The 72,089-nt window shown below is 39.5% G+C and overlaps 5 protein-coding genes across 5 annotated transcripts; 2 read left to right on the forward strand and 3 right to left on the reverse strand.

The window, feature by feature from the left end:
- The first annotated feature begins 585 nt into the window (after positions 1-585).
- Positions 586-3,852, forward strand: LOC140227713 (uncharacterized). The gene has a single exon (XM_072308123.1). It carries the CDS (start codon positions 586-588, stop codon positions 3,850-3,852), a length of 3,267 nt encoding a protein of 1,088 aa, XP_072164224.1.
- A 3,021-nt stretch (positions 3,853-6,873) lies between these two features.
- LOC140227714 (acyl-coenzyme A thioesterase 6-like) lies at positions 6,874-10,571 on the reverse strand. The gene is made up of 4 exons (XM_072308124.1): positions 10,190-10,571; positions 9,573-9,845; positions 9,114-9,301; positions 6,874-7,412 (listed from the first exon to the last, which is right to left on the reverse strand). The coding sequence occupies exons 1-4, from the start codon at positions 10,569-10,571 to the stop codon at positions 7,200-7,202; spliced, it is 1,056 nt and encodes a 351-aa protein (XP_072164225.1). The 3' UTR covers positions 6,874-7,199.
- Positions 10,572-20,972: 10,401 nt separating this feature from the next.
- On the reverse strand, positions 20,973-28,546 carry LOC140227020 (probable thiopurine S-methyltransferase). Its single transcript, XM_072307453.1, has 8 exons — positions 28,401-28,546; positions 27,871-27,963; positions 26,878-27,010; positions 26,187-26,239; positions 24,665-24,739; positions 23,884-23,963; positions 23,317-23,454; positions 20,973-22,067 (listed from the first exon to the last, which is right to left on the reverse strand). The coding sequence occupies exons 1-8, from the start codon at positions 28,529-28,531 to the stop codon at positions 21,958-21,960; spliced, it is 813 nt and encodes a 270-aa protein (XP_072163554.1). The 5' UTR covers positions 28,532-28,546; the 3' UTR covers positions 20,973-21,957.
- A 3,902-nt stretch (positions 28,547-32,448) lies between these two features.
- Positions 32,449-42,206, reverse strand: LOC140227958 (AH receptor-interacting protein-like). Its single transcript, XM_072308340.1, has 5 exons — positions 42,153-42,206; positions 40,453-40,577; positions 39,373-39,552; positions 37,887-38,388; positions 32,449-36,134 (listed from the first exon to the last, which is right to left on the reverse strand). The coding sequence occupies exons 2-5, from the start codon at positions 40,549-40,551 to the stop codon at positions 35,929-35,931; spliced, it is 987 nt and encodes a 328-aa protein (XP_072164441.1). The 5' UTR covers positions 40,552-40,577; positions 42,153-42,206; the 3' UTR covers positions 32,449-35,928.
- A 26,154-nt stretch (positions 42,207-68,360) lies between these two features.
- LOC140227715 (uncharacterized) lies at positions 68,361-69,882 on the forward strand. Its single transcript, XM_072308125.1, has 2 exons — positions 68,361-68,679; positions 69,812-69,882. Exons 1-2 carry the CDS (start codon positions 68,361-68,363, stop codon positions 69,880-69,882), a joined length of 390 nt encoding a protein of 129 aa, XP_072164226.1.
- Positions 69,883-72,089: the final 2,207 nt, after the last annotated feature.

Here is a 72,089-nt window from a genome sequence, read left to right on the forward strand (position 1 = left end):
ATCGCGAAGACGTCCGTCGGGAGAGCGACCACGCGAACGGCAATCGCGAAGAGTTGCTACGACAGACCACGCGACAGTCCATACCAGCACCAGCGTAACGGGGCCCCGTCGTCGACCGACATCGTCATCGACCTGCATTGTCATCGTCATACATCGTCGTCATAAGCCATCGTCACGCAACGTACACCCGTGACAGCCATTCGAGGTGAAATAAGTCCAATTTAAGTTAAACATAAACTCCTAAGAGCCAGAGAGCCACTGAGCAGGAATAATTTATGTTCGTTTTTTCTCTTTTTATAATTTGCTGTAAAACCAATAGTCAGTTATAGACAATTAAAATATTTGAGTTAACTGAATGCACATTGTTTCCTCCGTTTCATCTTGTATGAGTTACAGCCTACCAACAGTTCTCAGAGGTTATGAAAATTTCTTTGTTCCGTTTATTTCCATATATAAGGATGGAAATCGGGCAAATTCTGTGACAATTGGGGGCTCGTCCGCTGGAGAGAACTTGGCAGGGATTATTCATACAAGAATTTGAGACGTGATTCATTTAACCTCATGTTGTGTGTATAAGATATCACAATGGAGTTAGAGAAGTACGTACAATTAGGTAAAGATTGTGGACTGCAAGGTGCAGAACTAGTGGAGTTTGCCCGCACAGAAAGAGACAAGTATCTCGAAGAAAAGAGACGAGATGAAAAGTTAGAAAGAGATGAAAGACAGGTACAAAGGGAAGAAATAACCAAGCAAAAGAGGATTGAGTTAGAAATAGCTCAATACAAGAGTGTCAATGTGAAGGCAACAAATAGTGTAAGGAGTAGCTTACCAAGCTTGCCGGCGTTTCGCGCTGACTCTGACGATTTGGACGCTTATCTGTTGCGCTTTGAGAGATATGCAAAACAAAGTCAGTGGCCAGAGGAATGCTGGGCTCCTGCATTGGGGAACCTTTTGACCGGGCGCGCTTTGGAGGTTTATTCTCTTTTACCGGCAAATGAAGCTGATGACTATGAAAGTCTGAAAGATACACTCTTGCGGCAGTTTGCGCTAACTGAAGAAGGCTTTCGCAAACGTTTTCGAGAGGCGCGGCAAAAAATGGGCGAATCATTTGGGCAATTTGCAACACGCATAACCGGATATGCTACTAGATGGGTAGAGATGTCGGGTACAAGTAAGTCCTATGAAGGGCTACTAGAGCTAACGGTGCGTGAACAGCTGCTCGAATGTTGTGATCGTGGATTATCTGTTTTCATTCGTGAGAGAAACCCACGATCGGTGAAGGAGATGGCAGATATTGCAGATCGGTATCGGGACGCACACGGGCATGGCGGCTCCGGTAAACGCGCACGCGACGATAATAAGTCTCGTAACCAGGGCAACGAAGCAAGCCAAGCAAAGAAAGGGGGCGCTACGTCACGTGACAACCAGGGTTGCTTTGTCTGTGGTAAGCAAGGACATTTTGCTTCTAAGTGTCCAGACCGTAAAACTGACCAGTCGAAAGTTACTAACAAGCAGTATGTGCCAAAGTCAAAACAGACGGGGGCAACATGTGTGGTAGGAGTATGCCCTACTCATGATGCTCACGAGAGAGGGAATGTTAGTGGCACACCTTCTGTCAAACTGATGTGTGGTCACGAGTTACCCCTTCTTAGTGGTGGGTGTAACGTAGGCACAGACATGCCGACATGTGATGGTATGTTGAATGGTAAAAGAGTGAAGGTGCTGAGAGACACTGGTTGCAACACCGTAGTGGTGAAACGTCAACTGATAGAGGAATCACAGCTGACTGGTGAGATTCAAACTTGTGTGCTCATAGATGGTACTGTGAGAAAAGTGCCATTAGCAAAAGTTGAAATCGACTCACCATACTTTGTTGGAACAACACATGCTTTATGTATGACGAATCCTATCTACGATCTAATCATAGGTAATGTTAGTGGTGCTAGGCAGCCTGGCGACGAGGACATCGGATGGAGCGGAGAGGATGCTAGGGAGAAGCCGTCAGCTGAGGAGATGACGACCTCCGGTTCAGAGGCAGAGTCCGCGGAAGCAGAGTCTTCGAAAGGGACAACGCAGAACGGCATCACAACGACCTCCGACAGTCGTGATCGTCCCCACACTGACGAGAGTGTGAAGCAGTTACCAACACCCCTACCTACAACCAACGAAAGTGCAGCAGTAGAGACAAGAGGCATGAGGAAATCGAAGGAACGGCCGTGGAAGAGACTAGGATCAGCAGACCAGCCGACGATCACTGCAACCAGGGAGGAGATGATCAGAGAGCAGGCACGAGATGCTACGCTGGAGAAACTTCGAAAGTTGGCGGAGAAAGGTGAGGCTAAGGCTGTAGGGAAAGGAAGTGAGGTCAGATATTTTTGTCGTGACAATCTTCTCTTCCGTGAATACAGGTCTCCCTACGTCGAGAGAGGAAAGATATTCACGCAGCTAGTGGTGCCCCAGCCGTATCGCAGTGAAGTACTCCGACTAGCTCACGACTCCCCTCTAGCAGGTCACTTGCAGACAAAGAAGACGGCTGACCGGATCCTTGCCCACTTCTGTTGGCCAGGGATTCAAGCCGATGTCAAGCGTTACTGTGCATCATGCGATTCATGTCAACGCACTACGCCTAAGGGTAAGATAGGGAAAGTACCCCTGACCATCCCCCCTTTGATTGATACATGTTTTCGTAGAGTGGCGGTCGATTTGATCGGACCACTTGAACCGATCACTGAGAGAGGGAATCGATATATCTTGACGATAATCGATCTTGCAACTAGATACCCAGAGGCGGTAGCGTTACCACGAATCGAAGCAGAACGAGTAGCAGAGGCGTTAGTTGAAGTGTTCTCGAGGTTAGGCATTCCTAATGAGATACTCTCTGATAACGGCACTCAATTTGTTTCAGGTGTGATGAAAGAAGCAGCTCAACTCCTGGGAGTGAAACAATTTCACACGACACCATACCACCCGATGGCGAACGGCGCCTGCGAGAGATTCAACGGCACTCTGAAGCAGATGCTGAGGAGGATGTGCCAGGAGCGACCTCGTGATTGGGACCGCTTCCTGCCAGCTCTTCTCTTCGCATATCGAGAGGTGCCTCACGAAAGCCTTGGCGTTTCTCCTTTCGAACTCATGTATGGCAGAGTGGTGAGAGGACCCATGACAGTACTGAAAGAGCTGTGGACTAAGGAGATCCCTGAGGAGGAAACGAAGACTACGTACCAGTACGTCATCGATCTCCAAAACCGACTCGAACAGACGTGTGAACTCGCCAAAGAGGAGCTGTCCAAAGCATCAAGGAAGTACAAGAAACACTTCGACGTGAAGACGAAGGAGAGACGCTTCGAGTGCGGCGACAAAGTGCTACTCCTGTTACCGACGACGCGGAATAAGCTGCAAATGCAATGGCGAGGTCCATTCGAAATCGTGCAGCGAATTGCCAGAGACGATTACCGATTGCTAGTGAACGGTAAGGAAAGGACCTACCACGCCAATCTCCTAAAACGGTACATTGGGAGAGACGACGAGAAAGTCAACGATGTCGAGAGCGAAAACCAGGGACAACTGGAGGCGAACTACGTCAGTGTCGTGGACGACCAGGTAGATGATGACGGATCGGTGCCCATCTCATTTCCCTCCATCGAAGCGTCGGAAGGCGTGCATGACGTGAAGTGCAACGACGAGCTAGATGAGGAGAAGATGAGGGAGGTAAAGACTCTCCTGCTGGAGTTCTCGGACGTCATGAACGATGTCCCGGGACGGACCGACATCATCGAGCACGCCATCGAAAACTTCTTCTCGAAACGCTTCTCGAAAACTGCTAAAACGCGAGCGCGTGTACCCAATCGCTGAGCGCGAGTGTCCAGCTCTTGCGTGGGCGGTCAAAGAGTTCTTTTACTTTTTGTATGGCCGAGCATTCCAGCTGCAAACTGACCACTACCCGCTTGCTCATCTAACACACGCGCGAATGCAAAATCCAAGAGTCATGCGCTGGGCGCTTGCACTGCAGGCATATCAGTATCGTGTACAGGTAATCAAAGGCTCAGAGAATGTTGGGGCTGATTACCTCAGCAGATGCCCTACTGAGTAGAAATAGAGGTGTAAACAGCCCATGTTATCTCTATTATATGTGGGTTAATCAGAATGTAATTTTGCAATGAATTCATCGTTATATACATTGTATGCTAGGAGGTATATTGGAAAGCTACAGTATTACACACATTATGTATGCTGAGTATGAGGTAAGATACGCAGTTGACTCATACATCTCTGATATTATTGGACTGCTCTGAATCAGACACCCCGGTATAAAACCGTGCATAAGAAGGTTTTGCACAGTACATTTTATTTTGTAGCAACAGCTAATGCACACAATATACGATTAGCACAGGTATCATAATATTCTCCAATATTATACTGGCCAACAAGAAGAGTCTGTTGAAATTGTGCCGAAAGTGTCAATTTTGTATTGTGCGGTGCAAAAAAGGTAATTTTACTATTGAACTGTGGCTGGTATAATAATGCAACAGAGTGTTAAAAGAGATATGATGAAGTTTATATGTTATCTAATTGATTGAGTAAATCAGATTGTATAGTATACCATGGAGTTTGTTGGTTCGATAGAATACTCATATAAACTGTCTCCATGGACAGCAGCCGATATTTGGAACAGTAGTCTGTCATGTATCACGACAAGTGAAGTTATGAAGCAGTGAATTGTTATTAGGAGTATAATGCTTTGATTTAGAAGAGTAATGGTGAGAAAGTACTTACCTGCTACAGACATTGGATTTTAATTAGAGAGATGAGGCTATGGTTTCAGAGCGACTGTCATCTTAAATGGGGGGTTATTTGTCACGAGTGGAGTGACAGACGCTCTCCTCCACTGAGGTCAATTTGCATAGAATTTGTAAATAAGCACTTAAGCATGCAAATTGATGTAAACTGTTTAGCATTTCAATAGAAGAAATTCCAGACCGCTCTCGGTAGAGCCACGGTAGTGCTATGTGTGGCAAGGAGCGGCAGTATGACATCAGGACTTGAAGGGGACATCACGCTGTGGTGCTGTCTCCGGGACACCATTGTATGAGAATGGCCACTCGGTAACGGTGACAGGGGCCGCCACCCCAGTCAGTACTAGCTAGAGATACCCACAGATAGCGGTAAGTGCCTTAATTTTGAAATGTTTGTGTATTCAATTGGCATAATTCGTTTGTGTAACGGATATCCGAATTGAGAGTGAATTGTGATAAAGGTTTCAGTTAATATGTGATGTAGATACAATGGTTATTGTTAAACGCTCAAGTTAATATGTGATATAGAATATAGAATGGTCGTTATTTATGGTTGCATGAGCTGAGATACATTTGTATATTTATAATGAGGTAATTTGAACGTTGATTAGGATAATATGAATGTGCTCAAGTGCTCTGGCTGTAAGTGATCTGAATATTTTAATATTTGAAGGGTTTCCGGGTTTCCCGAAGGGTCAAGGGCCCACTGACACTGCAAGAGGCAGGTTCATAAAGGCGTTGACTGTCGACCAGCTCCGAGGTAGTAAGGGAGCATAGACTGTCGACTGAACTTCATTCCTGGATGCTGAGGAGACATCGCGAAGACGTCCGTCGGGAGAGCGACCACGCGAACGGCAATCGCGAAGAGTTGCTACGACAGACCACGCGACAGTCCATACCAGCACCAGCGTAACGGGGCCCCGTCGTCGACCGACATCGTCATCGACCTGCATTGTCATCGTCATACATCGTCGTCATAAGCCATCGTCACGCAACGTACACCCGTGACAGCCATTCGAGGTGAAATAAGTCCAATTTAAGTTAAACATAAACTCCTAAGAGCCAGAGAGCCACTGAGCAGGAATAATTTATGTTCGTTTTTTCTCTTTTTATAATTTGCTGTAAAACCAATAGTCAGTTATAGACAATTAAAATATTTGAGTTAACTGAATGCACATTGTTTCCTCCGTTTCATCTTGTATGAGTTACAGCCTACCAACAGTTCTCAGAGGTTATGAAAATTTCTTTGTTCCGTTTATTTCCATATATAAGGATGGAAATCGGGCAAATTCTGTGACAGCCTGTTTCAGACCCTTCAGTTAATCTGTCATGTGGTTGATATGCAAACAATGCAACACTGTTTCAGGAAAAAAATGAGCACATGTGATAATTTCCACTCCTGTTTCTATTGCCTGGAACTGATATCCAATATGCAGAAAATGTGCACACTACCACATGCTTTTCTTTCTTTCAGAGTCACAGCAATGTGACATCCACTCAAAGTCTAGGAGCATATGATGTTGAATGTAAGAATGATTTATCTTTTTTAATACTTTTTAGATTGCTACAGCTGTATTGACATAGAGTAAACTGCAATATATGGGTTACTTAATGATCAGTCTGTGATTGCACAATGCAGAAATAATAACACATAAGGCAAACATTTTCTAATTGTTAACCCATAGGAGAACATACAGTGTCCACAAAGAGCAAAGATATCAAATGCGGGATGATAGGAACTCCAGACTTTAGACACTCTTGTACTTTGTGAACAGTGTTGATAAGTGTGAGAACTTTCTGCGGTCTATTGGCTCTAACGTCTACACTGCTAATTGATCTCCTCAAGTCTTTGGAGTGTCTGATGACAGTCTCTACACCAGGTTCAGCGGAGTTTTTGTGAAAAGCTGATGTGACACATTCTCAGCGTACTTTGACCAACCACGACAACTCAGATAATAATAGTTGATGTCTGGAATATACAGGTTATAATAACTTATTATGGGTCTGAAACGCCATTTTGGGGAAGTCACAAAATCCCTCCATACAATTTCAATCTCTTTAGAATGTTTTGAATGTTCATGATATCATCTTTTTTTTTTAGAATAAAAGGGGGAAAAAGAATGGGGGGGGGGGGGACTGGGTGCATGCTCCCCTTAAACTTCTGACAAAACTGACAGAAAAGTACAGTATGCGTGAAATCGCATGATTAACCCCAGAAGTGGTACAAGAAATTATGAGTACAGGCCTTTTTTTTTTCTTTTTCTTTTTTTTTTTTTTTTGCTTGTCAGCTGATTAACCCCTGAAGTTGCACAAGAAATATGAACTGCTTTGCGCCCCCACTTTATGGAATTCCTGAATCTGCCTCATAATAATTCTATCCCCAAGGTCATCACGAATGTATGATACTCACGGGGGTACGATCCGAGTTCCGTCAGGTAGGACAAGTCCTACACTAGTTGGAGGAACGTCACTGCTTCCTGTAACTGACAAACACTTGATGGGAAGTCCCGCTATTCTGGCTACAGCATTCATGGCCAGATAGCTGCCAAGACAAGCAGACACTATTCCAACTCTGTTTATGTCCAGACGAGGATGTTTCCTGATGAAATCAATGACGTCCTGACAAAGATAAAAACCAATGCAATATGTACATAGAAACTTCCAGCATATATGCTGGAAGAAAAAAAAAACATTTTATATAATCACAGAAATCCTTCATCATAACACTCTGCAATAATATTACATAAAATGTATTAATATTGATAATATTTATTAATACCAAAGTTATATCACTACTAATATTGCTCCTATTTACTGATAATTGCAGAGCACTCGTCACCTACCGATCACAAAGCAAGTGTGACAAGATACACACTCAAAGATTTGATAATCTGTTGAAGAGTTATGGTTTCACAGTGAATACCAATCCAAACTATTGCATATAAAGTAATGCTAAAGTAGCTGCTTTTGTCCTTTAATTCTTTCAATAGTTATTACAGAGTCCAAAGTACAACATTGAGTATGTTTGTTTCTGCCATGGATTCAAAAGTATGTGATCTTAAGCATATGACCAATAAAATCTCTATGAGGTATATCCATTTGATGATTGACCAATTGGCATTTTACAAATTGAATCTATATCATACAGGGTTGATGTAGGGTATTAGGTGATCAGGCTTTCAAACAGCTTGGGTGGAGTACCATAGCACACAAATTAACATGTTTTGCCTATTGGGTAAGGATTGTAAAGCAAGATTGTAAAGCAAGCATTTAAGGTGACAACATGAGATTTTCTTATTAACATGCTCTAAGAAAGATATGATCATTGCACCTGAACTAAAATGATTAGTTTCATCTACACTCCACTCGATACACCACAGTCACACTTGAAAATTGAACAAGACTCTTAAGATATACAAACTCTGTATGATACTTGCTGCTAACTTCTTTACAAATGTTACTCGCCACTGCAAAAGCATGGCTGAGCGGGGAAAATTGAGTTCTGAAGTCAGATCATCAAAATCGGTCAAAACGATCGAATTTCTGTTTTTGGCATAATTTTGTAGTCTAATGTATCGTCTATCACCTGCCAAAATTTCGAAGCTAAATGATCAAAGGAAAGGCAAGAAATTAGCGTTTTTCTGGGCCATGATTTTCTGACTTTCAATAGAACAAAAACGTGTCCGAAGATTTGGATTCAGCGCCGCAGATAGACTCCGCCCCTAGCAACGAGGGAGTGATCTTATTGGTCAGTGCGTGACCCACGGGTTACTGATTGGTCGTGTGTAGACCGCTGGTGCTAAGCTTGAATGAACATCACGGCGGTTGCTATGAGCAGACCCTCTATTGTCAAGAGGTAAAAACTATCTTACCTCCCCTTGATCACGATTGCGTCAGAAAGAAAAATTTGAAGCCAGTTTTTCTCGAAACACTGATTTCGTAGATCACTCGACATGGTTTCATAAAATCACCGATATCTCCGCAACCGAGTACTTGAGTGAGTCGTGTTATACACGAAATTAAAGCGGAAGAGGAAGGGAATGATGTCATGTCTTTTTCAGAAAATCGTCCTCCTCCACCTTTCGGATCCTTTTGTTGTAGCGGGTCACACATGCATATCTGGTAAAGCTGCCTAAAAAAACACAGCAATACAATACACACCAATAAGTCAGGAAAAAATAGATCAACTGAGAAAATATTTTTCCAATTAAGGATGGGGAACCCTGAAATGAGACAGTCGTTGGTCTTTCCTTTTGATTGACAGATCTCAGTCACCTTACATAGATCCAGAACATCCTGACAGCAGATGATGATACTCACAAGGAAAATTTGCATGTCAAAGTAGGTGATGACACTACTCGTCAAGTTTACCCCACCCCTCATCTTCCTGAAGTAGTCTACACTGATGGTGGCGAACCCGTGGGAGGCCAGGAGGGAGGGGCGATCTTCTATCAGGTACGGCACCCCGCCCCTCATGTCGATCAGGACAGGCATCAGAGTGGCATCACCTAATCAAAGAGTGGAGAGATCTTCTGGAAATACCCATCTAAAATTTGTCTTTATGCCGAATCTGGATTATACGACATACTTTAATAGAAACAGTTTTCTGAATCATAGCATTCATTATCAATATAACAGAACTCTGATCGATGCACATGTTTCACCTTCTACTCAATGCTACAGTTTGAAATCATTTCTACTGGTTGTCCTTGTAGTGCAAACAACTGGAGCTTAAATTGGTCAACATCTTCAAAATACAATAGATTTAAGCCAAATTACCCTTTTCCTGAGGAAGATAGAGGCATCCTTCGGCTTTGCCATGAGTGACGGGAATCCTATCAACATAATCTGCCAAGGACCACCTCTCAGCTGATGCCTTTCCTAGCAGTCGGTCAGCAACATCCAAAACTTGGAAGTGATAGACAAAGGGCTTCTGGATGTTCTTCTTTATGAGCCGAGGCCACTTGGATGTATCCGTGGCAACCATACTCCACAGAAGCCCATGTGGTTCTACTCCGGTGTAGCTGCCACCAATGGAAGGATCATTCTGCACTACCAATACGAAAGAAGATGAAGAATAGTTTTGAAATGTGATGCATCCCACAGCCAAGGAACACAAGGTGCATACTATATTGAAGTCATTTCATATGATCATAACTGCTGTTTTTAACTATCAAATAACATCAGTTTACAAGGTATATGTGTAATAATCTTGTACTTACTGTAATTCACAACTTAGTCTCATGTTTAGTCTTGCCGAGAATTGACCAATCTAAGATGACAGCTTTCAATCAAAACATCTTCGAAGTACCTTTCTTTAACATAGAAGTTGTTTTTATCGGGTCATGCCCATAAGTATTAGCAAAGAGGTTACAAAGATATTTCCCTCTGCTCACCTGCTACTTGACCTGACCTGTCAGCCACATACTGTGCACTTGATTCAAAGTGATATCGTCCACACTCTGACGTCACGTGTGCCCGTAGGGTCACTTTCTGACCTGGCTCCAGGCCGCTGACACTGATGTCCAGCAGTTCATCACTGAGGCCAGACTGTGGGTGGACATGAAGATGTGTCTCTTGACCCCGGTCAAGACCGGACAGAGCTGCTCCTTGGTCACTTGCAGTTACTGTTACATCCTTATTAATTTGGCTTCTTGACGAACACTGCCTCAGGACTGCACCATCACACCTACAGCTTGCTCCATCTTCTCTAGGCCCACTGTAAAGGTGGTTGAGAAGGCATCCCAGTCTGTCTCGAACTCTGCCTTCTGTGTTCATGGCACTGCCTACCTATAGGGTAATCGGAATGACATATCAGGCGTTATGATCAATGCAGCAAGAGTGGCTTCATGCAATATTTCAGTGTAAGGGGTCCAAGTCTAGCTATGATGATTCTTCTTACAGATGTTGTGTTATCATAATCATGATACCTTGCTGGAAATTACTAATAACAGATGGAGTTAAACATGTTCATCATCTTAAGGGCAAGATATATATATAGTTATGTGGACTTGTATATCACAAAATATTAAATACTCTGTTTCCATGCAATGTCATTTGTTAAACATATAGCATGGAGACATAAAAATGATGCTCAGTCTAGCCAGGGATTCTTCCCATCTCCCTGGTCTAGCTAGGGGAAGGTGCATTCCAATGTCGTGGTGTTAGTATCACTTCAGTACATTAACAGTCATTGGCGTAAATCCGGGGGGGGGGGGGATGGGGGATGCATCACTTCCCCCCCCCCCCGAAATCGAGGAGGGGGGGGATGTCCTTTACAATCATCCCCCCCCCCTGAAATTTGGGGGGAAAAGGAAGAAGCAGAAATGTATTGTATCAATTTCGGCATATTACATGACGTTCTTACGCCCCGCCTTCAGAGAGCTAGCAGAGGTAAACAGTATTCTATGTTTTAGGATTTGTATAGATAATTTTCTCAAGCGCTCGCTCGCGAAAATAGTAATACTTGTATCTGCATGATCCAGATGTTGACAACGTTCAAATAATATAGGCCATCTGAAATTACGCACAATAACACACAACAACAACAACAACAACAACAACAACAACAACAAAACTATAACCCCCTTCCATTTCCTGAATCATTGAGCAAACGATGACACTGATGACTCAATCAGGATACATCTATGGGCATACACAGGGATGATCAGGGCGTCGATACCACGGCCGGGGGGGGGGGGGGAGGTAGGGAATGCAAAGATATTTCATCGAAAAGTGTGCATCAAATCTGTCACTTCAATTCTGATCAATTCAAAAATTCCCTCATCCTCTTTAACTTATACCCTTTCCCCACTCGGTTCCTATTCATGGAATAAATTAGACTTGGCACGATTGGGATTGACAATTTCCCGAATATTCCACAAAAGTGTGCATCAGATCGTTATATTTCAATTCTAAAAAAATGCAAAAACCCCGTCGTGTGGAAGGGGACTATTCCTCTCCCACACAGTCACTGCTCCCCCCCCCCCCCGTCAACTTCCATATACCTTGTACACGGTGATGTCGCACACGCGAATCAAGAACTGAGATACCGTGATTTGGTCATTCACATATCTGTGAATATTATTTGCTTACTTTTTGATGGGGAACAAAATCTAAAAATGTTACCAATGTGTGTACCAGATCTCTTTATGTCAGATCTGAAAAAAGCAAAATCTCCTCGTGTGGGAGTGGCCACAGTCATTGCCCGCCCCCCTCCCCTAATTCTAGTTTTCTTACTCTTTTCATACAAGCAAAACTCGAATATCGCACCAAAAGTGTGCACCATATCTCTAACGTTCAGGCCTGAAAATGCAAAATCTCCTTGTGTTAGATCCCCCCTCTATCACAGTCCCACACCATTCACAGCACAGTTTCCTGAATACAAATAATTCTACTTTTTTGACAGACGCAAAACTGGAATATTTCACAAATATGTGTGCACCTAGATCTCTGAAGAACAAGTCTGAAAATTGAAAAATCTCCCGCATGTTGAAGGGGCTACCCCCCCCCCCCCAGTGGCGTCGATCCTTGGGGGCAGGGGGAACTCCCCCCCCCCCCCAATGAAAATATTGGCCGTGAAAACATACCATTTTGTTCGCCCCCCCCCCTTCAAAATTCCCGAGATGTGACAATTTCCTTGCCTATTTGTTAGAAAATTGTCCAAATATTTCAACCAAAGTGAGCACCAAATTGCTGAATTTCAATTCTAAAATGCAAAATCTCTCTTGCGTGAGAGGGCGATGCCCCTCCCACACCCTCCCCGTTTTGTCCTTTTCCTATAGACTTGGTAAACCTTTAGATTGACAGATTTCAAAATGTTTCATATAAAAGAAATTTTCAGCTGAATTCTAAAAATGCAAAAGCCCCCTCCCCCTATGAAGGGACGTCGATCCTGGAGGACGGGGGGGGGGGGGGGCAAACATGTCATTTTGTCCCCCAATAATTCCCGAAATGAGGAAAATTTTCTTTTTTCTTTTTTAGAAAATTGTCCAAATATTCTATCCAAAGTGTGCAACAGATTGCTCAATTTCAATTCTGAAAATGCAAAATCTCTCTAGCGTGGTAGGGGAATACCCCCTCCCACACCCCCATTCGTTTCTTTCCCGATAGACTTAGTATACTTTTAGATAGACAGATTTCCAAATTTTTCGACTTAAGTGTGCAGCAGGTCTGTCACTTCAATTTCAAAGAGAGAGAGAGAGAGAGAGAGAAAAGAGAGCAAAAGTTCCGTAGGGTGGGAGGGGATATCTGATTTCAATTAACCCTTTCTCCGCTTGGTTTCCGTTTAAAAACTTTAGTAGGGTCCTACACTTTGGGGACTGACAGCTTTCTAAATTTCATCAAAAATGTATCAACGAGATATTTTCATTTGTATTTGTGTTCTGAGAATGCAAAAGCCCCCCTCGTATGCAGGGACGTCGATCCTGGAAGACGAGGGGGGGGGGGAGGCAAACATGTCATTTTGTCCCCCAATAATTCCCCAAGTGTGCAACAGATTGTCGAATTTCAATTCTGAAAATGCAAAATCTCTCTAGCGTGGGAGGGGATACCCCTCCCACACCCTCTCCCTTTCGGTCCTAAGTACACATTTCAGATTTTCAGATTTCTAGATGTTTCATTTAAGTGTGCATCAGATCTATACTTCAATTATGTGCGTTTGTGAATGTATGTATATATTTTTGTCCTTGTCAATTGTGTTGTAATGGTCCATTGTATTATCTTTTCCTTGTACAGTACTTGCATGCCTGTGGGCAGGTATTCACCTATAGGATTGTTTATTACATGCTTTATTTGTGAAGAAATGAAGAATATATATATATATATATATATATATATATATATCCCTCTTCCTCTTTTAATTTACCTTTCCCCCGCTCGGTTCCCACCCATTGATTTAGAGTCTGCACACTTTTGGGCGTGTTGGGGATAGACAATTTTCCGAATATTCCACAAAAGTGCACATCAGATCGTTTTATGTCAATCCTAAAAATTCAAAAGCTCCGTCCTTTGGGAGGGACCTACCCCCTCCCACAGCCTCCCCCTTTTCTAGCTGACAACTTCCACGTATCATTTGGAAGGCCTGCACAGTGATGCCGCACACGCGGAACAAGAGCTGAGATACCACGATTTAGTCATTCAATTATTTGTAAATAAAAAAAAAATAAAAAAATAAAAAAAATCTGTTTTTCTTACTTTCTTTGATAGGAAAAAAAGTCCAAAATTTCACCAGAAGGGTTCACCAGATCGCTGAATATCAGGTCTGAAAATGCAAAATCTTCCTCGTGTGGGAGGGGGGATACCCCCTCTCACATCCTCCCCCGCCCCGCTCGGTCGCTCCACTCCCTCCCACAGCTATTCCAACTCAAAGTCCCCCCTCCCAAATCGTGAAAACGGATCGACGCCCCTGCCCCTCCCATTATATTCTCTCTCTCTCTCGGTCGATCCACTCTCTCGCACATTTTTTCCATGTATTGCCCCACCCCCCATACCATTAAAACGGAACGATGCCCCTGGGGATGATTTCTTTAATTAATTTAAATCAAGAAAATTGAGAAAAACAATAGCTATAAGGAAATATCTATATAGACTACTGTAAATTATCACATACAATACGAAGAAATGGATATCCTTATATTACCATTTTATTGATTTCATTTGAGAATAATGCAGGGCGACGCTACGTTTTTGAAAGTGGGAGGGGGTGTCAAAATCGTCTGTCAAGCAAAAAGAAAAGAGAAGCAACAACAAAAAGGTCTTCATATTTTTGAGGTATGATTTTCCGCCGACAAGCAAAAACAGAACGAAAACAACAACAAAAAGTTTTCATATTTTTGCTGCCACTTCCTCCCATTTTATATTTCATACAAAAAGTGGGGGATGCAAACATTCGATCCCTGTAAAGTGGGAGGGGGGGGGGGTTGCGCCGGTATGGACTTATAATGGGCTTATAATCGTGATTGTACTGTGATGATGACTATCGCCGATCATCCCCCTCGCCTCCCCCCCCCCCCCCCCCACTCCTCGGTAGGGATTTACGCCGTTGTTAGCAGTGATCGATATTGACATAAAATGTCGTTGACAAAATCTTCATTTTGAAGCTTTTTGTGGGCTAATCCATTTGATAAGTAGAAAATTAAAAGATATGACATACACTTGGATATTAATTTGGTCACAGTGATGTTAAGGGTATCAATATCATAAATTAATCGACACAAATCAACATGCATTCACATTGCATAGGTGACGACGTGCACTGGTGAACCCCTGTGCTGATGATAGCATGTAGCATTCTACAATACTAAAGTCATTACTAGACAATATTAGAGCTTACAATTTCCTCTGACCCATCCAGTCGATACTACCCTTCACAAATTGGACATTCCTTGGCAATGTCTTAATTTCATGAAACTAGTGGGCCGCACATTGTTGTCAATTAGTTCACATGCACTTCACGGGGTAATAGACAGCCATCTGCCAATCTGCTGCCAGTGCTACTATCTCCTTTTGTTTTGTGGCAAATGATTATTCGACTCACAATTTGAGATATATCGAAAAGTAAACCCTTGGCTCTAGTATTAGTAATTACTAATTGTAATATTAGAGCAACAGTCACACTTGACCGAAAGATCGGTCTGCATCTGGTCGTCAGGGATATGTTCCGCGGAGACTGCGTCTGGCTTCACGGATCCGGATGAGAGCGATATAAGGTCAGAAAAAAAAATAAAAGACTCCTGCGGACAGACGGATCTTTCTTTCTACAGTCACACAAGTATACTCGACGAAAATGTACATACCTCCATGTATTATGCACACATCCATCAGTTGCATTGATTTACTCTACCCTGCCCTGCCTGGCCCTGTCTGTAGCCCTGTATTTATTGAATCGGTCTATTCTGTATTATTATACTGTCACCGCATGCACTGACGAGTTGGCGACTTTACACTCTATCCTATTTTCATCTAGCAAAACACAGGGTTGCGGTTCTACGAACCTGGTAAATTGTCAAATAAAAATCGAAAGTAGATTCCACTACTCACTTCCACTACTATGCCCAGTTGTTTCAGCACCTTGTGGATGGAGGGCTGGGCCTGGCGGATATCTTTCCGTGAAGAATTATGCCAGCGAGCAAAGGCAGCTCAGAGAGAGAAAATGAACTGCATTGTAAATATTCGGCACGTAAAATTGCAGGTTTCTCCTTCTACGTGACTTATCACCTGATCGAACGCCTCAATGCTTGGAGTGATCACATGATACGATTAGTGCTGCTCACTGATCATCTAAAGTATGAACTTTTGATCCCAGCCAATCTTCGTCAGAGGCAAAATGACAAACATAAAAGGTAAGCAGACTGAAAACATCATAACATGCACTATTTGGGAGTGGCTAGGGACGCAGAACAGAGAAAACAAAAGGGTAGGTTAGATTGGGTGTCAATTAATAAAAAGCAAAAGGGAGCCAATCAAGGAAATTTAAGGGAAGACTAGCTTCGAGCATAATGGAGGGGTAAGCAAACAGAGGAAGCGGTAATATGGCCAGTGATGATCCAAAAGCTCATGGATTGCCAGTTTCTGAAGGATAAAGATGATTGAGAAGGGAACATCAAACAAGATCAGAAACACAATTAGGATAAGGAAGCAATGGCGGATCTAGGGGGATTTAGGGGTCTAAACCCCCACCCCTTGGAGTGTTTTGGGTTTTTTTATCATTGTCAGCCGCCTTTGTGAGAGAAATGGCAGCAGAAAATGAGAAGATCTTCTTTTTCTGCTTGTCAGCCGATCTCGTGAGAGAAGTAGCAGCAACATATGTGAAGACCTTTTTTGTGTTTTGTTTTTTCTCTTTGCTTGTCATGACCCTTTAGGTCATTTGGGACGCCACCGGGAACATAGACCAACCATCCCCTTCGGTCCACCTTCATAAACTTAGTGCACATGGAGCACATGACGCTAATATTGTCCCTGCTAATCAATTACAGTGCCCTTCCGTTGTAACGAACACGGTTTTAACGAAATTCCCGGTTACAACGAAATAAAAATTCAGGCCGAAAAACATATCCTCCCTAATTTTTTCTTAATTTGTTCGGTTGTAACGAAATTTCGATATAACGATTTAACTGACTACGATATATCGCCAGAGTCCACTGCACTATTGTTTCTTGTACCCCTTTTTTTTTTTCAATTGCAATATTTATATTTGCAAATGTTTCACCAAAGTGTGTACTTGATCGTTGAATTTAAACTTTCAATATTCAATAATTTATTTATTTCCATCATCAAAAAGAAAAGAAAAGAAAAAGTTGACATAATCCAAAGTGATACATTTTTTTTTCCATTTCTCTTCACTCGTCTGATAAAGGATTTTTTTTTAATACAATATAAAGAATATACACGAATGATGTAAAAAAGAAACAATGCACTTTGCCATGGCAACAAAAATAGTAAATAATCACAATGATGGAAAACAGTGTTCCACTAAAAAAGCCAAGCTTGTAAGACGTGGAACACTGGAACAAAACAACGACAGCACCAATTTGTTACACCAATAAAACATATTCATTTTAAATTCTTCTATATACTATTGTACATTTTACTCATTGATATATGATGCTGATACTATGAACAATACTTACTAGGATTTTAGAATGCAAACGTATAAACTATGTAACATATCACATTTGTGGCACAGACACTATGGGGCCAGGTATGCCAGGAAAATTGAACGGAAAGGAAGATATGCAATCGGCCACACACAAAAAAAAAAAAACAACGACGACAACAAAAACAACAACACAAAACACAGAAATAACAGAACTTGAGGAAATGCACTCAGACAGATACTAGACAACGAAGAACGAGGAAAAAGGAGCAAGGAAGAATAGAGAAGGAAAAGGAGAGGGAAAAGGAGAGGGATGGAAAAGGTCTGTGGACACACTAGAAAATCTCAAGGAAAAGTGAAACATGACGGGTTTTTTCATTAAACAGAATTAACTGGTATATTTAGAAAACAAATATTTTTTGAGTTTATACTTAAATGTAATTAACTTCACAGATTCTTTTAGATCATTATCTAAGCTATTCCAAAATCTGGGTCCGGTATAAACAAATGTATTTTGAGTGTGTACAGTTCTCACTAAAGGAAGATGAAATTCTTTAGATTGTCTCGTGGGATAATTATGTACGTGGCTGTTACAGTGAAATAAAGAATAAAATATTTTGGGTAGATGGTTGCAGTTGTAATTAAACATAAATTGACCAAGTTGAAACAAATACAACTCTTTTATTTTCAAAAGTTTATGTTCAAGAAACAGCTTGTCAGTATGTGCTCGGATATGAGGGTTAAAAACAATTCTGAACGCCATCTTATGCAGAAGAAAAAGTTTACCTAGCAATGTCGAATATGTATTCCCCCAAGCAAGAATTCCGTAATTCAAGTACGGCAATACCAAACTTGAATAAAGCGTAATCAAAGCCGAAGAAGGAAGATAATATTTCAATCTATTCATTATGCCTATGTTACGTGCAATTACATTACAAATATTGTTTATGTGACACTTCTATGATAACTTATTATCAACACAAACACCTAAGAATTTAATAGACGAAACCTCTTCTAGGGGAGTAGTGTCAAATATAACATTACCTGGTAATCTATCTAAAGAATTACTGAAAAACATATACTTTGTCTTCTCAATATTTAGTGACAATTTATTTGCATATATCCATTGTGAGACATTCTTCAATTCATAATTCACTGTACTAATTAAAGTATTAGGGTCAGGGTGGGAATAAAAAAGATTGGAATCATCCGCGAATAATATGAAAGACAGTTTATCTGAAGATCTTTAAAAATCATTAATGTAAACTATAAATAACAGTGGGCCTAACAAACTTCCTTGCGGAACACCACATCGTATTTTCTTCATAGAAGAATCAAAACTGTTCACATGTACATATTGAAATCTGTCAGATAAATAACTCGTAAACCATTGCAAGGCTTTTCCGCGAATACCATAATGGGATAACTTAGAGAGAAGTTTACCGTGATTAATCGTATCAAAAGCCTTGGAAAAGTCCAGGAAGATGCCTATTGTATGCGAAAATGTATCAAGTGCATGTGTAATCTTTTCCACAAAGGTAAGTAAAGCGTGGGTCGTGTTGTGATTTTCTCTGAATCCAAATTGAAAATTCGTAAATATATTACTCATATTAAAAAAATTTACAGTTCGGATATATACTATTCTTTCCAAAATTTTAGAAATTAAAACTTATTCCAAAAATACTAACAGCTCCCTTATGAGGTGGGGGGGGGGGGGGGAAACACCCTCCCCATCCCACTCCTATATACACACGCACACTCCCTATCGGTCCACCTCCATAAACTTAGTACATGTATAGGGACTACACGTACCGCGAAAGACGCGCACCGGAATCAAGAGGTGACAGATATCAGTCACTCATCGCAAAGCGCAGGGTGTTTCGCCGGTGAAGTGGTCCCACCTGACAACCAACTGGACCCCATGGAAGACCAGCTTAGCGTAGCTGAATATGGGCTATCCAGCCATCTTCTCAGATGGACATGAACAAACCAACCAACAAACAAACAAACCTTCGGAACAGGGAATCTACGAAACAGCGAACCTTCAAAATAACCAGTTGTAACTGATTTGACCATTAACATTCCCTGAATATTCCCTGAAAATTCATTTTGTATAACATTTTTGGTTGAAGACAATGCAGTTAAAATCCATTGACATAACCATGATGAGTGAAGTTATCGGAGCTACACATCTTTCTTATGTGAAAACAACCTACATTTTCTTTTGTTTGATTTTAAAACAGAAATGTCACTTTGAATATTTTGTGTGCCATTGTACACTGAGGGTAATTTTAGACTCATCTCTTCATCTGCACTTGGTATATCGATGATTGTAACAAGGTACAGCTGTAGTTGATTGATGAAAATTAATACATATAAAAGTTTATAGAATTTCACAACTCCCTTTACAATTTTAATGAAACCCAACTGTGGTGTTTAATGGATTTTATCAAAATCACTGTGAACAAGGACCTGAGCTTCACTCAAAATTTCCCATTAACTTGTACAAAACGTTGACAATTCACTTATTTTCAAACAATAAATATCTAAAGAAAACGTGGTAATATATTTCTGATCAAATTATCCATTTACAAATATTCTAACAATAACTCATGTATTCATATTTTCTCTATGTTTCAGTTCAGTTGAAAGATAGTCAAATTTGCCAAATAATCAACAAAAACTGAATTTACCATGATGATTTAAAATGGGAGAAGTGTCAGGAAATGACATTATTGCCTCATTTGTGATTATTAACAATACTGTAATGTAACTCATGTTTCTGCGAAAATTTTATACCACTTAAAATTCAATGTGTCCCCTCACAAAATTTCTCCTAAACGTTGAAAGAGTCGATGTCCCTGCACATAATGTACAGTCTTCAGAGCGAAAAATAATGCTTCAAAAGACATCACGCAATTGAATATGAAGTCAGATGCAATGTATTAAGTGATGATTTATTTCACTGGCACATACTGGCAAGCTATAATAATTTTATGCAAAGGTATGAAAGATTTCATATTCAAGCTCATTCCACGAGGTTTAAAGGGATGGTACAATATTGGTGGAGATGAAAATTGGGCTTCTAACTTTTTGCGAGATACCAAGAAAACACTTATGATATACTACAAAGCATACCATTTTAAGAGGAATTCACAGTTTATTTGATGAAAATCGGGTTTGGAATGACTAAAACATCCAAAAACAAAGTACAACAAAGCGATCGTAATAAAGTGTGGGTCCCACACTTTATTAGAATCGCTCTTTTTTGGATATCTCAGCCATTTCAAAACCAATTTTCATCAAATAAACGTTATTCCTCATAGAATTACATGCTCTTTCATATTTCATAAGAGGTTTCTCATTATCTCACCAAAAAATATTAGAAACCTGAAATTAGGTGTCAACCAAAAGTATACGATCCCTTTAAACTTCTTTCGTTTGTTTGGTGTCGTACTTTGCAAGAGAATCGATATAAGCGTTGAACAATGTCTGATTAATTTCAGAAATGTACTACACAATACAGGACAACAATAAAAAAATCTACAAACAAACACAAAGGCACACAGACGCATAGGTTCAAGTAAGTGTGACATTCCATCTTAGTCAGAATTACTGCGAAGAAAGATTTTATTTTTGGTACTAGTGATCGTTACTTTTCTTCTTTGTCTGCCATCAGAAAAACACAAACACTTCCCTACGTCTGTACGGAGAAGTTACAGAGAGTGCTGCCTTTCCATAATCATTAGCCAGTCTGCTTCAAAAACAGTTTTCTGCTACACTGTTTGCAGTAATTCCTATTGGTTTGTTGCAGTCATTTTTGTAGGTACCTATATATTACATTGATAATAATGGTCATTCATTGGTCATCAATGTCGACATCCAACCAAATCATCCAACTTTCTCGTTAGATTTTAATTTGTTATTACTATTTCTCCTTTAAAAAAAAAAAAAAAAACTGTCTATCTTGTGAGCCTTTTCAAGAAGGTTTACACCTTACAGGAACATCCGCATTGCGAGTTCAATCTCTATAACATAGGAGATGAGTTTATCAAATCAAAAAAGAAATCAAATTTGTTTATACAATCCTAAATTGAAAGACAAATGTAAACGATACCATACTAAAAAAAAAAATGTTTACTGATGATCACAGCATAATACCAATAAGTAATAACCACTGTCATCGCTACCAATGTTGCTTACGGCATTCCCTGAATTGAACAATAATTATTTTGATTAGTATCATTGTAAGTGACTCAGTTGTACAGCTGAACTTACACACATATAACGAAAACTCTCATTCAATTTTGTCCAATGCGTTAGAAAAAAAAGTACTACTTTTCTTTCAACTACACCTACAATGTTGAAGAATCGTAATTATTCTGTAAAATACATCTTTCTTTGCTAACAATTTCCCCTTGAATACAAATTACGACCCAACCAGTAATACAAAGCATTAAAAGTAAGCGCTAATCGTGTTTGTACAATAAAAAACATGTATGGGTTGAAATAATTGAAAAAAAAAGAAGCCATCATGCATGCCATACAAAGTCTTGCATACAATTCAATTCAGTTACGGACGACGAGATGGAGCCTGTTTTTGAACCACCAGTTTGGACCCCAATCTTCAGCCTCATCGCTGTCTTCTTCGGCTATCATCTCAATCTTACATGTCTTTCCTGTTAAAACAAACAATTCATTTCAAGTTTATTTCTACAAGTTCAGTTAAAAACATACACAGAGACAATCAATCAAAATATACATATACAAACCAAAATTATTTCAGGTATAAGTACATAGTCATAATTAAAAAGTGTGTGATTTAGATTGACATAATGATAATTTGAGTAATGGTGGTGGAAATCAGCAGTAAGCCATTGGCCTTTCGAGGCTGATCCTATTTAAAAAAAAAAAAAAGTTTACTATGTTAAAGAAGCTGTACGTCATTATAGATCGCATTAAAAAAACACACACACAGATTTGCAATGAATAACAACAAGGACAAGAACATCCAAAAGAAAGGGACCCAGACATACTAAAAACAACTATAAGGGAGTGAGACAAATGGGCAAAATTATAATTTATAGTTAATGGTACAATGTATAATTAAGAAGCAATTTGTTGGTATCACTTGCCTCGTAATTTCTTTTCATTGGAAAGCGTGATGTTGATATTTTCTGTTTTTACTGAAGAGAAATTATTGAAGTCTTTGCCTAGACAATCATACTGACTCTCAATCAAGACGTAAGTGTTATTTTAGTCTTTATAGATTTATAGAGACAGCAATGGCACCTGATCTGTTAACATCGTTCACAGATCCAAGCTTGCATAATGTTTTATACAAACTCAGGATATATACATGTATATATATATATATATATATATATATATATATACATATAGGCACGTAATCGTGGTAATGATAGTTCGTGCACGGGCGTTATAACGGTAAGTGTTATAAATTTTGAGGTTTAAATAGTGTGTAATGATAAACAGTGGTACAAAAAATCTAAAATTTTAATAGACTCGTTCTATGATTACTTTTTTTTTCATAAACAACTCACATTATTAGATTTATGGTCTGAGAGATACGTAAACACAAGATATTCAATGACGATATTTCACTGAAACACACCATTACGTTGACCTTTTGTTGACTTTACCTATATGATAGCTAGGCACTTGATTTATGGTTTGGATCTGAAAGAGTCCAATACGTGTTCACTCATTAGGCTTATACAATCTACATTATTGAAACTCAGAATGAGCTTTATAATTATGTTTCCACGGTCTTATAATGATTTGTTTGGCATTCAGTTTGTGCATTTCCTTTACTATCGCCGTACACCGATCGTGTGCATCGAAGGGTTACAATCGACACAATATTGACACATAGTGCTACACGTGAATTTGCCAGTGGTTTCTCACCATACATCCTCTCAAAGTCTACCATCTCCACGGGACGGCAAGGAAACTCCTCCTCCGTATCGTGACCATGCCCATGTCCCTGGTTGTCATGGTGACCGTGTCCATGATCATCATGACCTGCTGAGCCTCCTTCCGCATCTGTAATGACAAAGGGCAGACGAAGGATATCATATTCATTGCACTAGAAGATGTTATCTTCGTAATATACAGTGCTCTCTCAAATTCATCACAGAATTCGAGATTTGGTTTTCTCATGTGAAAAAAAAAGAAGAAAACGCACGTTTTGAAAACCACATGTGAATTGAGGAAATTGTGTATGCCTTCATGGGCACCTGAAAATCAGCACATGACGGTAGCAAATAATCCTTCAAAATGCGATGATATAAATGTATATAATGTGCAGGCAGCCATTCATATAATACATTTTTGAAGCAAATGGTTGATGGCATTAATGACATATAAACTGCTGACACGTTACAAATTACGTGTATCTATTTAAAGTGAACTTTTCTGAATGACGAATATGATTTGTACGATACTCTTGGCTGTATAAAGGTTTTCCCCCACCTTCTGTCTCTCCAAAGGTGAAAGTTTCTGCCAGAATTCTACCCCCAGGAGATAGAAGAGACAAGAGCACTTCTCCATATCTGGAATAACACAGAAACAAACATGGCAGATATCCTTATAAAGACAAACACAACTTTGTAGAGTCTTCCCATATTGGGACAACAAAGACTTTAATCTACTACAATAGAGACATACAAGTATATTACAACAGTAAATCAATTTCTTAATTTCTTTCCCTATTAGTCTTCCTCTTCTACCGACATTTTGGAACGAAATTCCAGCTGCAGGAGCTGTGATAACATTATGCATCTCTCCTCTTTTTGGACCAGAAAATCTAAAATGGAATCATAAAAAAGAGATTGTCCGCTTTTGTTTTACTGTTGCATAAGAGCGGAAGTCTCTGGTCATCTCTATGAAGATATTCTTCTATCTTATCATGATAATTTGGAAAACGGGAACGAATTTGTATTCGACAAAGTAAAGCAATGTTAAAAGCAAAGTATACTGCAGTTGCAGCTAGAACAGCACAATGACTACGTTCATATAGCAAAGGAAAATCCATTGGACAATGTGCTATCATTTCGGCATCATCATTTAGCAAGATAGCTGTGTCTTCCAAGGTAAGTGTTTTAAGTTAAATATTTCCAAGGCAGCATGATTGAATGTCGTGTTAAATGTATATCACTTGTTTGACGTTATCACCCTTCAACCTGCTTACTATACTGACTACTGAGGGCTACAAGGAGTATTATAGTCAGAAATGACATGACAAGAAACCTACCTGACTCTTTCCTGTGGAGGTATGTCAGTCATTGCCCCAGATTCCCACATCCCATCAACCTTTCCTATTAGATTCCTGCACGTAATGATTAGACAGAAACATGTGAATATTTATACATAATATGTAATACATACACGCAAGTACGAAAATGCACTCTGTAACCACTCCCGCTCGCACTCGCACTCTCTTTTTTTCTTTTCACGTACTTTTCCTCCTTTTTCTCGTCTTTTTTTTTTTTTTTACTTATTTGCTTAAAGCCTATACATTTTACTTTTCAGGCCCACCATTGAAATCAATTAAGCAACTGCTTGCAGTCCCCCGCGTTTGGCAATGCCTATTTCTAAGAGATTAGTGAGCAATGTTATTAATATTATACCTTTAAGGCATACATAATATAATGGCCTATTATTTTTGTTGAATTGTAACACTGTATTATTTATGGTACCTTCTATTCAGGTTCCTTATTCCGAAACATACATATTTCCTATACCTAGATGTTAGATAATCTGACAATGAAATAGGATATGCTATTCCGAAGGTTTACTAATCTGAAAATGAAATAAGGTTCCTTGATTCGGAAAAAAAAAAGAATATGCGTACAAGTGAACCTCTGGAATTACGAACCGTATTTCGTTTTTGGATTAATGAACCTTCGCAGTAATGGACCTTTTATTTATTTTTTTTCATTTTAGGATGAACGGACCTTTGGACTAACGAGCCTTCGGAATAATGAACATTCGGATTAACAAACTGTAACTGTTTTCAGATATGTATCCAATGTATGTCATGTTATGTATGATTATATTTTGTCTTTGAAAGTACAGAGATAAAATTAAGAAAGAAGAAAACAAAGCAAATAAAAATCAAACAAGACAGAAAAAAGAGAGATATGTATTAAAAAACATGCATATTTTTATAATGCATATCGATATTCATTATTCAAAGTTTGTATATCTATCATAGCACATCGGTGATATCACAGTGCCACAAACGGTTCCTGGACAATAAATCATGCTTGAAGAATAAGTCATTAGCGTGGGCTTCATTTAAAAAAGCTGTCTGGGTCAATGTAATACATGAAGTTTTCTATTCTCCTGGGATAGCAAAGGTACAAAAACAGTAAAGCGAGAAAATGTAACTGATTTCAAGCGTTTAACATGCATTTTGGTAACAATTAAGAATCTAGTGTAACAGAGTGAGCCATTGATAAACAGTAGGCTTAACTTTGATGCTTACTTATGAAATGGATATCGTTTCCGATTTCACAAACGTATTTAGAGTGTAGGCCTATAAGGAACTAGCTGTGCTTCGATATAACACTGAAATTTAGAAATTTAGGCCTCATCTTCTTACACTGCAGAAATTAGCCGTCTTGATTCTTAGTTTAAGTAAACGCTAGAAAAGTTTTCGTGACTCGGATATCAGGCCTGACGGTACAATTTTCCGTCTAAACGTGATGTTACTTGAAACACTGAAAACTTGGGAAGCACGTTAACATACTGACAAGAAATGTACAACTCACGTGTCCAGATCAAAAATGTTGCACTTGTACAGGGTCAGTTTGCCATCGTCACTCTAGAGTCAAAACAGAAGAGGAATTCACGTCAAAATTCAACAATCTGTTTGCTAGTCAATTCTTCGTAGCGAGAGTTAGGCTTTACATGAACAAGATTTTCCAGCCTCCTCGAAGCTAATTTTCGAAGCTATCATTTTTTTTTCTCGTCTACCAGGTTACCTTAGTTTCTCCTAATGTAAACATGACTGTTTTCAGTCTCTCTCTCTCTCTCTCTGTATATAATGTATGTAAATATATATATATATATCTTTCTGTTTCCCAACATATCCCATTTAACCATTCTAAATGCTGAGATTGAGAAAACAAAAAAGAAAACTGATGACAAAACCCTTCCACAAGAATTACTAACATGAGAAAATGTATAGTTAAACTATAAAATAATTACTTGAAATATGAGGCAAATAACTGGACTAGGAACCACTGTAAAGACTCATGGCAAGTATACACATGCACTAATACTACATAATACTCAGGAGTCAATACGTGCGGACAGATATTTAAAGTGAAAGGAAGAAAAAAAGAAAAGATCTATCTTAAACTTTAGCAGCAAATCACTCGATCAGACTAACAAAACTAGACAACTGACTGTCTAACACACACGTTGGCATCATTAAAGTCATTTTTATTTGAATTTCACCTTGTAGCATTTTCCACCAGGAATGGAAGGAACGCTGCTCTCCGTGTATTTGATTCCATGCCTTTCCAGAAACATTGTGAGAGCCTTGTCTACCAGCTCCACACCAATCACCACGTGACCTTGCTCCAGTAACCTAGAAGTTTCGACAAAACACGCATTTTTGTGAATGGAGGTATATTGGTGGACATTGCATTGAGTAAATCGAGGACAAAATATACCGGTATCCTCCTGAGAGGTATATCATAGTTACAATATATATATATATATATATATATATATATATATATATATATATATATATATAATATAATATATATTAATTTTCCATAGGAAAAAATACTTGCAGTAATATAGTATATCATTTTCACACCACATATCTTTTATTGGTTTACACCCACACCATGCCCCCCAAAAAATCAGAACAGACAGAAAAGTGACAAACAACAACAGCAACAAAACATCAGAATGGCTTTAGGACGTAACGATGCTTTTTGTTGAACAACTTAGTCTTTGGAGACCATTCCATTCATTTGAATGGGAATGCAAAGAAAAGAGAGAAACGTTCAGGTCGCGTCATTACTATTTGGACAATCTATGCATGGAGCAAAGTTCATCTATTCACGAAATCAGTGAACAACAGCGAGATGACGCAGGTGTAGCACTGTCTGTGGCTTATTAGGGCATTTCGTTGGCTAGCAGTAGGCCTATATACACAGTGCATTTGGGGAAAACATGAAAATCAATCTACAAAGTTTGATTTTCGATATGCATATAGAGCGAGAATAAAGAAGCGAGAGGGGATGTTTAAAGAGTGAGCTGGCGTATGGGTGTAGCTTGTAGACATACACTCTTTAGCAAAGTTTACATCCCACGGACGGAGCTGGAAAAGTATGAAGACTTCAAAGAACATTCAATGGATCATGTAGAGAACATGACTGGCGGTCTGAAAGGGACGAATAACTTTTGAGGAATATATATACACGATATCATTACCAGTGTAGGTCCCTAGCAGCTCCACACATGGGGACAAAGATGCGAAGATTAGACTTTCCATCAGTCAACTTGCCGATATGTTCCTTTAACCATCTGCGGATGAGATTGATTCATATATAGACAAGATTTACGAAAGTTACGTGTTTTCACTGTTTGATTATCGATTGTAATCTTGGGTTTTATTTTATGACTCTATCTGAATGATTGTAATAGATTAAGGTATAGTTTATATTACTCTATTAAGACATGACTGACAGCTGACTGAGAAAATGATTATAAATTAATTTTAAATTATAGTCACAGTGTTATAGTAAATAAGCTGAAGCTTATGATTTCGCGCGAATATCCGAAGAAAATATAATTTTGAAGCTGGATTGCAGACATTGTTCATGTCAAATATTTCAAAACATTACCCAGATTTAGCTCAAATCCGAAATACTTTTTCATGTTCACTACCTTTGAAAATGCTTAATGTTGCAAAAAGGTGACATTTAGTTTAAAGAGTCATACCGCAATTTATACGGACTTACTTGCTGACATCTCTGTTTGCGTTCTTACAGTCTCCCTCGTACCACGCATCCTGCCACTGTTTTTCAACTGCATTGCGCCCTCCTACGATATGTTCTTCGTGATCATGTTCGTGTTCTCCACTCTGCGCCATTTTGTCTTTTGACCCAGTCTCTACGAGACAGATATGTCATTATCAGAATGTAATATATACAATCGTAAATTCTTTCTTTCGCAGAGGAGACACATGTACATGAGCATGTCGTTGTCGTTGATCAATAAGGGAAAGGCGAAAAATAAATCGTCGGTAATGACAGCATATAAAGTGAATATAAAGAAGAATATACTAGTAGGTAAATTATATGTAGACATACATGAACCCCTTTACGTGATGCATTTTGTTAAGTTACACTTCTTTGTTTATAGAGGAACACCACTAGTGATAAAAGCTCTATTGGTCAGAAAATACCTTTCTGATATGTATGCTAAACTTTCAGGGGAAAACGATTCAATGAACTCTGTGCATGCATCCTCTAGTGTATAGCGTAGACCCTACACAAATGATAAATTCTTCCATCAATTTTCAGAGGAGGAAACACGAGTCTATAAATTTTTACTAAAAGTTCAAGGTTTTACTGACTGTCGGAGCGTCTTGCATGGACAAATAAGAATGTCTTTATGCTACATGAGCCGGGAAAAGTGTATTATTATCATTATTATCATTATTACTATTATCATCATCATTATAGTGTGTACGTGTGTGTGTGGGGGGGGGGGGAGGGACAGGGAAGGCTCGTCCGGTTCGGTTAGGTCAGGGATCAATCCTTCCCACATCCCCTTACCCCTTTCCATTTCGACGGGCAGAGCCTTCTAAAGTCAATTTTGGCTTTAAAATTATTTTTATCGTTTTGTTTTGTTCTAGCGTGTAGCCTAGGTCGGGGGGGGGGGGGGGTGGGTGTAACCTCTTACCCCTCTCCTCATCCCGACCCCGGTGGTAGCAAGGTACAATCTTTACGCGTGCAATTCCTTTTACCAGGTATTTCTGCTTCCCTGGTATAACCACAGGGGATTTTTTTTTTTTTTCAAGGGAACCCTATAGCTTCTCCACCTTTGACCTTAATTCGAAGCACTAAGTATTGCTCTTCTGCTGGAGGACACAATGTGACAATCGAGTCGGTTCGCGCATCAGAATTCAGTATCAAAAACTTATAACCATCATTACTTAGCATGCAGAACATTATTCTAGCACTTTAAGCATCTACCTAGTCTTTGAACTTGGCAACGAATCTGCGCATTTCCTGTCATTATTTTTGAACGTACTGAAATATATTATTGTATACAATTATATGTACCAGTGAAATACAATGTAAGTTATCAAGCTTTAATCTTTTAACTACACTCTCAATTAGAGCGCAGTATATAAATGATTTGATATGTACACACACAGTATTACTCATCGCAATCATCAGAGCTACACGGACAGTCTAATCATTCACAGTCACACACACAATCTTTGAAAAGACATGGCAACGCAATGCCCATTGACTTTGTATATGCACACTCCGCTCATACCTACCACAGCCTTCTAGTCAAGTCCACTACACGAGGTTGTGATGGTTGGGTTGTGCTGTGCACGGTACGTTCACTGATCTGTTCGGTGCTATAAATATGGACATCCATCACATGAACACACAAAAGCAGATTATAACAAGTGCATAATGAAATCGTGCTTGGGCACACACAGCACACAAATAAGGGACGTATTTCCCGCGCTTGTAAGAGTGCACACTACAAATATTTACAGTTTCAAGTTCGATCAAGCACGGCTGCGCTTTTACGAATGGTGATCCTGATGACCAATCCGGGTGACCAATATCACAGATCATACATGCAAATAATGTTACTGTACACTAGTATACATTCTTCACAATCGCCTCACACATTATTGTTATAATGCATAAGTATGCGGAAGCGGTTTGTTAAGTTTTTACTGTATAAATGTTGCAAGTAAACGATCAAAATTAATATTTTATGATTCTTAAATGCTCTATGTAGGGAAATTTTGAATGTATCATAAAACTGATTGACCTTGCTTATATGCTTGCTACATGAGTGCTATTACGAAACGCATAGTAATGTTTGAATTATAAAATATACCATATGCTAGTACTATTTGTGTCATAATTATATCAGGGGCAGATCTATAGCTCTTTGCTAAGGGGGGGGGGGAGGGGTGACCTAAAGACGATGGATCATGACAAGCAAAAAGGAAAGAGAAAAAAAGTCTTCACATTTTTTGTTGCCACTTCTCTCCTAAATCCACTGACAAGCAAAAAAAACAAACAAAACAAAACAAAACAACAAAAAACATAAGGGAGGTTTTAACAATTAACCCTAAAACCCAAATGAAAACAAAGAACAACAAAGAAAAGAAAGAACGGGGGGGGGGGGAGGGGGTTATACCTCCTAACCCCCTCCTGTAGACCTGCCACTGTGTGTATTTTTGTTGAATATATATATATATATATATATATATATATATATATATATATATATATATATATAGTTCTTTTGTAATTGTACCTCAGATTAACTTTGATTCAAAACTTGTAATCAACGAAGCAGAATTATTGCCCTGCATGGATTTGGGTTCAAAATAACCCTTGGTTTTCAAGTTTGCCTGTTAGGATTTTCAAGACTTCTCATGTCTGAAATCACTCCTAAAAGTTTTTCAAAACAAAATCACTTGATTGGAAATATTCCATTGTTGTCATCATTCCCTCACATTTGCTGCATTTTTACTGTTTTACTATTTTCTAGTCCTTGTAGGCCTACTACATGTATTTGTGTTTCGAGATTGTTTTGTGTATATTCCCCTGTTATGTTTTATAATATGTACATGCATACATAGGTATGTTTTTTGCACTCTAAGTGATGTGAAATAAATTAAATTGAACTTTGAGTTTCTTCTGTTTTTTGATTGGCTAGTTATGTTAAAGGTGGTCACGTGGGTAGATCCTTCCTTTAAAACATACTGAAACCAAAATTTGCATTCAAGGTATAGATATGACAACTATAAATATTATGATATGATTTATTCAGGTTTTCATCTATGCCAAGGACACAAACCATTGAGTTTGAAAAAAAAAATTGTGGTGTGATGTCTAAGGTATGAATTTGAAAAAAATAATAATAAAAATACCAATGAACAAATCTGGTGTCAGTCATCAGAAATGTGGTTACCAATAAATCTTTGAATTGCAAGATATATACTTGATATATCATGATATATTTTCATATACACACTCACAATAACAATGTCTTCAACAAGACTCTAAGATGAGTGCTCCTGCCCCCTCCCCCCCCCCCTCCCCCCAACATCCAGCTTCTACTGTGTTTGTAACCATGTCGGTTTGGATACCTTACACAGACAGCATGTCTGAACTTGCTAGTCTATATTGTTTGAGAACACAAATTGGTACATGGAAAGTGAAATGCACCATACTGAAAAAAAAAAAATATATATATATATATATGAAGAGTTTGTTTGCAAAAACCGATAAGTCCATTTTTGAAGAATTTGAAGTACGGTCGCTGTCATAAAGTACAAAATAATACCTTTAAAGTGATATATTGGTCACTACATATAAAGGTAAATTTTTGAAGTTATGGTCAAAAGAAGTAAAAATTTTCTTATTATTCTCTTTATTTTTCTTGACCTTTAATCGCAAATATCTCCATTTGGCAAATATGGACTTATCGGTTTTTGCAAACAAACTCTTCATATAGACTTCAAAACCATAGTATATGTTTTGGAAGATTTACTCCAGAAATATTACATTGTATATGATTCTGTACATGCATGTGAGGTTGTTCCTTGACCACTTATTCTGTTTCATCATTCTCTGTTTTTGTAACAGGTATAGATATAAATTACTGGTATACTGGTTGTTGAATATAATATCTGTTCAACCAAGGAGCTTGAACCTATACTTGGTTCAACAAAACTATTTCATGAAAGGCTGCAAATTTACCCAATACATGTATACTAAAATGGCGCAAGAATTTAGGTTCAGTGAAACAATACTTGGTTGTTTATTTCACAAAGCCTAATATACAGCATTATGTACAGCATCTATTAAAAATAGCACATAATAAAATCAGACCGTATGACACATATCATCTCAAATGAATATCATACCTTCCATCTTCTCAGACTGCTGAATACTTGTTCATGTTTACAATTTGCATTGCAATGAGGACCATGTTACACATTACACCTCAAATGTGCTCAGTGCACACAGATGGGACGGTCCTGTTGCATAAAAGTTGAGATCAAACATGTCAGAAAATCAAACCCAAGTGTCCTAATACTCAATTCTGATTGGCTGATACATGTACCTGACTTGTGTTTATTGTTATTGTTCATTTTCCATCTGTGAAGATGGCTGGATAGCCCATATTCAGCTACACTAAGCTGGTCTTCCATGGGGTCCAGTTGGATGTTTGATTTCTGACTGATGTTTGATTGCATCTTTTTATGCAGCAGGGCCAAGGACTTCTACATGTTACTTCATGGGAGAAATCACCTGGAACTAATGGGAAACAAGCAGCCAGAAAACACAAAAATCCGATTTTAGCAGGATAATCTGCATGGAACTACATTTACTTTCCCATTCTAGAGATCTTCATGGGTGTTTCACTCAGTCCCTAGGAATATGCCTGTAGGAAAATTGTCTCCTGGTGCAGTTTCCATTGACACCAACAAGTATCGCAGACACTCACAACTGCATTTACCATTAAACAAATAAAACTGAGACACAGATCTCCATTTGAGACTTGTCATCAAATCTCCACATGCATCATTATTTCTTGAAATTTCGGAGACAAACAAGGCAAATCCTTTTTTGGCAATATTTTGCAATGGACTGGTTCATGACACGGACACAAATTATATCGATGTACTTCCAGGTTAGGTTGGTTGACAAATAGCTGTACATGTATAACATCAAGACAACTGGGGTGTGTCCTAATTGAAGAGCTTTCTCATGAACACAAGGATTCAGCCAAAGGTCAAGAGTGACATAAATGCAACAAATTTCCAAGCTGATTTTAATACAATGGACAAAGCTTGCTTTTTACAATATTTTCACCTATATTGACAGGATGAAGTAGGAATGCCCTTGTAATACATGTTTTTGTATCTTACACTAATAGCACACGATTTGGCAACTGAAGATAAAATCACTAGAAGCTTATGACAGGCAAACAGGAATGGATAGAGAAAACTTATATCAATCCATAAACATCACAAAGTTTTACAGAACGTTAAAACAAGAAAAAACGCATTTCATGTGCTCAAAGCATTCACCAAGTTGTGACGCTGGTCAAAGCAAAAGTATGTTGTTGTTTTCATTTAACTTGCTGAACAGCATGCGTATGATTATTTCTCCAAAAAGACTACATTGTGATTATTGCCTATCATACAATTGCATGCAGCATTTTTCTTGCATCTTCTTTTTTGTTTTAAACTGAGTTTTACATCTTGAGTTATGATGATGGAACTACAGAGTGTAGTACATGTAGTCATATCTCTGTCCAATTTACTTCTCTGTTGGTTTGACAGCAATGTCATACAAAACACAAGCACAATTCTAAAGGGTGTGTACAGTTCTGGTCGAGGTGAGGATTTAGCTTTTAACATTTTGCGAGATATTCAGAAACCACTCTATGAGATGTCAAAGAGCATGCAGTTCTAAGGGGTATCAAAAGTTTATTCGATGAAAATCGGTTTTGAAATGGCTGAGATATCCAAAAACAAGGTGAAACAAAGAGATCCTAATAAAGTTGTGGCATGTCGCCTTTTATTATTAGCACTTTTTGGGATATCTCAGCCATTCGAAAACCAATTTTCATCAAATAAACGTTGAATCCTTCTTAAAATTACATGCTCTTTCATATCTCATAAGAGGCTTTTCATTATCTCACTTTAACAGGAATGTTCAAAACATGAATCCCCACCTCAACCAGTACTGTACAGTCCCTTTAACTGGAAAGATTGGAAAACCTCTGCTCAGTGAAAACCATGAATGTTAGAGGAATTAACTTCTCTGCAGCTTCTATATGAGTTGATATACAGTTGTAATTCTATTTGTTATTTAAATCCAATGGAATATAAACAACTGTATCAATAATGGGATAGCCCATAATTTTGTTATCTTATTGCACTATGATAACAAAGATTACATCAAGTAATGATGAGAGAGCAGGTGAAGAGGAATGACAGAAAAGAATAGTTTGCGATCTGTAAACATATAAATGGAAATAATTAGGTCATAAGTTCTTTGTCTTACAGGACATTTCAGGTCTAAGCCATTGCAAAAGGTAAACTCTATAATTATTGCAACTGATTGACAAATTGCCCTACATCAACATAGTGCTTGCTCACATCGATGTACGGCAATTTGTCAATCAGCTGCAATGAAAACATATCGACAAAAGAATTTCATGAATTTGAATCCATTATTATTAATCATCATCAACTTCACACATAAAGTTACCACAAGACTGTACATTACAGTGGTATAAATACCTTTACTATTCAATATCAAGAGACTCATCAAACCAATGTTACATCTGAATGTTTAATGCATTAATTGCATTATTTTCTACTTTGATGTCATAACTTTCTGAATAAATAAAATTGTTTAAGTCTCAAACTGAAAATGCAGGGAAAAAATGTAAACCCATATAAATACCAAAGAGAGCACACCAGTCGATAGATATACTAGTACAGTGTACACTGTAGTCTTTTGTCCTTCATCCATGCATACAATCACCAACAAGGCTGCATGTCACTCAACTAATTTGACAATAAACATGAGGCACTGCACTAGTGTCTTCCAGTGTGCATGTGATCTTAAAATCTTAGTAAAAGCAGAAAAAAAAATCATTATCATCCAAATTGCCTTTAGCATCATCATCATCACTATCGCAGGACAGTCTGAAGGAGTATCAAATGTGAGGCAGGCCGCTTGCTGCTTTAAAAGCCAGTGCAGAAGCTAACTATGTAACTGCAGACATGCCGTACACACGTCACATTTTTGTACCTCACTAGTGTGGCAGTACATGTTTTCTTCAGAGGTTTGAGAAAGTTCCAAGCGAAAGTTTTCTGGCTTGGTATTCACGAGTCACTACAAAACACTTTTCTACATCAGCTATAAACATGTATGCTATGGAAGTCTTCATATTTTTCAAAAGTAAAAAAAAAAAAAGTGATGAAGGAACATTCATAGCATTTCAAGTGTTGAAATAGACTTCTTCACACCCATAAGACATGCATTTCCTGATACTGAACGGCTTGGTCTAGCAGTTTTTAGATCGACTTCTTCATGTTCTCCCTGCTGGCAAGATATTTCAAATTTATCCTGAAAATGAGACTAAATCTCTCTAGTCCATGAGATCTAGTAAAAGTGGCAAACAAGCCAATACATGCTTTATTGTGTAGCTCATCTTCTAATCTGATGGCATCATGCGATGCAAAGCATGCCCTCACTCACTGAACAAATTTTTCAGTTTGGTCTTGTCTTCGAGGTCCTTCTGCTTCTCAGTCTCATCGATGATTGCTAGCTCCTTGCGGACGCTGGCTCCCAGCTTTGGGTCTAGTTTGGCGGCCTTCGTGAAATCCTTCCTGGCCTCGAAGAAGTTCCAGCACGCTGCATGTGCCTTGGCTCTTCTATACAGTGCCTTCACATTGTCTGAGATTGAATGGGAAAATGTATCAGTATAAAATTTAACATCAATCAAAGTTGAGCATTACATCCATTAGCTTGTGTTCAACATTCACACTTACAGGCAAAGTATTGTTTTCCAATTTGCTTCTTCTTCTTCTTCTTCTTCTTCTTCTTCTTCTTTTTCTTCTTCTTATTATTATTATTATTCTTATTCTTATTCTTATTCTTCTTATCATTATTCTTATTCTTATTCTTATTCTTATTCTTATTATTATTATTATTATTATTATTATTATTATTATTATTATTATTATTATTATCATTATTACTATTATTACTATTATTATTGCATTACAGATCTGATTATGACAGATACTTGAAGGGGCATTCCAGACAGTTTTCATAATTTCAAATCATGTAGTGCACAAATTGACGGCTCCATGTATAGATTTATGGAATTTATTGTGGTCCTAGAGCAGAGAAACCAATACTCTAAAACCTTAAACAAATTACACTGAACAATGATGATGACATAAGAGGCTCACATATTTCAGTAATGTAGCAGTGAAAGTCCATTACAATACAACTCGCTTAACAAGTTCACTTGTGTAGGATCTATGCATGCCTTCTTCTTCTGTTCTGCTCGCTTGAGCCCAAAGTCATGCATTCGTGAGGCTGCCATGTCATCATGCTTTTTCATTACAATTTGTTAGGATATTTGAAAACATTATTTCTCATCCAAATCATTCTAAATTCTGAAACTGTGTACCCAGTATAACTAATTTATAATACTCACATGTAAAAGTCTGAAATCATCCAGAGGTCTCCTTTAACCCTATTCTAACTGGGGGGGGGGGGGTCAAATTGACCCCCCCTTCGATGTTTCGCGCCACAATTTTGCAACGCGCAAAGATTTTGCCGCGTCGTTTCACGACTTTTTTCATTGAAGTCTCCCGCATATTTTGAGACCAAATTTGCGACGTTCGGGTACACCGGTTTGAAGTTATGTAATGTTTTGCATATGCATGTCAACCAAAAAACAGCTCAAATTCATGATATCGTGTGCAAATCCAATGCAAATTGTGTTTTTTGGTTAAATTGATATAAATTAGATTATTTCAACTTTTAACTATTGAAATTAATCAATTCTAGTGTAGATAAGCCTGAAAGAGTGCCTGCAACAAATTTTGGCAAAAAACAATAGAAAAACAAAAGGTCGAAAAAACAATAAAATACATAAGAAATTAACAAAACAATAAAAACAAAAGAAATTGATTTCGATTGTGCTATTTTTTTACAAGAAAATTGTTTGATGTGTCTTGAGGAATTCTGACACAAAAATTTAGCAATCCTCCAGTCTTTTTAATGGAGTTATAGGTGAAAATATGATTTCATGCAGAAATTTGCATAATCAATTTATTAAAAATAGAAAGGCAATATTTTTCTATTGTATGACCATGTTATCTTGTAGTTGACATCCAGCTCTATCTTCAGGCAAAATTTCGTTGCGATCACACGATCGGCGGCCGAGATCTGAAGGGGGGGGGGGGTCAAATTGACCCCCCCTCAGTAAAAACTTGGTCTCAAATAGCCCAGTTAGAATAGGGTTAAGAGATCCATGTGCTTTCAAACTCATTCAAAGAAAAAACTATAATAAAATAAACGTTGTAAGTTGTTAAAAGTACCAATACCACAACATGTATCCATTTAGAACAAAGTTTGCAGATCTACAGCATGACTGTCATGAACCGGCAGAGTAAGAGAAACACATCTCACCTTCATCCTTCTCCAAGACTGTGGTGGTGTGCTCGATGACCTGGTAATACTCCTTGAGATAGAGTTTACACTGGGCAAAGTTGAGGAGGAACGGGATCTTTTCTCCATCGAGCTCTAGCCACTCTGCACTGTTGGGCTTCTCATGCAGCAGCAGGTTCTCCAGGCAACCCAGGGCCTCGGCATACTTCTCTGCCGCCCTCACGTAGTCGCCCTCCTTGTACAGTCGGTTGCCCTCCTCTCGCAGCTGTGGAAGTACAGCCCGCTTCTGCTCGTCGTTCATAGCCCAGGCCTCCAGGCGATGCTGCCCGGGCTCCTCGATGCTGACGATCTCCATGGTGAACTTCAGGGGCTCAGGCTTGTTCATGAGGGCATCCAGGTCCTCGTAGCCCAGGCCAGACTTGTTGACCTGCGCCATGCCACAGCAATGCCTCTCCTCCGTTATCTTCTTGCCGTGCCTGAAGTCACGCAGCTTGGCTTCCACTGGTGGGTATGATGTCAAATGCTGCAGGACAGATGATATGGGCATTTCACAAGTTTTTTTTCACAAGGATTGACACCCAAGTTGAAGCCTCAAGAAATTGCACAGGGACTTAAGAGATTTAATCAGCTACAGTACATTCTCCTTGGATTATACCTACCCCGCAAATGAATTTCTTTTACAAGAGACATTACTCCATCTGCTACTTTAATGTAAAATTCAAATAAAGGCATACATCTAGTGAATTCAAATAAAGGCATACATCTAGTGATTTTTTTTTTTTTTTCAAAAGTCAAATTAGGCCAACAGTCATTTCTTCCCATAAGCACTAATGTCTAATGAAGTTTATCAAATCAACTGATGAGGTCGAAATTGAACCAAAATCAGCCGTATCATAAGAAATTTATTTCAAGCTCTGAATCTGTTAATTGGCTTATGCACGAAGTAGTAAGACATCCCATTAAATTAAAATGGTCAGGGGACTACGGCAACTATTGTAATACACCCTTATTTTTTTTTCTTAATTTTCTGAAGTATCTTTGATTTTCATTGATTCACTGTTTCAACATGGTTGCATTTCTTGAACACAACTTTCCCACTGAAGTTAATCCTCATGTAGTATAATCATCCATTCGTTACCTTGAGACATTAAAGATTCTACAGTGTTTCAGAGCACGGCTTGTGCCATCAGATAAATTGCACTTCCAGTGAAATTGTGCATTGCCTACCAACGTGTCAAATAAACAAGAAATGGAATTGTGGCACAAAATTGCTGCAGCAGTAATATAAAGATGGATCTAAAAACCAAAATTAATGAAAGTAGATAACTTTGATCAAAAATCAAACTAAAAATCATACATCGATAGTGTTAAATTTTGTTTGAAATACATAAACACACACACACAAATACAAATACATGACAGAGAGGGAGAGAGACAGAGAGAGAGAGAGACAGAGAGAATGAGAATTATGGTATGCAGCTTTCTGTCTAACTAGAGATAAACGCACCTCAGGATCTACCAAGAATTCTGCAACTTCATCACGCCGCATCGTCTTCAGAGCGTTCTCCCACACCTCAAACTTGAAGGATTTCCCTGTGAGCATCTCCATGGGTTTGTTGACCTTCTTTGTGTCCTCAATGACTGTCCCATCTTCGTCACACTTACTGCACTTGTAGTGAAAGGTGACCTATAACACAAACAATAACTTATTTTTCACTATGGAATTGACATATTACATAATGCTGCACATTAGCACTGGTCCCACGGTCCCTGACCAGTACAAATCACTGTTGGACCGGTAACTTTTCTTGGAATGGACTAGTAAAAATGAAAAAAAAACAACAACAACAACTGGGTACTACTGGTCTGACAGACAGGTTGGACCAGTGGAAAAAATGGGTTAGTGTGCAGCCCTGTATTATGTAGTGTATGTAAGACAGCATAACAAACCACAATCTAAAAAAAAATAATAATAAATAAAAAATAAAAATAAAAAGTCATACTGTGTTTTGGCACTATTCATCACCATCAAACCAAGATCATTATGCTAATTACATTTGACAAAGTAACCATCATGCATTTGAATTTAAATTTCATTTGGGTCATCAAATGTCTCAATGGCTTTAGGACTTATCACAATTAGATTACATTTGAATGTTTCTAAACGAGATTGAATTTGAACAAAGATTGATAAATAACGTAAGCTTTAGGACTTATCACAATTAGATTACATTTGAATGTTTCTAAACGAGATTGAATTTGAACAAAGATTGATAAATAACGTAAGTACAACCATATTGATGTTTGTAAGCTGTCCACGGCAATGTTCGATAGCTAGGAACCCAACATATTAAGAGTCATCTTGGTCATGTGGGTACGATATTGTTTTCACTGCGCTTAAAACGTCAGTTATTCTTTGACCACCGTTTCTCTAATAAGGTCTTCAATGACCCAAACATTAAGTGATTGGGGATAAAATACCCGGATTGTCCAAACAGTTGTCCAATTCAACACTTTTTGCTTATGCTTCGATTTTAATTGACTGAAATAAAATTGATACTATCCCCCTCTCAAATCATCTACGTACCTTTGTCCCATCAGGGTAAAGTGGAAGGGACCCTTTCCCTGGATGCACTATCGATTTCTTGATTCCATAACCCAGACCAGTTCCAAGGCCTGTCTCCATCTTTCAGTGGTTTCAGCTTGCTGTGCCTGTGGTAAAGAGTGGTTATACCTCTTGTTGTAAGCTTGTTACATGTAATACATTGGCTTTTTAACCTAAAGACACAAAATAGCGCATCTGATCCAAGTCTGAGCTAGTGGTGATTTCAGATTTGGATGAGGTGAAGTAAAGATACAGTGAGGTTCACTTATCTGTTTGAGTTCAATATGTTGCTCAGAAATTTCTGTATCATGATCTACCTCCATGCCATGCCATGGGCATGGCTGCAAGATGTACAAAAAATACAATAAGAAACCATGCAGGGTCCTGGCCTAGAAGGCCCCTGCACTTAAATTTCTTTTTTTCTTCTTTTCTCAAAGGACATTTGATATGTCTGGACTTGTTATTGTCTGCATTTGTATTGTTGTGTTATTCATGCAGGAAGTACAAGTGCACACATACACAGACACAGCTACAGCAATATACATGTCATGAATACTAGCCTAGTAGGACCCTACAGTAGATGATTTTGATCATGATATGATAGACATTGCAACTAGATACCTACTTGGTACTATTACTAGAGTCTAGCCCATTTATCTACTGTGGTATCGTATACTAATAGGTCTATCGTTACAGCTAGCACCTAGCAGTACTACTACTAGCACCATGCACCAGCAGCTCATTGCCAAGATCCGGAAGAGCTAGTAAGTTGTAGAGAACCTTAATGCTACATTACTGTATTTCATCACTTCTACGTTACTCTCCGGAGCTCTAAGTGATTGTGAATAAAGAGTAACCCACACGAAACGATACACGTGGGACTGAACAGATTACAATGATACGAATTAAAACACTCCGAGCTCTGCATCATGCGTCAGCACTAGCTTTAACTGACAAATATAAACACCATCAATTAAGAATCACATCAAAATCCCATGAAAACTTCTTTCCGACTACCAAAGTTCACATATAAAGCATGGTAAAAGGACAATAATCACAACAAACCTTCGAGGGAGAGAGATCGGGTCGAGATCTATTACAGAGGGCGCTACGCAACGCCTGGGAGCAGTGCCGTAAATACGGCACTGCCTGGGAGCTAGCTGAGTCGAGATCTTTCTGCAAGCTAACAGGCAGGATCCGAGAGGTAGTAGACAAAGGCAAGGCGTGGTCCATCCGTAAATTTGAAGGATGGGGGAATTTGTTTCTGATATTGTTTTATCAATATACAAGCGAACTTGATCAAAGTACAATATTAACATCACGTTTATTCTCTGTATTAAGTCAATCAATCAAAATGGAGTGGGGGCAAGGATTAAGGTGAAAATGCTAACGCAGGTTTTCTACTTATGTGATGAGAGCAGTAAAAGTGAAGACATATTATCTATTGCCCATCATGATTGATTTGTCCTTGTATCACATCGTAATAATGATTTGCGAATAACTCAAAAGGGGTAATTTCGACAATGCAAATGTCGTTTTACATCCATACGCGTTGAAATTGCCTCTTATACACGTTTACAAGTATAATGGAACTAAAAAGAAATAGTATGTCTTTAACATATCGATTTTCATCAAACTGTAGCAAATAAGCAAGAGAAATTCCAGATGATCTTCGAACCCACCAACTTTTCTGATAAATGACGTGAAGAAGTCAGAGGGTTGTTTTGGATGGTATTAAATCTTCTTCAGTTATTTTGGTGCCAACAATCTCTTCCATATTAATGACCTAAGAAATGCGCTCGCTCAGTATTTCGTCATAATCAATGCTACTGCAGACGCGCTGCGCGTATTAAACTCGACGTAGCTACATGTCAATATCTGTGACGAAATAATGCAAGCACTCAGTATTTCTGTTTACATAACAACGAAATTCTACAGTACTTGTCCATTCCTAGTGAATTCCTCTTGCTATTCGTACACTTTTGATGGTGTTCTCGTAGCTTGATATCGAAATGTCTACGTTTTCCGAGCTATCTCGCGGTTGGCCATTTTAGTCTCGACTCCATAGTTCGCTGATAAGATCTTTCAGCAAATATTGTGTTGTGTCACATACATTCCAGGCTTTGTCTAAGCTAATTTCGAAAAGCACTGATACGTGTTTAGATATGCCTGTACCTATAGTTCACTGTTACATGCAATGTACACCAAGCCCGTAGAGCCCCTTTATGTTCTGATTGCCTTGTTTGAAATGTAGGCAGGCAAATCATTTTCTTTCTTCTAGCAAATCTCGACCAGAAAATTAATACTAAAGGCATTGCATGTGCCGAGCAGAGGCAAATAATAGCAAATTCCGGATCTTATAATATTGAAAGAAGTCATAAGCAGCCTGTAGCTTTTTCATTCAAATATCGGAAAGGAAATTAAAAAGAAAGAAAGAAAGACAGAGAGAAAGAAAGACGGAAAAAAGGCTTTGAGTTTCGAGCTTTTTCCTGATCTCCACACCTATTCCCTGAAATAAACCTCCTTAATGATAGCAATGGACAAACATTGTGTGATAAATGGGTCTCAGTCACGCTATCCAATACACCAATGTTATGGCTGTTGCAGATTTATACTTTGTTGGTATCTGCGAATGATTATTAATACTTCCGTTTTTGTGAATAACGTCATATTTCTGTGGAAAAGAAGTAAGGAAAGCTTTACGTTTACATCCACACGCGTTGAAATTGCCTCTTATACACGTTTACATAATGGAACTAAAAAGAAATAGTATGTCTTTGACATATCGATTTTCATCAAACTGTAGCAAATAAGCAAGAGGAATTCCAGATGATCTTCGAACCCACCAACTTTTCTGATAAATGACGTGAAAAGGTCGACGTGACATAATGACAGCGAGATATTATGTTCAGAGAAGGACACCCAGTGCTTTCATTATTTTGCTGCCTAACAATCTCTTCCATATTAATGACCTAAGAAATGCGCTCACTCAGTATTTCGTCATAATCAATGCTACTGCAGACGCGCCGCGCGTATTAAACTCGACGTAGCTACATGTGAATATCTGTGACGAAATAATGCAAGCACGCAGTATTTCTGTTTACATAACAACGAAATTCTACAGTACTTGTCCATTCCTAGTGAATTCCTCTTGCTATTCGTACACTTTTGATGGTGTTCTCGTAGCTTGATATCGAAATGTCTACGTTTTCCGAGCTATCTCGCGGTCGGCGATTTTGGGCTCGACTCCGTAGTTCGCTGACAAGATCTTTCAGCAAATTGTGTTGTGTCACTGCAGGTAATGTATTTCCTGGCGTGCACAAACAATCTCAACATGCCACACTTTCCATCCATGCATGATAATCCAGGTTTTCTAGAAATTCTGTGATGAGAGCAGTAAATGTTCTGATTATTGTAGATTTATCATCTCTCTTCTCAGCAGATTTGATGGAGATTGATCAAATTAAAATAACGATTTTCGACTAACTCAAATAGAAGAATTTGGAGAATGGAAATATATTTGAAGAAAGAATAAATCTTATCGAAACATTGTCGAATGAGAATGAAAATGTCACTTTCATATTTGAGAAAACTAGAATCTGTTCTGTTTTGATCTTGCTTTTCTTAAGGTTCTGGTGACAACCATAACGGAAAGCAGGGCACAGTCCTGAGTGCCAAAGATGTCAGTATGGTGAGTTTGCATTACGACGGGGCGTCTCATTTATGTCCTGTATGTTTTCTCTTCCTCAATTCTCACTTGTTTTACAAAGTTTCTGTCTTTTCCAGTTGTTTAAGTTTCCACAGGTCATTGAGATATGACGCTCTTGAGACACACATTGGCAACTATATAATATTTGAAATCAACGGTATTTTCTCATACCATGGACAAGAAATCACTTTTCGGCATCATTATTTGGCAAACAATAATAATTTCCCACTTCATGGCTCTAACTCTGTCCAAAGATTTTGGGAAGCAGCAAAAGTCTATTGTAATGGTCGTATTTTATACGATAATGATGATAAATACCGTGACCTGCAAGTATTATACATTTTCTTTCAAGTCCAAACTCTTTCTGCTCTTGTCCTGGTATTACTTTGCAGTATCACGAGGCTTCTCGTTGGGATGAGGGGAGCTCCGTCACATCTTTCTGGGGTTCCGTTTCGGATGTCGACGAGTGCCTCTTCAACGAAGACATTAGTCTTTACAGCCAGAGTTTCAGTAATATATCGAATTTGTCTCTTCTCGACGAAGAGGAGTATGCACGGAAAAGTCACGACAGGCAGGGTGACAACAGTGATGACGAGGAAGATGATTTGTCCTCCATCAGTCCGAGCGAACTCTCCGAACTTCTGCGCACGTCTTCAGAAGACGAGGACTTTGAAAGCGATGAAGACGATGTGTTTACAACAGTAACAGACTTAACAGACTTGGACAGTGACTCCTCCGACCTCTCGCTCTCAGATGAAGATATTTCCGGCGATGTTGAAGGAGTATATGCAGGAAAATATTATTCAAACAGCATCGTCATCGATATCCTAGACATGCTAATCAATGAGGCAGTCTGTGGCTTGGTCCAGAATTCATGAGGAGATATGCACTAGACAGATTGAATTGCTAACATTTGGCATGATTTTCAGCAATAAATGACATCACTGAAATGATACTTTCCTGAGTACTTCTGGTCCCTTACTTGTGCTCTACGAGTTTACCGTGATGTTAACTATAAGGTAAAGATACCAAATGAAGGGGGCGAGATAGGGGTTATAGACGGTCTAGTTCATTTGAGACTCAGAGATTTGCAACGAGTTTTGCAACGAACATACATTCCAGGCTTTGTCTAAGCTAATTTCGAAAAGCACTGATACGTGTTTAGATATGCCTGTACATATAGTTCACTGTTACACATGCAATGTACATCAAGCCCGTAGAGTCCCTTTATGTTCTGATTGCCTTGTTTGAATTGTAGGCAGGCAAATCATTTTCTTTCTTCTAGCAAATCTCGACCAGAAAATTAATACTAAAGGCATTGCATGTGCCGAGCAGAGGCAAATAATAGCAAATTCCGGATCTTATAATATTGAAAGAAGTCATATTAGCAGCCTGAAGCTTTTTCATTCAAATATCGGAAAGGGAATTAAAAAGAAAGAAAGAAAGACAGAAAGAAAGAAAGACGGAAAAAAGGCTTTGAGTTTCGAGCTTTTTCCTGATCTTTACACCTATTTCCTGAAATAAACCCTCCTTAATGTTAGCAATGGACAAACATTGTGTGATAAATGGGTCTCAGTCACGCTATCCAATACACCAATGTTATGGCTGTTGCAGATTTATACTTTGTTGGTATCTGCGAATGATTATTAATACTTCCGTTTTTGTGAATAACGTCATATTTCTGTGGAAAAGAAGTAAGGAAAGCTTTACGTTTTACATCCATACACGTTGAAATTGCCTCTTATATACGTTTACAAGTATAATGGAACTAAAAAGAAATAGTATGTCTTTAACATATTGATTTTCATCAAACTGTAGCAAATAAGCAAGAGAAATTCCAGATGATCTTCGAACCCACCAACTTTTCTGATAAATGACGTGAAAAGGTCGACGTGACATAATGACAGCGAGATATTATGTTCAGAGAAGGACACCCAGTGCTTTCATTATTTTGCTGCCTAACAATCTCTTCCATATTAATGACCTAAGAAATGCGCTCACTCAGTATTTCGTCATAATCAATGCTACTGCAGACGCGCTGCGCGTATTAAACTCGACGTAGCTACATGTGAATATCTGTGACGAAATAATGCAAGCACGCAGTATTTCTGTTTACATAACAACGAAATTCTACAGTACTTGTCCATTCCTAGTGAATTCCTCTTGCTATTCGTACACTTTTGATGGTGTTCTCGTAGCTTGATATCGAAATGTCTACGTTTTCCGAGCTATCTCGCGGTCGGCGATTTTGGGCTCGACTCCGTAGTTCGCTGACGAGATCTTTCAGCAAATTGTGTTGTGTCACTGCAGGTAATGTATTTCCTGGCGTGCACAAACAATCTCAACATGCCACACTTTCCATCCATGCATGATAATCCAGGTTTTCTAGAAATTCTGTGATGAGAGCAGTAACTCTTCTGATTATTGCAGATTTATCATCTCTCTTCTCAGCAGATTTGATGGAGATTGATCAAATTAAAATCACGATTTTCGACTTACTCAAATAGAAGAATTTGGAGAATGGAAATATATTTGAAGAAAGAATAAATCTTATCGAAACATTGTCGAATGAGAATGAAAATGTCACTTTCATATTTGAGAAAACTAGAATCTGTTCTGTTTTGACCTTGCTTTTCTTAAGGTTCTGGTGACAACCATAACGGAAAGCAGGGCACAGTCCTGAGTGCCAAAGATGTCAGTATGGTGAGTTTGCATTACGACAGGGCGTCTCATTTATGTCCTGTATGTTTTCTCTTTCTCAATTCTCACTTGTTTTACAAAGTTTCTGTCTTTTCCAGTTGTTTAAGTTTCCACAGGTCATTGAGATATGACGCTCTTGAGACACACATTGGCAACTATATAATATATGAAATCAACGGTATTTTCTCATACCATGGACAAGAAATCATTTTTCGGCATCATTATTTGGCAAACAATAATAATTTCCCACTTCATGGCTCTAACTCTGTCCAAAAAGTTTGGGAAGCAGCAAAAGTCTATTGTAATGGTCGTATTTTATACGATAATGATGATAAATACCGTGACCTGCAAGTATTATACATTTTCTTTCAAGTCCAAACTCTTTCTGCTCTTGTCCTGGTATTACTTTGCAGTATCACGAGGCTTCTCGTTGGGATGAGGGGAGCTCCGTCACATCTTTCTGGGGTTCCGTTTCGGATGTCGACGAGTGCCTCTTCAACGAAGACATTAGTCTTTACAGCCAGAGTTTCAGTAATATATCGAATTTGTCTCTTCTCGACGAAGAGGAGTATGCACGGAAAAGTCACGACAGGCAGGGTGACAACAGTGATGACGAGGAAGATGATTTGTCCTCCATCAGTCCGAGCGAACTCTCCGAACTTCTGCGCACGTCTTCAGAAGACGAGGACTTTGAAAGCGATGAAGACGATGTGTTTACAACAGTAACAGACTTAACAGACTTGGACAGTGACTCCTCCGACCTCTCGCTCTCAGATGAAGATATTTCCGGCGATGTTGAAGGAGTATATGCAGGACAATATTATTCAAACAGCATCGTCATCGATATCCTAGACATGCTAATCAATGAGGCAGTCTGTGGCTTGGTCCAGAATTCATGAGGAGATATGCACTAGACAGATTGAATTGCTAACATTTGGCATGATTTTCAGCAATAAATGACATCACTGAAATGATACTTTCCTGAGCAGGCGCGCCGGAAGCAGTTTTGGATTGGGGGGGCAAATATTGGAGGGGGCTCACGATAGACCATACATAATGTTACACAATACACACACACACACACACACACACACACATCTATATCATATATATATATATATTTATATATATACATATATGTGTGTGTGTGTGTGTGTATATATATATATATATATGTAAAGTGGCGTACGGTGGGTCGAAACATTGGGGGTGGGCATCTTGTGGAAAAGTAATTTTGACGGTGTGTATGCATGTGCGTGTGTGCGTGCGCAATAATGGGACTACAATACATTACGGAATGTGATACATTCAACAACGCAGTCATTGAGCAACATTGTAAGTTTTCCTTACATGGATTATGGAATGACGGTGTGAAACGACAAATTATATACTGTCAGCAACATCAGGAGAGTTGCATAACAATAAAATGCGAGCGAGCAGAGCGAGAGAGTTTGAAAATTTTGACATTCTACAGTCCCAAAACTGGCGTTTGTAGCTATATCTTTCGCTCTGAAAATTAATGGGGGCGCATCGGGCGCAATTGCTGGCAATTACTGGCAGCAACATTAGGAGAATGGCATAACCATTCAATGCGAGCGAGCGAAGCGAGCGAGCTTGAAAATTTTGACATTCTACAGTCCCGAAACTGGCGTTTGTAGCTATATCTTTCGCTTTGGAAATTAATGGGGGCGCATCGGGCGCAATTGCTGGCAATTACTGGCAGCAACATTAGGAGAATGGCATAATCATTCAATGCGAGCGAGCGAAGCGAGCGAGCTTGAAAATTTTGACATTTTACAGTCCCAAAACTGCCGTTTGTAGCTATATCTTTCGCTTTGGAAACTAAGGGGGGGGGGGGCATCGGGCGCAACTGCTGGCAATTACTGGCGGCAACTTTAGGAGAATGGCATAACCATTCAATGCGAGCGAGCGAAGCGAGCGAGCTTGAAAATTTTGACATTCTACAGTCCCAAAACTGGCGTTTGTAGCTATATCTTTCGCTCTGGAAATTAATGGCGGCGCATCGGGCGCAATTGCTGGCAATTACTGGCAGCAACATTAGGAGAATGGCATAACCATTCAATGCGAGCGAGCGAAGCGAGCGAGCTTGAAAATTTTGACATTCTACAGTCCCGAAACTGGCGTTTGTAGCTATATCTTTCGCTTTGGAAATTAATGGGGGCGCATCGGGCGCAACTGCTGGCAATTACTGGCTGCAACATTAGGAGAATGGCATAATGATTCAATGCGAGCAAGCGAAGCGAGCGAGCTTGAAAATTTTGACATTCTACAGTCCAAAAACTGCCGTTGTAGCTATATCTTTCGCTTTGGAAATTAATGGGGGCGCATCGGGCGCAACTGCTGGCAATTACTGGCAGCAACATTAGGAGAATGGCATAATCATTCAATGCGAGCGAGCGAAGCGAGCGAGCTTGAAAATTTTGACATTCTACAGTCCCGAAACTGGCGTTTGTAGCTATATCTTTCGCTTTGGAAATTAATGGGGGCGCATCGGGCGCAACTGCTGGCAATTATTGGCTGCAACATTAGGAGAATGGCATAATGATTCAATGCGAGCAAGCGAAGCGAGCGAGCTTGAAAATTTTGACATTCTACAGTCCAAAAACTGCCGTTGTAGCTATGTTTTTCGCTTTGGAAATTAAGGGGGAGGCGCACCGGGCTCAACTGCTGGCAATTACTTGCTGCAACGTTAGGAAAATGGCATAACGAATAAATTTGACCATTAATTTTGACATTTTACAGTCCCCAAACTGCCGTTTGTAGCTATATATATATATATATATATATATATATTAGCTTTGGAAATTAAGGGGGGGGGGGGCCCAGGCGCAACTGCTGGCAATTACTGGCAGCAACATTAGGAGAATGGCATAGCTATTGAATGCGAGCGAGCGGAGCGAGCGAGCTTGGAAATTTTGACATTTTACAGTCCAAAAACTGCCGTTTGTAGCTATGTTTTTTCGCGTTTATTCATTTATATATATATATCTATCTTATTTTATCTATTTTTATTTATTTGTTTATTTATTTGGTTTTTTTTTGTTTTTTTTTTTTTTTTTTTTTGGGGGGGGGCTTTTTGGGGGGGCAAAAATGCGTTTTGCCCCCCCACTTTTTGGATTGGGGGGGCGGCCGCCCCCCCTGCCCCCCCACTTCCGGCGCCTATGTTCCTGAGTACTTCTGGTCCCTTACTTGTGCTCTACGAGTTTACCGTGATGTTAACTATAAGGTAAAGATACCAAATGAAGGGGGCGAGATAGGGGTTATAGACGGTCTAGTTCATTTGAGACTCAGAGATTTGCAACGAGTTTTGCAACGAACATACATTCCAGGCTTTGTCTAAGCTAATTTCGAAAAGCACTGATACGTGTTTAGATATGCCTGTACATATAGTTCACTGTTACACATGCAATGTACATCAAGCCCGTAGAGTCCCTTTATGTTCTGATTGCCTTGTTTGAATTGTAGGCAGGCAAATCATTTTCTTTCTTCTAGCAAATCTCGACCAGAAAATTAATACTAAAGGCATTGCATGTGCCGAGCAGAGGCAAATAATAGCAAATTCCGGATCTTATAATATTGAAAGAAGTCATAAGCAGCCTGTAGCTTTTTCATTCAAATATCGGAAAGGAAATTAAAAAGAAAGAAAGAAAGACAAAAAGAAAGAAGGACGGAAAAAAGGCTTTGAGTTTCGAGCTTTTTCCTGATCTCCACACCTATTCCCTGAAATAAACCCTCCTTAATGATAGCAATGGACAAACATTGTGTGATAAATGGGTCTCAGTCACGCTATCCAATACACCAATGTTATGGCTGTTGCAGATTTATACTTTGTTGCTATCTGCGAATGATTATTAATACTTCCGTTTTTGTGAATAACGTCATATTTCTGTGGAAAAGAAGTAAGGAAAGCTTTACGTTTTACATCCATACGCGTTGAAATTGCCTCTTATACACGTTTACAAGTATAATGGAACTAAAAAGAAATAGTATGTCTTTGACATATCGATTTTCATCAAACTGTAGCAAATAAGCAAGAGAAATTCCAGATGATCTTCGAACCCACCAACTTTTCTGATAAATGACGTGAAAAGGTCGACGTGACATAATGACAGCGAGATATTATGTTCAGAGAAGGACGCCCAGTGCTTTCATTATTTTGCTGCCTAACAATCTCTTCCATGTTAATGACCTAAGAAATGCGCTCACTCAGTATTTCGTCATAATCAATGCTACTGCAGACGCGCTGCGCGTATTAAACTCGACGTAGCTACATGTGAATATCTGTGACGAAATAATGCAAGCACGCAGTATTTCTGTTTACATAACAACGACATTCTACAGTACTTGTCCATTCCTAGTGAATTCCTCTTGCTATTCGTACACTTTTGATGGTGTTCTCGTAGCTTGATATCGAAATGTCTACGTTTTCCGAGCTATCTCGCGGTCGGCGATTTTGGGCTCGACTCCGTAGTTCGCTGACGAGATCTTTCAGCAAATTGTGTTGTGTCACTGCAGGTAATGTATTTCCTGGCGTGCACAAACAATCTCAACATGCCACACTTTCCATCCATGCATGATAATCCAGGTTTTCTAGAAATTCTGTGATGAGAGCAGTAAATCTTCTGATTATTGTAGATTTATCATCTCTCTTCTCAGCAGATTTGATGGAGATTGATCAAATTAAAATCACGATTTTCGACTAAATCAAATAGAAGAATTTGGAGAATGGAAATATATTTGAAGAAAGAATAAATCTTATCGAAACATTGTCGAATGAGAATGAAAATGTCACTTTCATATTTGAGAAAACTAGAATCTGTTCTGTTTTGACCTTGCTTTTCTTAAGGTTCTGGTGACAACCATAACGGAAAGCAGGGCACAGTCCTGAGTGCCAAAGATGTCAGTATGGTGAGTTTGCATTACGACGGGGCGTCTCATTTATGTCCTGTACGTTTTCTCTTCCTCAATTCTCACTTGTTTTACAAAGTTTCTGTCTTTTCCAGTTGTTTAAGTTTCCACAGGTCATTGAGATATGACGCTCTTGAGACACACATTGGCAACTATAATCATAATATTTGAAATCAACGGTATTTTCTCATACCATGGACAAGAAATCATTTTTCGGCATCATTATTTGGCAAACAATAATAATTTCCCACTTCATGGCTCTAACTCTGTCCAAAAAGTTTGGGAAGCAGCAAAAGTCTATTGTAATGGTCGTATTTTATACGATAATGATGATAAATACCGTGACCTGCAAGTATTATACATTTTCTTTCAAGTCCAAACTCTTTCTGCTCTTGTCCTGGTATTACTTTGCAGTATCACGAGGCTTCTCGTTGGGATGAGGGGAGCTCCGTCACATCTTTCTGGGGTTCCGTTTCGGATGTCGACGAGTGCCTCTTCAACGAAGACATTAGTCTTTACAGCCAGAGTTTCAGTAATATATCGAATTTGTCTCTTCTCGACGAAGAGGAGTATGCACGGAAAAGTCACGACAGGCAGGGTGACAACAGTGATGACGAGGAAGATGATTTGTCCTCCATCAGTCCGAGCGAACTCTCCGAACTTCTGCGCACGTCTTCAGAAGACGAGGACTTTGAAAGCGATGAAGACGATGTGTTTACAACAGTAACAGACTTAACAGACTTGGACAGTGACTCCTCCGACCTCTCGCTCTCAGATGAAGATATTTCCGGCGATGTTGAAGGAGTATATGCAGGACAATATTATTCAAACAGCGTCGTCATCGATATCCTAGACATGCTAATCAATGAGGCAGTCTGTGGCTTGGTCCAGAATTCATGAGGAGATATGGACTAGACAGATTGAATTGCTAACATTTGGCATGATTTTCAGCAATAAATGACATCACTGAAATGATACTTTCCTGAGTACTTCTGGTCCCTTACTTGTGCTCTACGAGTTTACCGTGAGGTTAACTTTAAGGTAAAGATACCAAATGGAGGGGGCGAGATAGGGGTTATAGACGGTCCAGTTCATTTGAGACTCAGAGATTTGCAACGAGTTTTGCAACGAACATACATTCCAGGCTTTGTCTAAGCTAATTTCGAAAAGCACTGATACGTGTTTAGATATGCCTGTACCTATAGTTCACTGTTACACATGCAATGTACATCAAGCCCGTAGAGCCCCTTTATGTTCTGATTGCCTTGTTTGAAATGTAGGCAGGCAAATCATTTTCTTTCTTCTAGCAAATCTCGACCAGAAAATTAATACTAGAGGCATTACATGTGCCGAGCAGAGGCAAATGATAGCAAATTCCGGATCTTATAATATTGAAAGAAGTCATAAGCAGCCTGTAGCTTTTTCATTCAAATATCGGAAAGGAAATTAAAAAGAAAGAAAGAAAGACAGAAAGAAAGAAAGACGGAAAAAAGGCTTTGAGTTTCGAGCTTTTTCCTGATCTCCACACCTATTCCCTGAAATAAACCCTCCTTAATGATAGCAATGGACAAACATTGTGTGATAAATGGGTCTCAGTCACGCTATCCAATACACCAATGTTATGGCTGTTGCAGATTTATACTTTGTTTGTATCTGCGAATGATTATTAATACTTCCGTTTTTTTTTTGAATAACGTCATATTTCTGTGGAAAAGAAGTTAGGAAAGCTTTACGATTTACATCCATACGCGTTGAAATTTCCTCTTATACACGTTTACAAGTATAATGGAACTAAAAAGAAATAGCATGTCTTTGACATATCGAATTTCATCAAACTGTAGCAAATAAGCAAGAGAAATTCCAGATGATCTTCGAACCCACCAACTTTTCTGATAAATGACGTGAAAAGGTCGACGTGACATAATGACAGCGAGATATTATGTTCAGGGAAGGACACCCAGTGCTTTCATTATTTTGCTGCCTAACAATCTCTTCCATATTAATGACCTAAGAAATGCGCTCACTCAGTATTTCGTCATAATCAATGCTACTGCAGACGCGCTGCGCGTATTAAACTCGACGTAGCTACATGTGAATATCTGTGACGAAATAATGCAAGCACGCAGTATTTCTGTTTACATAACAACGACATTCTACAGTACTTGTCCATTCCTAGTGAATTCCTCTTGCTATTCGTACACTTTTGATGGTGTTCTCGTAGCTTGATATCGAAATGTCTACGTTTTCCGAGCTATCTCGCGGTCGGCGATTTTGGGCTCGACTCCGTAGTTCGCTGACGAGATCTTTCAGCAAATTGTGTTGTGTCACTGCAGGCAATGTATTTCCTGGCGTGCACAAACAATCTCAACATGCCACACTTTCCATCCATGCATGATAATCCAGGTTTTCTAGAAATTCTGTGATGAGAGCAGTAAATCTTCTGATTATTGTAGATTTATCATCTCTCTTCTCAGCAGATTTGATGGAGATTGATCAAATTAAAATCACGATTTTCGACTTACTCAAATAGAAGAATTTGGAGAATGGAAATATATTTGAAGAAAGAATAAATCTTATCGAAACATTGTCGAATGAGAATGAAAATGTCACTTTCATATTTGAGAAAACTAGAATCTGTTCTGTTTTGACCTTGCTTTTCTTAAGGTTCTGGTGACAACCATAACGGAAAGCAGGGCACAGTCCTGAGTGCCAAAGATGTCAGTATGGTGAGTTTGCATTACGACAGGGCGTCTCATTTATGTCCTGTATGTTTTCTCTTTCTCAATTCTCACTTGTTTTACAAAGTTTCTGTCTTTTCCAGTTGTTTAAGTTTCCACAGGTCATTGAGATATGACGCTCTTGAGACACACATTGGCAACTATATAATATATGAAATCAACGGTATTTTCTCATACCATGGACAAGAAATCATTTTTCGGCATCATTATTTGGCAAACAATAATAATTTCCCACTTCATGGCTCTAACTCTGTCCAAAAAGTTTGGGAAGCAGCAAAAGTCTATTGTAATGGTCGTATTTTATACGATACTGATGATAAATACCGTGACCTGCAAGTATTATACATTTTCTTTCAAGTCCAAACTCTTTCTGCTCTTGTCCTGGTATTACTTTGCAGTATCACGAGGCTTCTCGTTGGGATGAGGGGAGCTCCGTCACATCTTTCTGGGGTTCCGTTTCGGATGTCGACGAGTGCCTCTTCAACGAAGACATTAGTCTTTACAGCCAGAGTTTCAGTAATATATCGAATTTGTCTCTTCTCGACGAAGAGGAGTATGCACGGAAAAGTCACGACAGGCAGGGTGACAACAGTGATGACGAGGAAGATGATTTGTCCTCCATCAGTCCGAGCGAACTCTCCGAACTTCTGCGCACGTCTTCAGAAGACGAGGACTTTGAAAGCGATGAAGACGATGTGTTTACAACAGTAACAGACTTAACAGACTTGGACAGTGACTCCTCCGACCTCTCGCTCTCAGATGAAGATATTTCCGGCGATGTTGAAGGAGTATATGCAGGAAAATATTATTCAAACAGCATCGTCATCGATATCCTAGACATGCTAATCAATGAGGCAGTCTGTGGCTTGGTCCAGAATTCATGAGGAGATATGCACTAGACAGATTGAATTGCTAACATTTGGCATGATTTTCAGCAATAAATGACATCACTGAAATGATACTTTCCTGAGTACTTCTGGTCCCTTACTTGTGCTCTACGAGTTTACCGTGATGTTAACTATAAGGTAAAGATACCAAATGAAGGGGGCGAGATAGGGGTTGTAGACGGTCCAGTTCATTTGAGACTCAGAGATTTGCAACGAGTTTTGCAACGAACATACATTCCAGGCTTTGTCTAAGCTGATTTCGAAAAGCACTGATACGTGTTTAGATAGGCCTGTACCTATAGTTCACTGTTACACATGCAATGTACATCAAGCCCGTAGAGCCCCTTTATGTTCTGATTGCCTTGTTTGAAATGTAGGCAGGCAAATCATTTTCTTTCTTCTAGCAAATCTCGACCAGAAAATTAATACTAAAGGCATTGCATGTGCCAAGCAGAGGCAAATAATAGCAAATTCCGGATCTTATAATATTGAAAGAAGTCATAAGCAGCCTGTAGCTTTTTCATTCAAATATCGGAAAGGAAATTAAAAAGAAAGAAAGAAAGACAGAAAGAAAGAAGGACGGAAAAAAGGCTTTGAGTTTCGAGCTTTTTCCTGATCTCCACACCTATTCCCTGAAATAAACCCTCCTTAATGATAGCAATGGACAAACATTGTGTGATAAATGGGTCTCAGTCACGCTATCCAATACACCAATGTTATGGCTGTTGCAGAATTATACTTTGTTGGTATCTGCGAATGATTATTAATACTTCCGTTTTTGTGAATAACGTCATATTTATGTGGAAAAGAAGTAAGGAAAGCTTTACGTTTTACATCCATACGCGTTGAAATTGCCTCTTATACACGTTTACAAGTATAATGGAACTAAAAAGAAATAGTATGTGCTTAACATATCGATTTTCATCAAACTGTAGCAAATAAGCAAGAGAAATTCCAGATGATCTTCGAACCCACCAACTTTTCTGATAAATGACGTGAAAAGGTCGACGTGACATAATGACAGCGAGATATTATGTTCAGAGAAGGACACCCAGTGCTTTCATTATTTTGCTGCCTAACAATCTCTTCCATATTAATGACCTAAGAAATGGGCTCACTCAGTATTTCGTCATAATCAATGCTACTGCAGACGCGCTGCGCGTATTCAACTCGACGTAGCTACATGTGAATATCTGTGACGAAATAATGCAAGCACGCAGTATTTCTGTTTACATAACAACGACATTCTACAGTACTTGTCCATTCCTAGTGAATTCCTCTTGCTATTCGTACACTTTTGATGGTGTTCTCGTAGCTTGATATCGAAATGTCTACGTTTTCCGAGCTATCTCGCGGTCGGCGATTTTGGGCTCGACTCCGTAGTTCGCTGACAAGATCTTTCAGCAAATTGTGTTGTGTCACTGCAGGTAATGTATTTCCTGGCGTGCACAAACAATCTCAACATGCCACACTTTCCATCCATGCATGATAATCCAGGTTTTCTAGAAATTCTGTGATGAGAGCAGTAAATCTTCTGATTATTGTAGATTTATCATCTCTCTTCTCAGCAGATATGATGGAGATTGATCAAATTGAAATCAAGATTTTCGACTAACTCAAATAGAAGAATTTGGAGAATGGAAATATATTTGAAGAAAGAATAAATCTTATCGAAACATTGTCGAATGAGAATGAAAATGTCACTTTCATATTTGAGAAAACTAGAATCTGTTCTGTTTTGACCTTGCTTTTCTTAAGGTTCTGGTGACAACCATAACGGAAAGCAGGGCACAGTCCTGAGTGCCAAAGATGTCAGTATGGTGAGTTTGCATTACGACGGGGCGTCTCATTTATGTCCTGTATGTTTTCTCTTCCTCAATTCTCACTTGTTTTACAAAGTTTCTGTCTTTTCCAGTTGTTTAAGTTTCCACAGGTCATTGAGATATGACGCTCTTGAGACACACATTGGCAACTATAATCATAATATTTGAAATCAACGGTATTTTCTCATACCATGGACAAGAAATCATTTTTCGGCATCATTATTTGGCAAACAATAATAATTTCCCACTTCATGGCTCTAACTCTGTCCAAAAAGTTTGGGAAGCAGCAAAAGTCTATTGTAATGGTCGTATTTTATACGATAATGATGATAAATACCGTGACCTGCAAGTATTATACATTTTCTTTCAAGTCCAAACTCTTTCTGCTCTTGTCCTGGTATTACTTTGCAGTATCACGAGGCTTCTCGTTGGGATGAGCGGAGCTCCGTCACATCTTTCTGGGGTTCCGTTTCGGATGTCGACGAGTGCCTCTTCAACGAAGACACTAGTCTTTACAGCCAGAGTTTCAGTAATATATCGAATGTGTCTCTTCTCGTCGAAGAGGAGTATGCACGGAAAAGTCACGACAGGCAGGGTGACAACAGTGATGACGAGGAAGATGATTTGTCCTCCATCAGTCCGAGCGAACTCTCCGAACTTCTGCGCACGTCTTCAGAAGACGAGGACTTTGAAAGCGATGAAGACGATGTGTTTACAACAGTAACAGACTTAACAGACTTGGACAGTGACTCCTCCGACCTCTCGCTCTCAGATGAAGATATTTCCGGCGATGTTGAAGGAGTATATGCAGGACAATATTATTCAAACAGCATCGTCATCGATATCCTAGACATGCTAATCAATGAGGCAGTCTGTGGCTTGGTCCAGAATTCATGAGGAGATATGCACTAGACAGATTGAATTGCTAACATTTGGCATGATTTTCAGCAATAAATGACATCACTGAAATGATACTTTCCTGAGTACTTCTGGTCCCTTACTTGTGCTCTACGAGTTTACCGTCAGGTTAACTATAAGGTAAAGATACCAAATGAAGGGGGCGAGATAGGGGTTACAGACGGTCCAGTTCATTTGAGACTCAGAGATTTGCAACGAGTTTTGCAACGAACATACATTCCAGGCTTTGTCTAAGCTAATTTCGAAAAGCACTGATACGTGTTTAGATATGCCTGTACCTATAGTTCACTGTTACACATGCAATGTACATCAAGCCCGTAGAGCCCCTTTATGTTCTGATTGCCTTGTTTGAAATGTAGGCAGGCAAATCATTTTCTTTCTTCTAGCAAATCTCGACCAGAAAATTAATACTAAAGGCATTGCATGTGCCGAGCAGAGGCAAATAATAGCAAATTCCGGATCTTATAATATTGAAAGAAGTCATAAGCAGCCTGTAGCATTTTCATTCAAATATCGGAAAGGAAATTAAAAAGAAAGAAAGAAAGACAGAAAGAAAGAAAGACGGAAAAAAGGCTTTGAGTTTCGAGCTTTTTCCTGATCTCCACACCTATTCCCTGAAATAAACCCTCCTTAATGATAGCAATGGACAAACATTGTGTGATAAATGGGTCTCAGTCACGCTATCCAATACACCAATGTTATGGCTGTTGCAGATTTATACTTTGTTGCTATCTGCGAATGATTATTAATACTTCCGTTTTTGTGAATAACGTCATATTTATGTGGAAAAGAAGTAAGGAAAGCTTTACGTTTTACATCCATACGCGTTGAAATTGCCTCTTATACACGTTTACAAGTATAATGGAACTAAAAAGAAATAGTATGTCTTTGACATATCGATTTTCATCAAACTGTAGCAAATAAGCAAGAGAAATTCCAGATGATCTTTGAACCCACCAACTTTTCTGATAAATGACGTGAAAAGGTCGACGTGACATAATGACAGCGAGATATTATGTTCAGAGAAGGACGCCCAGTGCTTTCATTATTTTGCTGCCTAACAATCTCTTCCATATTAATGACCTAAGAAATGCGCTCACTCAGTATTTCGTCATAATCAATGCTACTGCAGACGCGCTGCGCGTATTCAACTCGACGTAGCTACATGTGAATATCTGTGACGAAATAATGCAAGCACGCAGTATTTCTGTTTACATAACAACGACATTCTACAGTACTTGTCCATTCCTAGTGAATTCCTCTTGCTATTCGTACACTTTTGATGGTGTTCTCGTAGCTTGATATCGAAATGTCTACGTTTTCCGAGCTATCTCGCGGTCGGCGATTTTGGGCTCGACTCCGTAGTTCGCTGACAAGATCTTTCAGCAAATTGTGATGTGTCACTGCAGGTAATGTATTTCCTGGCGTGCACAAACAATCTCAACATGCCACACTTTCCATCCATGCATGATAATCCAGGTTTTCTAGAAATTCTGTGATGAGAGCAGTAAATCTTCTGATTATTGTAGATTTATCATCTCTCTTCTCAGCAGATTTGATGGAGATTGATCAAATTGAAATCACGATTTTCGACTAACTCAAATAGAAGAATTTGGAGAATGGAAATATATTTGAAGAAAGAATAAATCTTATCGAAACATTGTCGAATGAGAATGAAAATGTCACTTTCATATTTGAGAAAACTAGAATCTGTTCTGTTTTGACCTTGCTTTTCTTAAGGTTCTGGTGACAACCATAACGGAAAGCAGGGCACAGTCCTGAGTGCCAAAGATGTCAGTATGGTGAGTTTGCATTACGACGGGGCGTCTCATTTATGTCCTGTATGTTTTCTCTTCCTCAATTCTCACTTGTTTTACAAAGTTTCTGCCTTTTCCAGTTGTTTAAGTTTCCACAGGTCATTGAGATATGACGCTCTTGAGACACACATTGGCAACTATAATCATAATATTTGAAATCAACGGTATTTTCTCATATCATGGACAAGAAATCATTTTTCGGCATCATTATTTGGCAAACAATAATAATTTCCCACTTCATGGCTCTAACTCTGTCCAAAAAGTTTGGGAAGCAGCAAGAGTCTATTGTAATGGTCGTATTTTATACGATAATGATGATAAATACCGTGACCTGCAAGTATTATACATTTTCTTTCAAGTCCAAACTTTTTCTGCTCCTGTCCTGGTATTACTTTGCAGTATCACGAGGCTTCTCGTTGGGATGAGCGGAGCTCCGTCACATCTTTCTGGGGTTCCGTTTCGGATGTCGACGAGTGCCTCTTCAACGAAGACATTAGTCTTTACAGCCAGAGTTTCAGTAATATATCGAATTTGTCTCTTCTCGACGAAGAGGAGTATGCACGGAAAAGTCACGACAGGCAGGGTGACAACAGTGATGACGAGGAAGATGATTTGTCCTCCATCAGTCCGAGCGAACTCTCCGAACTTCTGCGCACGTCTTCAGAAGACGAGGACTTTGAAAGCGATGAAGACGATGTGTTTACAACAGTAACAGACTTAACAGACTTGGACAGTGACTCCTCCGACCTCTCGCTCTCAGATGAAGATATTTCCGGCGATGTTGAAGGAGTATATGCAGGACAATATTATTCAAACAGCATCGTCATCGATATCCTAGACATGCTAATCAATGAGGCAGTCTGTGGCTTGGTCCAGAATTCATGAGGAGATATGCACTAGACAGATTGAATTGCTAACATTTGGCATGATTTTCAGCAATAAATGACATCACTGAAATGATACTTTCCTGAGTACTTCTGGTCCCTTACTTGTGCTCTACGAGTTTACCGTCAGGTTAACTATAAGGTAAAGATACCAAATGAAGGGGGCGAGATAGGGGTTATAGACGGTCCAGTTCATTTGAGACTCAGAGATTTGCAACGAGTTTTGCAACGAACATACATTCCAGGCTTTGTCTAAGCTAATTTCGAAAAGCACTGATACGTGTTTAGATATGCCTGTACCTATAGTTCACTGTTACACATGCAATGTACATCAAGCCCGTAGAGCCCCTTTATGTTCTGATTGCCTTGTTTGAAATGTAGGCAGGCAAATCATTTTCTTTCTTCTAGCAAATCTCGACCAGAAAATTAATACTAAAGGCATTACATGTGCCGAGCAGAGGCAAATAATAGCAAATTCCGGATCTTATAATATTGAAAGAAGTCATAAGCAGCCTGTAGCTTTTTCATTCAAATATCGGAAAGGAAATTAAAAAGAAAGAAAGAAAGACAGAAAGAAAGAAAGACGGAAAAAAGGCTTTGAGTTTCGAGCTTTTTCCTGATCTCCACACCTATTCCCTGAAATAAACCCTCCTTAATGATAGCAATGGACAAACATTGTGTGATAAATGGGTCTCAGTCACGCTATCCAATACACCAATGTTATGGCTGTTGCAGATTTATACTTTGTTTGTATCTGCGAATGATTATTAATACTTCCGGTTTTTTTTTAATAATGTCATATTTCTGTGGAAAAGAAGTAATTAAAGCTTTACGATTTACATCCATACGCGTTGAAATTGCCTCTTATACACGTTTACAAGTATAATGGAACTAAAAAGAAATAGCATGTCTTTGACATATCGATTTTCATCAAACTGTAGCAAATAAGCAAGAGAAATTCCAGATGATCTTCGAACCCACCAACTTTTCTGATAAATGACGTGAAAAGGTCGACGTGACATAATGACAGCGAGATATTATGTTCAGAGAAGGACACCCAGTGCTTTCATTATTTTGCTGCCTAACAATCTCTTCCATATTAATGACCTAAGAAATGCGCTCACTCAGTATTTCGTCATAATCAATGCTACTGCAGACGCGCTGCGCGTATTCAACTCGACGTAGCTACATGTGAATATCTGTGACGAAATAATGCAAGCACGCAGTATTTCTGTTTACATAACAACGACATTCTACAGTACTTGTCCATTCCTAGTGAATTCCTCTTGCTATTCGTACACTTTTGATGGTGTTCTCGTAGCTTGATATCGAAATGTCTACGTTTTCCGAGCTATCTCGCGGTCGGCGATTTTGGGCTCGACTCCGTAGTTCGCTGACAAGATCTTTCAGCAAATTGTGTTGTGTCACTGCAGGTAATGTATTTCCTGGCGTGCACAAACAATCTCAACATGCCACACTTTCCATCCATGCATGATAATCCAGGTTTTCTAGAAATTCTGTGATGAGAGCAGTAAATCTTCTGATTATTGTAGATTTATCATCTCTCTTCTCAGCAGATATGATGGAGATTGATCAAATTGAAATCACGATTTTCGACTAACTCAAATAGAAGAATTTGGAGAATGGAAATATATTTGAAGAAAGAATAAATCTTATCGAAACATTGTCGAATGAGAATGAAAATGTCACTTTCATATTTGAGAAAACTAGAATCTGTTCTGTTTTGACCTTGCTTTTCTTAAGGTTCTGGTGACAACCATAACGGAAAGCAGGGCACAGTCCTGAGTGCCAAAGATGTCAGTATGGTGAGTTTGCATTACGACGGGGCGTCTCATTTATGTCCTGTATGTTTTCTCTTCCTCAATTCTCACTTGTTTTACAAAGTTTCTGTCTTTTCCAGTTGTTTAAGTTTCCACAGGTCATTGAGATATGACGCTCTTGAGACACACATTGGCAACTATAATCATAATATTTGAAATCAACGGTATTTTCTCATACCATGGACAAGAAATCATTTTTCGGCATCATTATTTGGCAAACAATAATAATTTCCCACTTCATGGCTCTAACTCTGTCCAAAAAGTTTGGGAAGCAGCAAGAGTCTATTGTAATGGTCGTATTTTATACGATAATGATGATAAATACCGTGACCTGCAAGTATTATACATTTTCTTTCAAGTCCAAACTCTTTCTGCTCTTGTCCTGGTATTACTTTGCAGTATCACGAGGCTTCTCGTTGGGATGAGCGGAGCTCCGTCACATCTTTCTGGGGTTCCGTTTCGGATGTCGACGAGTGCCTCTTCAACGAAGACACTAGTCTTTACAGCCAGAGTTTCAGTAATATATCGAATTTGTCTCTTCTCGACGAAGAGGAGTATGCACGGAAAAGTCACGACAGGCAGGGTGACAACAGTGATGACGAGGAAGATGATTTGTCCTCCATCAGTCCGAGCGAACTCTCCGAACTTCTGCGCACGTCTTCAGAAGACGAGGACTTTGAAAGCGATGAAGACGATGTGTTTACAACAGTAACAGACTTAACAGACTTGGACAGTGACTCCTCCGACCTCTCGCTCTCAGATGAAGATATTTCCGGCGATGTTGAAGGAGTATATGCAGGACAATATTATTCAAACAGCATCGTCATCGATATCCTAGACATGCTAATCAATGAGGCAGTCTGTGGCTTGGTCCAGAATTCATGAGGAGATATGCACTAGACAGATTGAATTGCTAACATTTGGCATGATTTTCAGCAATAAATGACATCACTGAAATGATACTTTCCTGAGTACTTCTGGTCCCTTACTTGTGCTCTACGAGTTTACCGTCAGGTTAACTATAAGGTAAAGATACCAAATGAAGGGGGCGAGATAGGGGTTACAGACGGTCCAGTTCATTTGAGACTCAGAGATTTGCAACGAGTTTTGCAACGAACATACATTCCAGGCTTTGTCTAAGCTAATTTCGAAAAGCACTGATACGTGTTTAGATATGCCTGTACCTATAGTTCACTGTTACACATGCAATGTACATCAAGCCCGTAGAGCCCCTTTATGTTCTGATTGCCTTGTTTGAAATGTAGGCAGGCAAATCATTTTCTTTCTTCTAGCAAATCTCGACCAGAAAATTAATACTAAAGGCATTGCATGTGCCGAGCAGAGGCAAATAATAGCAAATTCCGGATCTTATAATATTGAAAGAAGTCATAAGCAGCCTGTAGCTTTTTCATTCAAATATCGGAAAGGAAATTAAAAAGAAAGAAAGAAAGACAGAAAGAAAGAAAGACGGAAAAAAGGCTTTGAGTTTCGAGCTTTTTCCTGATCTCCACACCTATTCCCTGAAATAAACCCTCCTTAATGATAGCAATGGACAAACATTGTGTGATAAATGGGTCTCAGTCACGCTATTGTGATGCGCCTTGAACAAGGCTAATACCAATAAAGAGGTCCGCAGCAAGTTATCGCTCTCAGATCAAGACATGGCTTCCCAATCGTGGTCTTTTTGCAACGTTGTTGTGATGGTTTGGGTGCGATTTGCCAGGAATGGAGCGGAACATTTGATTGTCATGATGTGGTGATTGGGTTGAGTCGTGACAAATTGGGACCTTGTCCGGGAAAATGAACAGACAAGCCGTTTTCTTTCGCATGTTCCATGCGGATTGTGGTGAGGACTCTCACGTCTGGTTGTACACGTGTGCTGTAAGTACGTAGTGTATAGCGTCGATGGTGTATAGGCTCATGTCGTATCGGGCCTATGTACCTGCTTGCATGTAGGTTCTGTTAGGCCTCATGCGTTGTGGTGAGGATTCTCACGTTTGGCTGTACACGTTTGTTTTTAGTATGCAGACAAGTGTATAGCGTCGATGACAGGCTTATGTATTGGGCCTGCATTGTTTGCATGTTGGTTTTGACAGGCCACATGCGTTTTGGTGAAGATTTTCACGTTTGGTTGTGCACATTATTGTGTATAACATTTTTATGCTGCGTAGGCTTTGGCAGTCATTGACTGTGTTTGTAGTTTTTAGGCTACATTTTGTGTGAAGGCCTAGTGCAGATTTTGGTGAGGATTCTCAAGTTTGGTTGTGCACGTTGTGTATAACATTTATGCTGCGTAGGCTTTGGCGGTCATTGACTGTGTTTGTAGTTTTCAGACTACATTTTGTGTGAAGGCCTAGTGCAGATTTTGGTGAGGATTCTCACGTTTGGAACGTTTGTCGTTTTTGCATGAAGGTCTTGTGTAGACCGATTCAGTTGTGTGCGTATATAGTGCATAGCGTGGGTATTGCGCATTGGGCTCGCACGTGTTTTGTAGTCGCAGACGGTCGGTCTAGCGCGTCGTGTGTAGGGCTAGTGCAGTTTGTGAGTGTGCGTATGCTGGATGTGTATGTGTGGGGGCTTGCGTACACATTGGCTACGGGTCACGCCGAATTTTCTGGAAGATTAGCCTCGGTTAAAGGCTTTGATATATTTTCCATGGTTTGCACAATCGTGCTATGTGGTCGTTTGTAGTGAGTGTGTATACTCATTCTATGTCCTTAGATCACATGCTAATGTGATGCCGTGGTGTTCTGATTGTATGCCTGATTCGAAGGCTTAGGGATTTTGATGTTTTCTGCTTATCGTAGAAAATTTTTGCCTGTTCTGCGCGTGTGACTGGGTTCATGCATACATGTGTACTCATATGCAGTGCATTTCTTTTGTTAAGGCTTTGTAGTTTTGTGAGGATTTGTGACTTCTTGCAAGTTTTGATTTTGATATTCCCACAATGGCTGATGTCGTGCAGAGCTTTGTTGATGAACCCACTCAGGAAGGTTTTAATAACCTGAGGAAGGCAGAACTGGTGGAAGTTGCTCAAATTTTAGAAATCCCGATCAAAACATCGGATCGAAAAGCAGAGATCAAGGACACAATTTCGGAGTTTTTTACCAATACTGGTATCTGGCCTGCCTCTTTGTCAGAGGATGAAGCAGGGACAGATGATGGTGAAATTATTACACCTTTGGTAACCCCTGCAGAAAGTGAATTGAAGAAAATTGAGATCCAGCTTCGGATGAAGCAGCTGGAAGTCGAGGCAAAGAAAATAGAACTCGAAATCAAGTCAATCGATGCAAAATCGAATGAACCTTCTTCCAGCAGTTCAGCAAAGTCATCAAAATTTGATGCATTAAGGCAATCTCAGTTGGTGCCGAAATTTCGTGAAGACCGGGTAGAAGAGTTTTTCCAGCACTTTGAAAAAGTGGCTGTGAGTTTAGAATGGCCCAAGGAAGTGTGGCCGACATTGATACAGAGCTCGCTGGTAGGGAAGGCCCAAGAGGTCTATGCGTCTCTCACTATCCAAGAGTGTTCTGACTATGAGAATTTGAAGAGTTCCGTGTTAAGGGCGTACGAGTTGGTGCCGGAAGCCCACAGGCAACTGTTTCGGAATTATAGGAGAAGGGATGATCAGACATTCGTTGATTTTGTGCAACACAAGCAGACCCATTTTGAACACTGGTTAAGGTCGTCTGGTGTTGATGATTTCCACAAACTGAAAGAGTTGGTATTGTTAGAGGAGGTGAAGAGGTGTGTTCACCCAGATCAGCGGCAGTACCTGGAGGAAAGGGAAGTGAATGGTGCCAGGAGAGCTGCTGTCCTCCTTGATGAGTATGTGCTTACCCACAAGGGTACTTTCAAACTTTCTTCAAGCAAGAAAGGAGGCCAGGGTGTGCCAAGAAGAGGAGCTGTTGCTCCAAGCATTCCCAAGCCCGATCTTGATCAAAAGCCGAACAAGGCTTGCTTCTATTGCAAGAAGGATGGACATGTGATGTCAGCTTGCTGGAAGTTGAAGAAGAAGCGAGAAAAAGAGGGGATTAGCAACCCCAAAGCATTGCCAGATGCTTTTGCTATCACTCGCACAGAGCATCTGCCATCGTTTGAACGGGTGGCAGAGAATTACAGACCTTTCATATCTTCAGGGTATGTTAGTTTGACGCCTGATAGTGAGCAGGTTCAGGTTCACATTTTGAGGGATACAGGAGCATCACAGAGTCTCCTGTGTGCAAAGACATTGCCATTTTCGGTTGAATCTTCTGTGAATTCGGAAGTGTTTGTGAGGGGAGTTGAAGGTGGGAGTGTCCGAGTGCCTCTTCATAATATCGAATTGAAGAGCGATCTTGTCAGTGGCTCAGTTGTAGTAGGTATTTTGCCTACATTGCCAGTCGAAGGTGTCACCTTATTGCTCGGCAATGATATCGCTGGAGAGAAGGTTTTGCCTCACTTTCTCCCAAGTAAGACACCCGTGGTTGACGAAGCCACAGAGAAATTGGTTCAGGATATGCCTGATGTGTTTCCCTCATGTGCTGTTACCAGGTCAATGGCTCGTGAACTGGAGAAAGAGGAGCAAGAGGATATCTTGGCTGATACTTTCTTCTCTAGACTTGAAGAGTCTAGCAGCAGTGATGATGCACATATGGACCATGGTCAAATGTCAGAGATTTCTCGTCAGAGTCTGGTTGAATTGCAGGGCAAAGACCCTGAAATAGTGCGTCTTGCACAGTCACTTGTACCTGATAGGAGGAAGAGGAGAAGACTCTGTCATGTCAACATGCTAAAGGAGTATGTTGAAAATGTAGAAGAGGCTAATGAAAAGCCTGTTGCTACGGTTGGAATCGGTTGTGAAGTGGATGGTGAAGACAGTGAGAGTGATGATGTGGAAATTCCGCAGTTGATGTTGAAGAATTCTGAGGTGTTAGCAAATCTATCTGACACATTATCTCATCTTCCAGGAGTAGAGAGAGCTCAGGTGATGGATGTAGTCCATGAGTATGAACACCTTTTCAGTGATGTACCAGGTCGTACTAGTGTGGTGGTGCATGATGTTGATGTGGGGGACTCCTCCCCTGTCAAGCAACACCCATATCGTGTGAATCCATTGAAAATGGATGTTCTGAGGAAGGAAGTTCAATACATGCTTGAACATGACCTTATTGAGCCCAGTAAGAGTGGATGGAGTTCTCCCTGTGTGTTGGTTCCAAAGCAGGATGGTTCTTTGCGTTTCTGTACGGATTACAGGTTGCTCAATTCGAAAACAAAGTCAGACTCGTACCCTTTGCCCCGCATCGATGATTGTATTGATCGCGTAGGGAATGCCAAATACGTCAGTAAGTTTGACCTTTTGAAGGGGTACTGGCAGGTTCCCCTCAGTGAAAGAGCGAAAGAACTGTCTGCATTCGTGACTCCTGACGGATTCTTCCAATACAAAGTGATGCCGTTCGGGATGAAGAACGCGCCCGCTACATTCCAGAGACTCATCAACACCGTCACGTCTGGCTTGGTGGGATGCGAGGCGTATCTCGACGACATCATAGTGTACAGCCATACATGGGAGGACCACCTTCTGAGAGTCAGAGCACTGTTTGACCGCTTGACCAGTGCCAACCTTACGGTGAACTTGAGGAAATGTGAGTTCGCCCGAGCAAAAGTCATGTTCCTGGGTCACATTGTGGGACATGGTTCCGTCAAGCCTGTTGAAGCAAAGGTGGAGACGATCCTGAACTTTCCCCGCCCACAGAGTAAGCGAGAGCTGAGACGATTTCTGGGCATGACTGGCTATTATCGGAAGTTCTGCCATAATTTCGCTGATGCTGCAACACCGCTCACCAACATGTTGCGGAAAGATTCGCAGTTCGAGTGGTCAGATGACTGTCAAGTTGCTTTCAACCGGCTGAAGGCAATGCTAGCGAGTTCTCCGGTTCTTGCAGCGCCGAACTTCGACAAGCAGTTCATTCTTATGGTGGACGCGAGTGACACAGGAGGAGGAGGAGCCCTGATGCAGAAGGACGACAACGGAGTTGACCATCCCGTCGCGTACATGTCCAGAAAATTCAACAAACATCAGCGACGGTACTCCACTGTCGAGAAGGAGACGTTAGCGCTCGTCATGGCTCTTCGTCATTTTGACGTGTACCTGAACACTACAAAGTATCCAGTGCTGGTGTACACAGACCACAATCCGCTTGTGTTCCTGTCGCGAATGAGGAACAAAAATGGACGCCTAACCAGATGGGCGCTAGTGCTACAGGAGTACAACCTCGTGATACAGCACGTACGTGGAAAAGACAATGTCATTGCAGACGCTTTGTCCCGTGGATAAGATAGAAGTACGCATATTTCCACGGATAGGACAAAAGGACACAGATGTGCTTATTATCCATAGATAATAAGACTGGTAATGACTTGGAAACATGAACAATACGAGACAAAAGAAATGTGTTTCCATGCATTTGTAAGAAAATTATATTTCTCATGTTGAAGAAAGAGTGTTATTGATTGCTTTGAAATGATGACACAAACATTGTGTACACTGCTTTAATTTATTCTTTTTGTTCTTGTCTGCAGGGAAAAAGACAGCATGTTTTCCAAATTGTCATGATTTTTGCACCAAAACAGGGCAAAATCATTTCAAGTGATATAGCATGAGTTTTGCTATGTTTTATGCTTTATATGGTGAAGAAAGGGGTTTTCAGTTATATAGCATATTTTGATACAGTGTATAATGTAGACATTGTATTAATTGGAATTGCAAATTAAGTTGCATTGCTGTTTGTAGAAAGCACACACAAACACACAAAAGCTGTTGTTGCTTCTCTTTAAATGCTTAATTTGTAAGAGTTGAAAAATTTGTGGCATCACAGAATTTACCAACTATACACATTTTCCATAGCATAGATATCGATTGAGTGAAATTATGACATTATGATATTCATGATATTGTGAATGTGTAAGGTTCATGAGACCATACTGGTATACAGTCATAACCAGGTTATATTCATGTGATATCTTTTTTTCAGAAACAGGGAGTATAGCAGGTGTTCACAATTGCATTGTTTTGCTGTACTCTAGTGTACTTATTGTACATTTGTCTTGATGAACAAGGCTTTACAGTACTTGAACAGAAGTGTCAAGAAATCAGAAATGTAGAGATGTTTGTCAGACCAAACAGTTGAGCTGAACGCGTTGTTATGTCAGTTTTCATCAAAGGTCAGATTGCTACAAGCTCACCATGTAAAAATGGTTACTAAGTATAGTGAATGGAAGATTACTTCTGTTATTGGTGACATAATACAACAACAAAACCGTATAAAGTTCAGTATTCAACCTGCATGATTGTCAGTGTATGCAGGTTAATCAGTGATATGTGTAGCGGTTTTTCTCAAGCATATGCACATCAAGCTAAGAGAGAAGTTTGATATGTCCATACTTATGGTATATTGTTTCATGATACAATTACAGTGTATTTTGTTCTGAACCAGCAGCATTTCTTAGATTTCGACTAGGTGTTGAAATGTTTGGCCATTTGATACTCATAAGCATTTCAGGAAAGCTAAAGAGAATACATGTTTCATGATTTATGACCAAGCAGAAAAAAAAAGAAGAAAAGAAAACAAGGAATGTTGTGGTTGTAAAGTTTTGCGCGTATACGCACATGCTTGTTCCGAGCAGGTAGTGGATCTATATTTAGACTTAGCCTACGCTCAAGAAAGGTTTTGATAAGGCTCATTAAGTCTGAGCTTGTTTATGTGAAGAATCCACTTTAGTGTATGAACACACAACTGTGCATTTTTATGTATCGTGTTTCGGAACATGTTTGTAACGACTGTTTGCAGTTTGACTGGAAAGTTCTTCCATAACTTCCCGTCTTAAGGGGGGAGATGTGATGCGCCTTGAACAAGGCTAATACCAATAAAGAGGTCCGCAGCAAGTTATCGCTCTCAGATCAAGACATGGCTTCCCAATCGTGGTCTTTTGCAACGTTGTTGTGATGGTTTGGGTGCGATCTGCCAGGAATGGAGCGGAACATTTGATTGTCATGATGTGGTGATTGGGTTGAGTCGTGACACTATCCAATACACCAATGTTATGGCTGTTGCAGATTTATACTTTGTTGCTATCTGCGAATGATTATTAATACTTCCGTTTTTGTGAATAACGTCATATTTATGTGGAAAAGAAGTAAGGAAAGCTTTACGTTTTACATCCATACGCGTTGAAATTGCCTCTTATACACGTTTACAAGTATAATGGAACTAAAAAGAAATAGTATGTCTTTGACATATCGATTTTCATCAAACTGTAGCAAATAAGCAAGAGAAATTCCAGATGATCTTTGAACCCACCAACTTTTCTGATAAATGACGTGAAAAGGTCGACGTGACATAATGACAGCGAGATATTATGTTCAGAGAAGGACGCCCAGTGCTTTCATTATTTTGCTGCCTAACAATCTCTTCCATATTAATGACCTAAGAAATGCGCTCACTCAGTATTTCGTCATAATCAATGCTACTGCAGACGCGCTGCGCGTATTCAACTCGACGTAGCTACATGTGAATATCTGTGACGAAATAATGCAAGCACGCAGTATTTCTGTTTACATAACAACGACATTCTACAGTACTTGTCCATTCCTAGTGAATTCCTCTTGCTATTCGTACACTTTTGATGGTGTTCTCGTAGCTTGATACCGAAATGTCTACGTTTTCCGAGCTATCTCGCGGTCGGCGATTTTGGGCTCGACTCCGTAGTTCGCTGACAAGATCTTTCAGCAAATTGTGTTGTGTCACTGCAGGTAATGTATTTCCTGGCGTGCACAAACAATCTCAACATGCCACACTTTCCATCCATGCATGATAATCCAGGTTTTCTAGAAATTCTGTGATGAGAGCAGTAAATCTTCTGATTATTGTAGATTTATCATCTCTCTTCTCAGCAGATTTGATGGAGATTGATCAAATTGAAATCACGATTTTCGACTAACTCAAATAGAAGAATTTGGAGAATGGAAATATATTTGAAGAAAGAATAAATCTTATCGAAACATTGTCGAATGAGAATGAAAATGTCACTTTCATATTTGAGAAAACTAGAATCTGTTCTGTTTTGACCTTGCTTTTCTTAAGGTTCTGGTGACAACCATAACGGAAAGCAGGGCACAGTCCTGAGTGCCAAAGATGTCAGTATGGTGAGTTTGCATTACGACGGGGCGTCTCATTTATGTCCTGTATGTTTTCTCTTCCTCAATTCTCACTTGTTTTACAAAGTTTCTGCCTTTTCCAGTTGTTTAAGTTTCCACAGGTCATTGAGATATGACGCTCTTGAGACACACATTGGCAACTATAATCATAATATTTGAAATCAACGGTATTTTCTCATA

The sequence above is a fragment of the Diadema setosum genome, chromosome 4 (genome assembly GCF_964275005.1).
Source record: "Diadema setosum chromosome 4, eeDiaSeto1, whole genome shotgun sequence".
Lineage (NCBI taxonomy): Eukaryota > Metazoa > Echinodermata > Echinoidea > Diadematoida > Diadematidae > Diadema > Diadema setosum.

Bases quoted from the DNA above. Each gene is read 5' to 3' on its own strand.
- LOC140227713 (XM_072308123.1), top strand. From the start codon at position 586: ATGGAGTTAGAGAAGTACGTACAATTAGGTAAAGATTGTGGACTGCAA.
- LOC140227714 (XM_072308124.1), bottom strand. From the start codon at position 10,571: ATGAACACAGAAGGCAGAGTTCGAGACAGACTGGGATGCCTTCTCAAC. The intron at 9,846-10,189 runs GTGAGCAGAGGG...TCGTATTGGTAG, and splicing joins CAGGTCAGGTCAAGTAGCAG to TGCAGAATGATCCTTCCATT. The intron at 9,302-9,572 runs GTAATTTGGCTT...CTCTTTGATTAG, and splicing joins CTATCTTCCTCAGGAAAAGG to GTGATGCCACTCTGATGCCT.
- LOC140227020 (XM_072307453.1), bottom strand. From the start codon at position 28,531: ATGGCGCAGAGTGGAGAACACGAACATGATCACGAAGAACATATCGTA. The intron at 27,011-27,870 runs GTAATGATATCG...CGAAACTTCTAG, and splicing joins GCTGCTAGGGACCTACACTG to GTTACTGGAGCAAGGTCACG. The intron at 23,964-24,664 runs GTAGGTTTCTTG...GTGTTATTCCAG, and splicing joins CCTCCACAGGAAAGAGTCAG to ATATGGAGAAGTGCTCTTGT.
- LOC140227958 (XM_072308340.1), bottom strand. From the start codon at position 40,551: ATGGAGACAGGCCTTGGAACTGGTCTGGGTTATGGAATCAAGAAATCG. The intron at 38,389-39,372 runs GTGCGTTTATCT...TCTGTCCTGCAG, and splicing joins AATTCTTGGTAGATCCTGAG to CATTTGACATCATACCCACC. The intron at 36,135-37,886 runs GTGAGATGTGTT...ATTCAATCTCAG, and splicing joins AGTCTTGGAGAAGGATGAAG to ACAATGTGAAGGCACTGTAT.
- LOC140227715 (XM_072308125.1), top strand. From the start codon at position 68,361: ATGTTCCTGGGTCACATTGTGGGACATGGTTCCGTCAAGCCTGTTGAA. The intron at 68,680-69,811 runs GTGACACAGGAG...TTGATGAACAAG, and splicing joins CATTCTTATGGTGGACGCGA to GCTTTACAGTACTTGAACAG.